Below are 72,089 nucleotides of genomic sequence, written 5' to 3'. Positions count from 1 at the left end.
ACCCATTCATTTTTCTCATGCTTCAGAAGCTTTACCTACGGCTCATGGTGTGCTGGTGAAAATCTCAGAAAGCAGTCAAACAAATAGAAAGGAAAACACAACAAAATAAACACCTGTACCCACCCTTTAGAAGATTTTACTGACATTTGAAAATTATTCTCACCATCTAATTCCAAAAGCATCTAAGCAAAAGGCTAGCATTCGTTTTGTTTAATTGTAAAAGCTTAGTTTTGTGTAAATCTGATTGGAAGAAAGATGGAAGAATATAGATTTTCCATTCATCATCTAAAAGTAAATCATGTCACAAGATGTCTTCATTCAATGCCCTTGGATTTTCTCCAGTCCTTTCACATAATCTAAATTCAAAGTGCCAGAGATTATTTTAATAAAGGAATAACTACAACTGACAAATGATCTTATTTTGTGTTTTTAAAGGTTATTGGGATCACAGATGTGAAATAATTTCTTATTTTATCTATTAATATGCCAAACTAACACAGACGATTTGTTTAGTGAGCTTTACACAAAGAAATATTTCCTTAAAAAAGGCATAATGCTATTTTCACCTGACACGATGGAAAGGGAACATCTGTCACATCAACTGGTTCTTTAAACTCTATATTTTATGCATCCCCATGGAGTCTTTATTCTGGAGTCTGAAGTTTCCTGAAATTTAATATGTATTTTGAAAGATAATTTATTAAAATTTAGTAAAATCAGATCCTATTGTAACAACTGTAGTTGCATTTTATTATATATGCTATTTGTTCACTCTAATTATAAAACTAATACAAGTCATGGTAAAATTTTTTAACATTGCAGGCACTATTTGGAAAAAATAACCCTAAACTAAAAATCACCTACACAGAAAGCAACATATTAGTAGTAAATTTATTTCTAAATTATTGATCTATCCATTAGTCTATCTCTCTATATATTCCTATATCTATCTCGTGACCTTGGATTCCTAACATACATATAGCCATTTTTTGCTGCTTTTCTAAAATTTAACATAATTCCATGAACATTTCTGTGCCATTCTTGATTTTTATGAAACTTCATTATAAGGGTTCCATGATAATTATTCAGCTAGATTTTATTAGAACTCCAACCTTTTATGCCTTTTCATATTTTCTTGACCATCTTCTTTCACTTTTTTAGCCAGTGGCCAAGCCATTCCAGGTCATGCCTCCCCGTTTTGAAATTGGATGAAACAGTACATTGGGAAGAGCAGAATCCAGCATACAGAGTGGTCATCAAATTGGCAGGGGATTAGCTACCAATGAGAAACAGAAGAGAGCAGGGCAGATAAGTATCTCTCCTTTCTTCTTCCTGTGGGTTACTCCCAGGACTGGCTACCTTTCCAGAGAGATCTCATATGCTAAGTGAATATGCGCCCAGAGTGATCTGTTCTGTCTCTTTGTGGCCTATTTGAAGCAGTAGCAAATGCAGCAACGCATTGCTTGACATTGCTGTGGATTGTAACTCATTTCCTTTTTTTCCTCACTCCCACTGCACTGGGCTGACATCTCCGGAGTGAAATTTAAGCAACTTAATCCTTGCTTCAGGTTCCATTTCCTTAAGAAAATAGATTTTTCTTAATTTATTTAAACATTTTCATTTCTTGAAGAAGGTATTTCCATTGTTTTGCTATTATAATAGTGTAATAATATAATGGCCATTTTGTGCATGTCTTTGACTGCATTTCTTTGTATTTCACAGACCTGATGAGAAATGCCCTTGTTAAGGCTCTTAAATATTCATTGCAAATGGATTTTGAGAAAGGTTATGCTTATAAATATCTCTACAATAAAGTGAAAAGAATGCTTGTTGCCAAAAATGTGCTTATAACTTTAAAATTTGCCAATCCGATGATCCTAAATGGTATTTTAAAAAAATATGTGGGCACTACTGAGATTGAATATTTTTTCATATATTTACTAGTCATCCATATTCTTTCATAAATTGTCAGTTCACATTCAAATTATTTATATGAAAGTTTCTGTTGCTTTATTATAAGTATTCTTTAATAATGATAGCATTCTTTACTCATTTTGATAAAAATATGTTTTATATGTTTATATTTGCTTTCTATTTTTGTTTATGGTATTTTTTTAAATTACATTTAACAATATTTACCATGGTGTCACCTGCCATTTGTGTTCATGCATAGAAAATCTTTGCCCACATAAAAAATATAAATATTCACATATGTTTCATGAGCAATAGCTCTATATTTTTTACTTTTCTAAGTATCCTGGCAATTTTTACTTAATAATATTTCCTTTCCCTACAATTCTTCTAGACTGTATATCAGGAACTTCTCTTTTCTTCTCATAGTCTACCTGTTCATCATCTGACTGGTATCATACAGTTTTAATTAAGATAGATTTTGATACATTATTAGTAAGTTTAAACCTTATTAAATTATGTTTTATTACAAAGAAAATACATGTACATATTAAAGAAAACACAATATTACAGAAGAGACTAAAATTTAAAAAGTAGAAGTATTTTTTCCTACAACACACACACATACACACACACACAAATTTAGAGTCATCCACAGTTAATGGTTTTTGAGTTTAGCTCTCATGGTAATTACCATTACAACTTCAAAAATAGTTTTATTTACCAAATATATAGAATGTATACAGTTTCTATCGTCTCTTCTCTAGGAAAATAGAGGATGTATTGCATTTACGTTATCTCCCAGCTGTCATCACAGTATTTTCTTTTTTTCTTTTTTTTACAAATTTTGAGTTTTTTTATTGGTATCATAATAGCTTATAACATTGTGAAATTTCACTTGTACATTATTATTTGTCAGTCACCATATATATGTGCCCCTTTACCCCTTATGCCCACCCCCCAACTCCCTTCCCCTCTGGTGACCACTAATCTGTTCTCTTTGTCCATGTGTTTGTTTATCTTCCACATGTGAGTGAAATCATACAGTGTTTGTCTTTCTCTGTCTGGCTTATCTTGCTTAACTTAATATCCTCAAGTTCCACCCATGTTGCTGCGAATGGGACATTTATTTATGGCTGAGTAGTATTCCATTGTACAGATATACACAGTATTCTTTTTAGTTCTGTTTTTTTTTTTAATTTAAACAATGTACTTGAATTTGCATTTCTTAATATCTCACCTCTAGAAAATAAATCCCTGTTGTTAAAAGAGGAACTTAGAATTAACATTTCTTTCTTGGCACCTCTCTTTTCCATACTTCCCAATTTTTGTTCATCATAAAGTTTTGATATGACATTTATAACATTTACACTTGTTTCTCTCTATATAATTCTTAAAGGATTTTCTCTATATGTTGACATTAAAGCATCAAAAGCAATAAACAGCACTTTCCATTCAACTATCCAAATGTTTACCAGAGAATTAAGTGGTACAACTGACTAGTCCTTGAATCACTATTTCCTACTGAAAGGAAAAAAAAATACTATAAACATACAATGGATTTTCTTTTAATTTATTTTTAATTTTCTTGTTTTCTAGGTCATACTCTGATGTCAGTGTTTCTTATATTATGTGTTGTCATCTTTCTTGGATACGTTTCTTGTTTTGTTGAAATGTCTTTGGAGCAATTTTTTCATTGGTATTAGATTTTTCTGTTCTTAAGTGTCTGACAATATATTTATTTGACGTTCATAACTGATTAGTGATATGACTGGGTACAGAATTCTAGTTTCACAATATTTATTTTTCATAGAAATTTAAAGATATTGCTTCATTTTTTTTGAACAGCTTATATTTTTGATGAGAATGCTACCTCCCTATAATTCTCCTTTCTTTGTAAATAAAATTTCTTTTCCTCCATGTAATCTGTAGGATTTTTATTTTTAATGTTGATAATGAAATTTGCTAAGTGTAGTCTTATTTTATTCATCCTGCTGGGCAGGGAATGGACCCTTTAAATCTGAAACTGTATGTCTTCCATAGTTCAGGGACTTTTATTTTCAGTTGATTAGTTCCTTCTTTTTCTGGAGTTACTGGAATCTGTACGCCACATCTCATACTTTTCCTTGACTTTGTCTCAATTATTCTGAGAGAATTTCTAGATCTGCAATTCAAACATAAGTTATATACATTTGTAAATTAGTCCATTGAATTTTAAATTTCCAAGAATGTAGTCTACATCTCAGACTTATTTTGTTGTCATGGCCAATTATTCTTGTTTCATGGAAGCAATATTCATCTCAGTTGTTTCTCAGGATATAAATTAGGTTTGATTTTCTCTTCTTTGAATCATTTTTCCTTTGAAGTTTTTTGGTCTGTTAATTCTGTTATTTTGTTTGTTTTTCTTTGTCCATCTCCTTCATACTTTGTGTTTTCCTCAAATGTATTATCATATGTGTTGATCTATTAATATTTATAAATAAAGTACAGCATTAATTGGCAGTGGTACATAGCATGCTGGGTTCCACAATGGTGGTGGTTGTGTTTCTCCAATAGGACTTGCCCATAATTAAGGCTGACCACTGATTCTGTATCAGTAGACAAGTTATACTCTGGGGCAGTTTTGATCTTTGCATGGATGATGAGCAGGCAAGCAGGCATGACCAAAGCCCTCATAATTGCTAAACCAAAGAGTTTTACTCTAGGAATGAAAATCTCTAATATACTTCTCTCCTTTTCCTCCAACATTTTCCTTTTCATAATCTCTTGAGGATTACCTCAACTTCAGTTTAGCTTCTTTCTCAAGCCACAATACACTTAGTAGTAAGCTTGTCCCAGAACAGACTATTTTATGCAGAAAACTTTCTTGGACTTCATTCTGAGGATGAAATTCACTACAGCCAGCTGTTCTGTTTATGAGCTGTAGACAGAGGAGCACAAACATCCCGTGTTCTCAATAGTCCCTTAAAATAATTATCTTGATGACTGATGCACAGCTCAGTCTGGCTTTGATATTTTTTGACTCTCAGCTTAGTCTTCCCAGGGCTTCCTTGAGAAGATCTACTTCCTTCTGGTGTTAGCTTCACTTTTGGCACTTCTGAATTTGCTATTAATCTGAACCCATCATCTTTCTAGCTACCAATAACTCTCTTATTTAAAAATAGGAAATTTTCTTAATTGACAATTTTATTATGGTTTATACATTATATATATGTATATAATTCTATATAAAATATATAAATTTATAAATAATATATAAATAAATAAGTGTGTGTGCGTGCATGTGTGTGTGTGTGTGTGTGTGTATATATATATATATATATATATAGAGAGAGAGAGAGAGAGAGAGAGAGAGAGAATTTATTATGAGGAATTGGTTCATGTGATTATGGAGGTTGAGATCTACCACGATCTGCCATCTGCAAGCTGGAGACCCAGGGAAACTGGTGGTGTAATTCAGTCTGAGTCTTGAGGCCTGAGAACCAGCGAAGCAGGGGATATAAATTCCAGTCCAACAGCCAGAGAAGATGAGATGAGATATCCCAACTCAAGCAGTGAGGCAAGGTGGGGAGTGGGGTGGGTAAAAAAGCCAAATTCCTCCTTCCTTCGCCTTTTGTTCTAGTCAGGCCTTCAATGGACTGGTGATGCACAGCCACATTGGACAGGGCAACTGCTTTACTGAGTCCACCAATTCAAATGCTAATGTCATCTGGAAACACTCTCACAGACATACCCAGAAATTATATTTAATCTGGCCCTGTGGCCAGTTAAGTCGACACTTAAAGTTAACCATCACAAACCTGATACGTATTTACTCAAGTCTTTAGATCTCATAAAGTTGTATAGAATTTTTTATGAAGTTCACATTCATTTTTTATAGTTATACCAAAGTATTACCAATTTTTTGTTATTGTTATGGATGTAGTATATTTTTCATTATATTTCTATATTACTTTTGATGATATATAGAATTTTTCATAATATTTACTTGTTTTTACTCTCAATAATAAAATGCATTTTAAGTTGTGATAATTTTTTCAAATAATTTTCTGAGTTTTTATGTAGAAAATATTATCTTTTGCACATAATGGTAATTTTCTTTACTACTTTCCAATAGCTGTGTCTCATTTTGTTTTCCCACATTATTCCATAGGTCAGGAGTAGCAGAGCAATACCAAGAAACATGGTAAGAACGTCACCTTTGTCTAATTTCAGAATTAGATGCAAATTCAGTGTTTGTAATATAGATGATACAAAGGTATTTGTTATATGTTAAGCAAGGATCCTTATATTTTCCATTCATTCATTTTTTTAGTAGAGTTAATATTTCCTTTTATCAAATGCCTTTTTTGTACACTGTTTCATTTTTATATTTTTAAGTCTTTCCCCACTACCTTGAATCCCTATAAGTATTGAAAGTTTGTCATCTGTAGTCTGATTATTTTCCAACCTTCTACAAATTTGAGAATGTGATGTTATGCTAGAAAAGAATAACATTAGATCTACTAACTATTTAGTATATATTGATCTGTTTATTGGCCAAGATGCTCTAAGGGCCATTTCCTACCTTTCTCTTGCTGTACTCTGTGTCTCAGGGGACTCAGCCCTGCAACTACATAGCCCATGCTCCCTTACCAGTTAGTGTCTGACTGAGTTCTGTCAATGGGAGCCACTGAAGGATATTTAAAGGTGAGTGGAGAGTGGAGAGCAGATTCCAGGGTATTTCTCCCACCCCTCTGTTGCACATTGCCTTCTTGGTGTGGCTGATCTCCTTATGGTTGTAACTTCCTGAGCGCTCCTCCTTCTTAATCCCAGTTCCTACCAGAAGGCCCTTACTCCTGTTGCTTTGTATCACTGCTTCCTATCCTTGCCCCTTTATCACTAGGTTTAGCAGCGGTTTCCTCCTGTGCTAATAGCCGGATTGCCTCCTTGTCCCCTGTTCACCCTTTTTGAACACAATATTCCCAATATTAAATTCCCTCTATTGAAATCCATAGTTTAAATTTTCTCTTCCTGCCTGTTCCCTGACTGATATATATTTTTTACTTAGAATTGTTATTTAATAATCAGATGCACAGGTGATGGGGACGAAATCATCCAAAAGTCATAAGAAAAAATTAAAATGTAAGTGGAAAATAAAGACATAACATTTCCTTCCGCTCATCTTTATATCTAATAATTCCATCATCCAACTAAAAAAGCACTTTAATATCTAGTAAATGAAATAACATTATAAAAAAGGAGAGTCAACAGTTCATATATATTGATTTGTGCACCTTAATTCTCAGCCTAGTTTATAAAGTGGATTGCTTCATCTATACCAGAAAAATCATTGAACTTAATTCTATATATATTTGATAAATAATATATAATCAGTGGTACCAGAAGAACATTTTATGAGGCCATGAGTATTAGAAAAGTTTTTCTACTTTAAAAGTATATTTTCGGGCCGGCCCCGTGGCTTAGCGGTTAAGTGCGTGCGCTCTACTGCTGGCGGCCCGGGTTCGGATCCCGGGCGCACACCGACGCACCGCTTCTCCGGCCATGCTGAGGCCGCGTCCCACATACAGCAACTAGAAAGATGTGCAGCTATGACATACAACTATCTACTGGGGCATTGGGGGAAAAAATAAATAAATAAAATTATTAAAAAAAAATAAAATAAAAGTATATTTTCATCAAAAGTCCTAAGGGTATATAAATAAACACAGAAGAAGTATCATATGATGAAAAAGGAGTAACTCTCAACCATATTGTTTCTGTACTTTTTAATATATGAACCTATATTTTTAACATATTTTTCTTAGATTAGTCATGTTAACTTTTTTAAAAGCCCATTTTCACATTCTATTGGGAAGACAGACTGAAATTAACAAATGCAAGTATATTTTAAAATGACATTCATTTGCTAATACTTTTAGAAGAATGGAAAGAAATTAACATGTAAGAATACATGGCTAGCTGGAGTATCAGCATTAATCTAAGTGAATTCATTTTATTACTTTGCTTTTTTTTTTTGTTTCAGTGCAGGATTACAAATAATTTGGTTTCCTATCTATTTATTTATTGAAGTAGATTTGTTTGGAATTTGTACTTCGCTTAAAACGTAGGCCTTTTATCTTTACTTAAATAATCAAAGCCTTTTGCTAATATATCCAACTTGTCTAGGACTAAATCTCATTTAAATTAATTAAGATTATTCTAACAACATATTTTATAAACCTTTGAGTTGAAGTAATGCCATGAGTTATTTTATTTAAGGAAACTCATTTTTACTTGAAGGTTCAATTTTGAGAGAATTTGAATTCATGATATTGTGTATTATAATAATATACTCAATATCATTAATTACAATTGCTACTAAATTTTTAAATGGGATCAGCATATAAGTTTTCATAGTGCATAAAAGGAAATAAAATTTGAAACATTTCAGAAGTGTATTTGAAAGTTACTTTGAAGGTTGTAAGATTGTCACAGAAAAGAAACGATTGCTACATCACCTTAAGGCATTATTCTTTCTTTGATGATTTGTCAAAAAAAGACATATTTGATTACTTCACTCTTTCACCTCTTTTCTCCACATTTGTACATGTCATTTCTGCCCATGACTTTTATTTGAATCATTTAGGGATTCTATTCAAAAATGAGGCACGCAGTAATGGAGAAAACCTAGGAATGATGTCATTCTCCCTCGGGAAACAGAAGGGAGAGAAAAGGAGGAATTGGATATGGAATTGGCTTTTAGGCACATCCTTAGCTGGGATGAAGAGAAAGACACACCAATTTCTCAAAGCTGTGCTGTTGTCAGTCAATTTTTTATCCTCAAGACTCTGAGAACTTAATGTCATTGTCTCTACCAGATAACTCACCACACTATTATCTACATATCTCTTTATCGGATAATTGTTACCATGGGACTTTGGTGTCTTTGAGAATAGGGACAGCATGTTCAATATCCTCAGTACATAGGATAGTGCCTGCTACATAATAGATATTTAATAAAAGTTGTTAAATAAAGTGATTAAATGCTCAGCTAAGAAGTGCAGCATGGTGCAGGATTTCGAGTATGTCAATATTTTTTTTTCTGAGTTGGTTTCCGAATGGTTTCTAGTATGGTTTTCTAGGGCCAGACATGGATAACCATCCACCCTGCCAGCAGCCAAGTGTGTTTAAGCTTTTTGCTTAGCCTTTTTATTAAGTTATATATTTCAATATTTACATTTATAAGGATCAATCTGGCAATAATAAATCTTTTCACAAACCAAAAAGAAAGGAAACAGAATTTAATGGCTATCAGAAACTTACAAAGAGCTTTCTTATCTATTATTGAATATATATTCTTTGCTAAATTTGCACCAATTTCTGTATTTTCTAGAGAAAGTTTCATATATAGTCTGTGCCCTAGAAAATTTATATGCAGAGGAAGCCTGACTAGAAATGGAACGTACATTCTTTCTCAACACTCATGTGTTAGTATTATAGGATGATGACCCAGAAAGTCCCATAAAGTTTACTGAAATAGTGGATTGCATAATCCAGAACCTGCACTCCAATAAATATAACTAAAAAATCTGGACAAGAAAAAAACAAATAATCAGAAAGCTAACAAGCTGATGAGGAAATAAAGAGCCAATATCCTGGAGAAGAGAGAAATGCAAAGAGATGAAAGCAATACTTGCAATACTATACGTTGCCCTTTGCAGGGGACTGAGAGGCCCACAATGCCTGTGATAGGCTCACAGGCTAAGGGATCAAGAGATGAATTCTGGATCCTGCCAATATGCAGAACAGTTTTGTAACCTATCCCTCATTTAGGATAGTTCCTAGGAACCTGTAAACAAGGAGTAAGTATAAACCAGAAAGAAACCAATCCTGCATGGACTGAAGCCCAGTTTCAGGTCATCTGGGCCCTAGAAAGTCTCAAATTCTAAGACTGGATTATGGTGATCTTAATTTGCTAGTGCCTCCAAACACTTGGCAGTAGAGGGGAAAAAAAAAGTCCCTAGAGGCTGTTAGCACAAATACATGAAATCATCAAATTCATGTCCAGATTACAATAAAATGTCTAAACAAGTATGCAAACAAATAAGTACACAATAAAAAATAACCCAGCACATGAGGAAACAAGATGATTGATGGTCCCACACTTAGTACAGGTATTATAATTGACACACAGAGACTATAAATCAGCTATGCCAACCAGGACCGCAGAAGTGAGTGCTGAACTTAAAATATTCTGCAAGAAACAGCAAAGTGTAAAAAGTAACAATACGATTTCAAAAAGAACCAAACAGAAATTCTAGAAATGAAAGATTCAATGACCAAAATTAAGAATTTAAAGGGTGAATTTTATAGCATATTTAATATAGCTGAAAAAAATACTGTAATTTGTGTGATGGGTCAGAAAAGACACCAGAATGAATCATGAAGAGAAAAAAGTAAAGGAAATACAGAAGAAAGGCTAAGAGACAGAGAATACAACAGAAAGTTCTAAAATACATTTAATTGGAGTTCAGAAGAAGAGAAAGGGCAAATGGAACAAAAAAGGGCTATAAATTTTCCAAAACTAATAGAACACATCAACCCACATATTCGAAAATCCCAATAAATCCCAGGAAAGATAAACAAAAGAAATTCAGGCATATGCACAATATATCTGCGGAAAACTAAAGCAAAAAATAAACATCTTATTAAAAAAACTAATGGTAAGATCACATTTAAAGGATCAACAGTTAAAAGGGCAGTGGCCTTCATCACATCAACAATGAAAGCCAGAAGCCAATGGAATTATAGCTTCAAAGTGTTAAAATAAAATGACTACCAACATAGAATTACATATTCTACAAAAACATCTTTCAACAACAGACAGAAAATAAAGACATAGACTGACAAACAAAAATCGTGATAATCCATCACCAACCATCTTACAATAAAGAAAATACTAGAAAGTGTTTCTACAATAAAAAAAAAAAAGAATTATAAATGAAAAGTCTGAGATGCAGGAAGGACGCAAAACTGTAAATATGGTTAAATCTAAATAAACATAGAGTGTATGAAATAAAAATAATAATAGCTGCCAGAGCTTATAATATGAAGAATTGAAACCCACAAAAATAATATTATAACATAACCCCAAAATGGAGGTAACTGTAGTTAAAGCAGATTACATTCCCCACATTTTCTGAGAGGAGGGTAAAAACCAACAATTATTGGACTTTGGTAATTCAATGGTGCATGTTGTAATTTCTAGAGAAAAATTAATTGAAAAAATTAAAATAATTAAAATTAAAAATTAAATAAATATTAAACCTAAAATACCATAGAAAGAGAAAAAGGAATAATAAAATGCTTAATTCAAGAGACTGTAAGGAAGGAAAGAAAGAGATTCATAAAACAAGTGGGACAATAGGAACATAAATAATAAGTTAGGATTTATAAACCACAATAAATTAGTCTATTAAGGAAATGTAATGAATGCACCAATTAAAAGAAAATAGATTCAGACTTGATTTAAAAAATCAGCTATATACTATTCACAAGAGTTATCTGAAATAAAAAGATACAGTAATATTGAAAAAGTATGGAAAAAGTTATACAATGTAAATGCTAATAAAAATAAGACAAGTATAGCTATATTAATATTAGATAAAATATATTTTAAAACAAAAAGCAATATTAGATATAAGGTTACTTATGAATGATCAAAAGATTAATTCGCTGGGAAGATGCAACTATTCTAAATCATTACACCTCAAATAATATGAACTCTACATACATAGGCAAAAATTGACAAAATTCTAAGAAGGCATAGAAAAATCTACAAAAGTAGTGAGAGAATTTAGTATACCTCTCTGAACTGATCAAGCAAGTAAAACATTTATCAAATACAGGATATTTTAACAGTTTTAAATTTCATGTATAGGATATATAGAGAATATTTAATCCAATAAATTCATCACACACATTTTTCAGGCACACAGGGAACATTTAAAATCATTAACCATATACCAGGCCACAAAATAAGCAAATTTCAAAGAATTGAAATAACATAAATTATAGTCACTAATTATAATGTAATTAAATGAAAATATCAATAATAAATAAATAAATACGTAAAAATCTCCCTTAACTTTGGAAATTGATAAATACATTTTAACTAAGCCATGGAATAAAGGAAAAAGCAAAATGGAAATCAGAATGTATTTTAAAATGAATGAAAATAAAAATACAGCATAACATTTAGAGAATACTGCTCAACATATACTTAGAGGGAAGGTTACAGTTTAAAAGCCACAAATTAGAGAAGAGGAGAGGGTAAAAATTGATGAACTAACAAAAAAATAGCATCCATCTCAAGAAAATAGCAAAAGAAAAGCAAAATGAACCCAAAGAATATGAAACAAAATATGTGATGAAAGCAAAAATCAATGAAATAGAGTTCAAATCCACAACAGAGTCTCAACAAACTATAAGATAGTTTTCTAAAAAGATTAATTAGATGGATAAAATATTGGCAAGAGAGATCAAGAAAAATAAAGTGAAAGCATAAGAAAGTCACTGTCAGAATGAAAAAGGAGTATCACTACAGATCCAACACACATGAAAAATACTGTATTACAGAAACCTTGAAAAATTAAACAGATGAATTCCTATAATTACTAAATTCCTATCTTAAGATATTTTAAGTCCCTATAATTACTAATTCCTATCTTACTAAAATTGACACAGAAATAAATAGAAAATCTAAGTAGCAATGAAATGAAACAGAATCAATAATTTAATTTCCCTCAAAGCAAATTCCAGAACCAAATGGCTTCAATAAGGAAGAAACAAAACCGACATTACATAAAAATATTTCCAAAGAGTAGAAAAAGAAGGAACACATCTCAATTCATTTAATAAGAGAAGTGTAACTATAGCACCAAAATTTGACAAGAACATTATGAAAAATAATATTACAGCTAATTTCTTTCATAAGCACAGATGCAACAATCTTAAAACATCAGCAAATTAAATCCAGTGATAAATAAAAAGATAAATTAAATAATAAATTATAAATAAAGCTAGCTAAAAAGATAATAATACATTATGACCAGGTGAGGTTTACTACAGGAATGCAAGATTTCTTTAACATTAAAAATATCAAATATTTTAATTCAAAAAATGATCAAGACCAAAAGGAGAAAATCATATATATCAGAGAAGAAAATGTATTTGACAAAATTTAATAACTATTATTGATAAAAACTACTAATCTAGAAAAGGAAGGAAATTTCCTGAATTGAATAAAGAGGATCCAAATTCCTAGAGCAAACATTCTAGTTAATAGTGAAATACTGAAAGTTTTCCCCTTGAGATCAGAAACAAGACAAACATGTCTATTAATAATGCTGTCATCACTTCTACTTAACATTTTAAAGGCCATCCTAGCCAGCGTAAGGAGGCAAGAAGTATATTAATACAAAGTTGTGGGATACAAGCTGAATATAGACAAATTAATTGTATCTCTATATTATCATTTAAATAAACAAAAATGAGATTAGTAAAAGCATTTACAAAGTCACCTAAAAAATATAAAATACTCAGAAATAAATTTAAGAAATATGTACAAGATGTCTTTACAAAATATTGCTTAGAGAAAATAAAGAAGAACAAAATAATCATCATTTGATTGGAGAACTGAATGTTGTAAAGATGTCAAGTCTCCTCCAACTGAATATTAGATTCAATGCACTCCCAATCAAAATTTCTGCAGTGTTTTTAAAATGGAAATTGACAAACTGATTAAATGTGTATAGAAACATGAAGGGCCAAATATAGCCAAGGCAATCTTGAAGAAGAGCAAAACTTGGTTATTTACACTACCAGATATCAAAAATGATTACAAAACCACAGTAATTAAGACAATATGGTATTTGCAAAAGAATAGTAAAACAGGCCAACAGAAAACAATAGAGAGTTCTGAAATAGACCCACATACAAACAGTCACTTGATTTATGACAACGGAATGCAGTAGGAAAAGAAGTGTCTATTTGTAAAAGTTCCTGAATCAATTGGATATTTATGAGGGAAAAAAATAAGGCATGATTTCTAAGTCACATAATAAAAAAACAGTTTTAGAAGAATTGCATATCCAACTGTGAAAGTTAAAATAATATAGCGTTTAGAAGAAAATGTAGTAGAACATCTTCATAACCATGGAAATGGCCACAATTTATTAAACAGGACACAAAAAACAATAATCAAAAATGAGAAAAACTGATAAAATAGAGTACATTAAGATTGACATACTTTTGCTATCAATACAAACTATTAAGAGAATGAAAGAGCAAGCCAAGAAGTGGGAAAAGATAAGTTGAGCACAAACTTCCAACAAAGTTTTTATGTCCAAAATACATAGAGAACTTCTATGAATCAATAAGAAAAAGGGAGACAATCCAATAGAAAAATAGACAAAAAACCTGAACAAGCACTTTACAAAAGACAATATCCAAATGGTCAATAATCATATGAAAAGCAGTCATTTTCATTGCTTCAATTTATATAAAGTTCAAAAGCTGACAAATTTATCTTTTAGAACTTTTAAAAGTTAGGATAATAGTTATTTTGGAAGGAGTAGCAACTGAAAGGACGTATGTTGGGGGCTTCTGAGTTTTAGGAACAAATGGCATATCTGCACCATTTGTTTTCACAGTACTGTCTCTGCTGTGGTTCTTTTTCTTGATCTGGATGACAGTTACATGGATGGATGTGTTCAGTTTGTGAAAATACACCAAGCTATATCTATGATTAGTTCACTTTTTTGTTTTTATGTACGTTATACTTCAATAATAAGTTTATAAACACACACCCTAACAAACTAAAGCAACAACAACAACAAAAACTTCATCATGTGAAAAAAAAAAAAAATTCCAGGCAAAATCCAAACTGTAGACCAGCTGTTTATGATTTTGTCTGGTAAATATATTACAAAGTTAATGGTTAAAAAAATTGGAAGAATATTAAAGATCAAAGAACAACCTTTAATTGTTTAATTGCTCCAAATTCAGAAATCATATATAAATGACAAATATGATAGATTTAACTACAAAAAAATTAAAATTCTGTATGCAAAATAAATAAAGTAAAAATATAGATGGGGAAAGTGGCTGCAATAAATATTATAAAAAATTTAAAATACTGTGAATAAACTTTAAAAAATATATCTATATAGGCTATCTCTTGATAGGAAATTATGGGTATATTTTATTTCTTCTTTAGATAATTCCTTACTTTAAAAAATAAGCATGCTTAGTTTTAATATCTAAATAGCATATAATGAATATATATATATATATATATATTATTTTTTGTGTGTGTGAGGAAGATTGGTTCTGAGCTAAAATCTGTTGACAATCTTCCTCTTTTTGCTTGAGGAGGATTGTTGTTGAGCTAACATCTGTGCCAATCCTCCTCTATTTTGTATGTGGGATGCCGCCACAGCATGGCTTGATGAGCAGTGTGTAGATCCACGCCTGGAATCTGAACCCACAAACACTGGGCTGCCGAAGCAGAGCACGTGAACTTAACCACTACACCACCGGGTTGGCCTTTATAATGAATATTTTTAAATTATAATAGTTATATACATATGTATCCATAAATCAGGAAATCTCAGCTCCCCTTCAAATGTATTCTTATTTCCTAATACCAGTTGATTTTTATTTCACAAATTAGCATTTTAGTTCACCAGTTATTATCACCCATTACTTCACACTACCCATACTCATTCTGGGTGAGCATCTCTCTCATTATTCATACTGTTGCCTTCTCAAATATTGTGTGTACCTTTAAAATCTTAAACATATATGCATCTAACATTTTACTAAAAATACTACTTCTCATAGTCAACAAATGAGCAGCAGACTTTCTTATCATAAGAACACATATTTCAAAGTCATAAAAATCAGTTACTTTAATCACACGCCATAGTAAAAATCAATGAAAAGGTGTGCACCTCTGGAAAATTGTCTTTTTGATTGACTCAAAAATTGACTTTTTGATTGATTTCGTATAACATGTGAAACAAATTCAACTAAAAAAGTTTAATATTTCTTAAACATTAATATTATAGAGGGCTAATAATGTTATATCTTAGAGTCTCTTCCAATCTTGTGAGCTTTGCTCCATCGCAACTGTCATTGACTGAAGTATTGACACTTCTGTGATTCTGATATTTAATTGTCCCATCATTCAAATACTAAGCCGTGAGCTCTCATTATTTGTGTCTATACCACCTTAAAGATTTCGTTTCCTCGAATATCTTTCGTTACTTTCATAATACACCTGTATTGATTATGATTGTTATATTCCATGAACCCAATACCAGCTGTGTATCCATACCAGAGTTTGTAGCCTTCTTCCAATGTCCCTTGAGACATAATCACCTACCCACCAATTGTCTTTACCCTTTGTAAACAAGGAAATCATTACCAATCTGAAATTCTGTAATGTGGAGTTCTAAGTCTCTGAAATAAAAAATTAACATCTTTGTCTTGGAATTGATATGGAGGTGAACCACATAGATCATGAGTTTAAACTAGGCATTCATATATCAAATGAACCATGAAAACCACAGAGGATAAGCATTTTAGAAATAGATGGTATGTCTGCAACATTTTTCTTACAGAACAATATCTGCTGTGGTTTCTTTCTCAGTTATTAATGTCACCATGACACTCAGCTGACATTTTAAAGTTATTAATGACAGAGCAACATGTCAATGAACATCTTTTTGTCAGGGTATCAACCAAAACAGAAAAGTGAATGACTGGATTCTAACCTGGCTTTTTTCTTCTCCATTTTGGTTTCTATCTTTTCCAGGATCTTAAGTACTCTGATTTGCTGAATGAGAGGTAGGCCATTCAGTTTTGTCTTTCATTTGACTCTAGCCCCCAATATGTAATAAACTCAAAAAGGAAAATTAATGTGAGAGTAAAATATTGGAATTTCATAAGCTACTAAACATCATTCAAGTATGCAGTCTACGTAACGGATGAGGGTTATTCCCCAAAGTATTCTGGAAGTTCTAAATAAACTTAAAGACTCAAGGGTCTGCCAGTGGCATTTATAATTCATTTTTTTCTGAGAGTGTTCTATTCAGAAAATGTTTATTACATGCTTACTATGTGCAAGACACAGCAATAGATACTGTAAAGAATATAAAGGTGAGTAAAGTACAGTTCTTACACTCTAAGAATGCAAGTGCACATGTTGATTTGGTTCTTACGTGAAATACCTCTTCTAATTATTTTTTTCTTCTAAATTATTGGTATAGTACCTTCAACGTATTCATATTTTTGGAACCTCTAGTTAGAAATGGGAACCAGCTCCCCTATCACATCCCTGTCATCCAATTAATGTATTATTTAAATAATATCTTTAATTAGTGAATGAATATTGTGTATGTCCACATTACATCAAATATTTTGTCATTTCCAAAATTTTAATTCTTAATCAGTGAGTTGTTATCTTGTTTCCAAACTACAAGCTGTTAAGAAATGTAAGTACTTAGAGGATAAAAGGACAGATTAACTATTAATGTAATGTGCCTGCAATAGTTGACACCCTACTTAGCATGACCATTATGTACTACAGCCGACAAAATTATTCTTCATGCTCCCACAGCAGAGCTAGAGTGCCATATGGCCATGCTTGTTTTTCGTCAAATAATTTTTACATAAACAGCTGGTGAACTGTTTTTATTGTAACAGTGCACATATTTTTTGAGATAGTTGGGAAGGATTGATGCAACTCTAGTCACTGCCTGTTTTTATGTCAGTGTTAAAAAGAAATTCAACTTCATATTTTTAAAATGTGGGCTTTTGTATTCTTGTCACCGTGGTCAGTTCATAAGAAAGATTTTTTTAATGTAGTGCAGGAATTATTGGCATGTTTATAAACTTGTAGCAAGAAGTAGAAATTAATCATAAGGGATCTTCAACTTAACATGGCATATTCAGTGTTCTTATTTTTATACTCTCATGAATTTTTAGAGACAGAGCTGATATGTTTTGGACTATTTTATAGGCGGTTTTAATATGACTATATTTGGTTTTGAAACATAGCTTCAACACATTCTGATAAGTGATATAATAACCAGAAGATTTTTAGCAGTTTTGTATCTGTGATTTGAGTTGATTTAAAGACTATTTGATCCAAAAGCACCCCCTCATCCTCCTTGACAAAAAATTTCATCTGTTAAAACATTAGTAGCTTTAAAAATGAAAGTAGAGGCATTTTCTTTTGGATTCTATGGTAATGATGACCACTCTTCAGGTTTTTGTAAGGAGACTATCACCAGCGCTTAGAATGTTAAATGTTAAATCTTTAAATCTAATTTTATGTTTCATACTTTAAAAATCTCCCTGTTGGGGCCGGCCCGGTGGCGCAAGCGGTTGGGTGCGCACGCTCCGCTGAGGCGGCCCGGGGTTCGCTGGTTCGGATCCCAGGCGCGCACCGACGCACTGCTTTGGCAAGCCATGCTGTGGCGGCGTCCCATATAAAGTGGAGGAGGATGGGCACGGATGTTAGCCCAGGGCCGTCTTCCTCGGCAAAAAAAGAGGAGGATTGGCGGATGTTAGCACAGGGCTGTCTCCTCACAAAAAAAAAAAAAAAAAAAAAATCTCCCTGTAACCAGAAACTACTCCCACTAGAACACTGGTAAGGATTCATGTATTATTATATCTCACTGATTCCTTATTCACAGGATATTAGAGACTATAAAATATGTTTCATTAGAGAAGGGAAGGAATGCTTATTTTTGTGTCATTGAAAAGCTTAGGACCTTGGGGTCAGAACAATCAAGAATATCTACATAATAATGGTAAGTGTGTGAAATGTAAGAGGAAGATTTTTCCCAACCCTACAGTTTTTGTCATATTCACCTATCTGTCCTTTATATCTTCGATTAATCCCAGTTAGGGGCACATAGACGTTTTCACAGAATATTTTATTTTGATATACCAAATGGAAAAACAAAGGATCTTTTTCATTTTGCTTAAGTTTTAACTTCCTACTGAAGAAACTCATCTGGAATAAGCTTTACAATAGTGAGTACATTTGGTGAGTAAATTGTCACTTAAACGTATAATATATGAAACCAATTTGTTATGTGGATTTTAATTTATGTCCTACTGTTTATTTTCTCCCGATAAAATATGCAACAGATGGATGTTAAGAAAATGGATTGAGTGAGACAATACATTTTTGTAAAGGTGTTTTTTGCCCCAAGTAAATCCATTCATATTACTTCACCCAGAGTTTAGGTCTAAGAAGGAGAATATCAACTACACAAATGATTTTAACTATTAAATAGAATTGTAATGGTTAGGGGACAATTCTCCACGGGTCTCTTGCATTTCTGTATATTTTGTGAGGCACTGGTTGCCCTTTGCTCCAGACGATCTTTTCAAGAAAGTTTGTGTAGCAAACAGCCTTGGAAGATATATGTAACGTCTGCAGAGCAGGGGGAAGGCATGCTCACTGCCCATTATACAAGATTCGCGTTTCCTAAGCACAGGGTTCCTCTCCTGCAATGCAACTCACTGCACGTTCAGGTGTCACTTGGCCCTCTTCACGTCACTCTATGGTTACTGGGGCTTGAGTAACCAGTGTAAGAAAATGCAAATACTCTGGCTACTACCATTGCTATGAGTAATAAAGTTCTTTGTCTCTTACCCAACAGCCTCGTGTCTTCTGTCAGCATCCATGAAACTGTGACAGGCTAACTTGTTAGCTTGCAAGAAGGATAAAAATCTTAGCCTTTTCACAGTTCTTGACAGCAACCACCATTTTTCCTATTTGCAAACAAAAAGCAAACAAAATTAGCCTTTAAAATGTGTAAACATAGCATTTAAATTTTTAATTTTGCTATTTTGTTTTATGATAAATTTTAAAATGCATCACCAGTTTGAACTTCTTCAGATCACTTAACTAGCTTCAAATATATCATTAAAAAATGAGAGATGTAATATGGTGAAGAGTGGAAGTAAATCAAGAAATATACTTTTGATGTCAGTTATTTATCAAAGTGACTCTACAACCATTTTAACTTGTCTACTTATAGCACTGCACTCATTTTTTAACAGATCATCAAACTCACTGAGGTTAAGTAATAATGATAAAAGTAAACTCTATATTGTTACATATACATTATTTTTACTTGTTTATGTTCATATTTTTTACTTTGTTGTCAAAACTGTAAGAATAATATATATGTGTATATACTATATATTTATATATGTTAGATATAAATATAAATGTATATATGTTTCAATATTATTTATATATTTATGTTATATATAAATTTATATTTATTTTATTCACATATATTTGAGGAATATGTGTGAATATTTAAGCCACATCACTATAAGTTCCTTTACTAATTCTTATCTGAATTTCTTCTGTGTTCAAGCAGCATGAACAACTTAAAAATATAGGAAATAAATTCATTCTACTCATAGTTTGCATTGATTATTTCATATAATTATCTCAAATAGTTGCACACAATGTTTGTATGGGATTTTGTGCAAGAATATAGGGGGAAACAAAGGTATTTAATTACTGAAAATTTTCATGACTCTGCCACAGGCTTTTGTTCTATCCCCTTCCTCATGTCTTTTTTCCTTTATAATTTCAGGTACTGCACAATTTCAAACATGTACTCCTGTGGAGGAGGGGGGACATGCAGTTTTACATCCAGTTGTGAAGCTGCAGGTATTGTCACTGAGTTCTGCATACACATGGGCAGCAAAATTACTAATTCCATGTCATAGTTATCTATACTGCTATAGTGTTTGCAGGGAATATCTTCTTCCTGGATTTCCTCAGCACCAGGATTAATTTACTGGCCCCAGTGTTGACCAGAATACTGGTGCTGGTGGGGTTAGAATTCTGGACAACATCACAAAGTTATTTCTATCGCCAAAGAACAAGGACTAGTCAGAAGAATAGGTACAGTTTTAGTCAATCATTTCTATGCAGTTGCACTTGATGTCATTATAGGAAACTTGAAAGCTAGAACTGGAGTACATTTTTGACCCTTTAAGAAATTTTTCAACTCAGTAGACTACGAATACTGTTAAATGTCCTTTAGATATAGTATCAGCATGACTCCATGCTTAGGATTGGGCCCTAAAAATCCAGATATAAGTAGACATAAAAAAAGAGACTTTGGACATTCACCACAGTACTATTAATTTGAGGATGTTTGAAGTCTGTGATTCCTTCTATTATTCTTGTTTTCAGATCTAGAAACTGGAAAAAGGCAATGCTAATAGTCCCTAATTGCTACACAGAATGCTAAAAAATAGAGAAAAGTAAAAAAATTAAAACAAAAATGTTGATGGTTGTTATATCTATGTTATATGATGATGAAAGTATTTAGTTTTCCTTTAAAAATAATCCTATGTTGCCAAAAATCTCAACTCATCCTCAAGTCTAATCCCTGGAGACAGATATGGAAACAGAGTCAATAATTGGTTAAGGCTTAAAGAATGGGGCAAAGATTAAGGAAGTGGTGAGTATTAGTGCATAAGACCTTATCAGTGAAGTAGTGACCATAAGCCGTCAGGTTGTGGCTGCTGAGTGGAGGATCACTGATTCCACATGGAGTTCAGGGATGAAAGAAGTAGTAGAGATGGGGTAAGGATGCCTGTTGCATGAATTACTTGCCAAAATAATAAGTTATATCTTAATAGTTGGTTTGTGGTTAAAAAAATCAATGTGAATATCAAAATATGATCTGCATGAGAATGACCATATCAAATGCATAGGTAAAGCACAGAGATCAATGTGGTTACCAAGCTCAAAGAGGGGTAGCCTATTTTGAGCAAAGTACCACCTACCTGTGAGATGAACAGTCAAAAAGCTTATCCTTCTAAACAGGGACTAGGGAATATACAAATTTCTCACACACTACTTCTTACTGTCTTCTTTGGGACTTATGCCTTTAGGTCACATAAACGTGTGGTAAGTTAGTTTATTATTCTCTTTCATTTAAAAAAACTTATTGAATATTTCCTGTACTTTTACGGTAATGATACAGTAATGTGCTTCCATTATGGTAATAAGGAATATCTACTAGCAACATTGTACATGGTTAAACTACCTACATGTTTTTTTTTAAATAGTTCTGGCTTCAAAAATTACTTATCTAGAACTTATTTAGCCTTAATTACAAAGCACTGTTACCGGATTCTCTTTGTTATTGTGATATTTGGGATTGAGGTAATAATGACCAACAAATATTAGAAACTGATTCTAGATAAAGGAGTAAGATGAGCCTAAAACGTCTAACAGGTAGAAAGATCAGTTGAAAAATTGTATATATATATATAATACCATCACAGCCATGTGAAAATACATGTAAAATTACTCAAATATTTGCTGTATACAAAACTAAGAGGGAATAAGTAATATTTGACTTATGTTTTATCAATGGATTAAATAAAGTGGATGATTTAGCACTATCAATAAAAATTGGTATTCATGTTTCCTTAAAGTTCATTTTGTTCTATTCTGAATCATATTTGTATTCTTCCTATTATATAATATTCATAGAGCATATTTACAAAACCTAAGTGTACAAATGCATACACATGTGTAACCCATCCCCTATCAAGATATAGTATTATTGTACCACCTCACAAAAATCAGTCATGCCTTTCCCAGCCAATTCCAATAGACCACCTGCATATCACTCCTCTTCCACGGTCCTGATTTTAACTATAGATTAGATTGACTTGTTCTAGAATTTTTAATAGCTTTATTAAGATGTAACTGACATACAATAAATTGCATCTATTTAAGGCTCACAATTTTATAAGTTTTGGCATATGTATACATTCATGTAAGCACCATGACAATCATCCTTATGAATATATCCATCACCCCCAAAAGGTTCCTCATGCTCCTGTGTAATCTCTTTCACATCCCTCCCACAGGCAGCCACTGAAAGATATTCTTTATGTCACTATACATTTGCTTTCATTCCCTAGAATTTTATATAAATGGAATCATATAGTATGTGTTATTTTTTCTGGCTGCTTTCACTCAAAATAATTACTTAGAGATTCATGCATGTTATAGCATGTATCAATAGTTAGTCCTTTTACTGCTGAATAATAGTCCATTCTATGTATATACCACAGTTTACCCACCTGTTGGCAGGCATTTGAGTTATTTCCAGTTTTTCACTAATACAAATAAAGATGCTATGAACTTTAATCTATACATTTTTTGCGTGAGTATAAGCTTTTATTTCTCTGAGGTAAATATCTGGTTGTATAATAGCTAGGTCATATTGCAGGTATATAGTTAACTTTTTAAGAAACTGCCAAATTGTTTTCCAAAGTGGATGTACGAGTTCACATCCCCACCAGCAATGCATGAAAGTTCCTTCACACTCTTGGCAATACTTGGTATGAGCAGTCTTTTTACTGTGAACATTCTAATATGCGTATAGTGTTATCTCATTGGGATTTTAATTTTTATTTCGCTAATGATTAACGATGTTGAGCATCTTTTCATGTATTTCTTTGTAATTCATAACTGTCTTCTGTGAATTGTCTGTTCAAACCTTTTGACCATTTATATTGGGTTGTTTGTTTTCTTATTATTGAGTTTTGAAAGGTCTTTATAAATGCTAGATACAGGTCCTTTATTATATATATGTTTTGCAAATATTTTCTCCCACTCTATGGATTGTCTTCATTCTCTTAGCAGTGTCTTTTGAGGAACAGAGGTTTTTAATTTTAGTGAAATCCAACTTATCAATTTATTCTTTTATGAATTGTTCTTTTAGAGTTGTATCTAAGAAATCTTTGCCTAGCCCGAGAACCCAGAAGTTTTCTCCTATGTTTCCTTCAAGCAGTTTTATAGTTTTGGATTTTACATTTAGATCTGTGATCCATTTTATGTTAATTTTTTTACATAGTGAAAGGAATGGATCAAAGTTTGTGTATGTGTGTGTGTGTATGTGTATGTGTATTTCCAATTGTTCCAGTATCATTTTTTGAAAAGATGATCTTTTCTTCACTGAATTGCTTTTGTACCACTGTTGACAATCAGTTGCCCATATATATTAGGGTCTATTGCTGGTCTTTCTATTCTGTCCCAATGATCTATTTGTCTATCTTTACAAAAATAGCACACTGTCTTGATTATTGTAATTTTTAGTAAGTCTTGAAAGCAGGTAGTGTTAGTCCTCCAATTTCCCTTTTCTTTTTCAAAGTTATTTTGGCTACTCTTGGTCCATTGTATTTCCATATAAATTTTACAGTGTATCAATTTCTAAAAAAAAAAAAAATGCCTGCTGGGATTTCGATGAACATTTTGTTGAACTTAGAGATCATTTCGGGGAGAACTGACAACTAAAGCATCTTACTTTCCAATACCTAACTCTTTTATTTCATTTGTTTCCTTTTACTGCACTGGCAGGTACCTCTATTACAATGTGGAATAAAAATAGTGATAGTAACTATTCTTATCTAACTCCCAATTTCCAATGTTTTCCCACTAAGTATGATGTCTGCTATACAGTTTTTTTTAGATATCTATTATCTAGTTTGATAATATCTCTTTTTATCATGAATTAATATTGATTTTTATAAAAGTTTTCTTTATCAACTTAGATATTTTTCTCATTTAATCTGTCAATGTGGTATGCCAGTTCTGTACTTATTTGCCCTAAGATCCATTCCTTACTCTTTCCTTGCTCTGCTCACTAGTGTTCAGGAGATAATTCCTGCAGGCTGCAGTTCCTAGGTTCTCTAATATTTGGCTGCTATCACGGTTCAGGCAACAAGGATACCAGCAGATTATAGCCCAGGAGGACAGAAACAGCCAGAGGTTTTCTCCTTCTCCCTCTCTGCAACAGGTGGCTTCTCTTTCAATGGCTAAATCTTCTCCATGGCTTTAGCCCCCATCATATTGGTTAACCACGGTTCTAGATCCTGTTCACCCCAACTTCCAGTCTCCAGTAACATTACCTCCTCTCTTTGTCCCTCTACACTAGAGATGGGAGTGACTTCCTTAAGTTGCTAAGTATTGGTTTGCCTGACTCTACCCTGTTTGGCTTCTCCATCACTTGAAAAACCAATTTCTTGCATTAAATTCTACCTGAGTTATACATTTAGAGTAATTTCTGTTTTCCTGAATATTCTCTGACAGTTGCACTTAGCTAATTATATTGTTTGATTTTCTAATGTGAAATCCTCTTTTCATACCTAGGAAAAACTCAAGTAAGTCACAAGCAGTTAAATGTAGTCAAGTCTCTTATATCATACATAACCAAAACAAAACAAAGCAAAACACCTCTGAGACCCTAAAACCTCCTCTAAATAATTCTCTGCTTCTCTCCTCTTTACATCCTTCTCACAAATAATTTTCTGCACTCACTAGTATTTGTGTATGTGTGTGTGTATATATATTCAAAACATTCTAGGAGCATAAGGAATACAGAAACATATTCAGCTTGTAAAAACTTCCAGTACTACACATAAAGCTCTATAGTGTTACTTGTGTGAAACAGCCCAAGTGGTACTCAGAGGGATATTTATAGCCTTAAATGGATTTATTTAAAAAATAGTGCAGCCATTATGAAAAATAGTATTGGGGTTCCTCAAAAAATTAAAAATAGAACTACCATATGATCCAGCAATTCCACTTCTGGGTAGTTGAAAGAAAATTAAAACACTAAAAGATATATGCACCCTTATGTTCACTGCAGCATTATTTACAATAGCCAAGATATGCAAACAACCTAAGTGTCCTTTGATGGATGAATGGATAAAGAAAATGTGGTGTATATACATTCAATGGAATATTATTCAGCCACAAAAAAAGAATTAAACCTTGCCATAAATGACAACATGGATGGATCTTGAGGGCATTATGCTAAGTGAAATAAGTCAGACAGAGAAAGACAATACCATATGATCTCACTTATATGTGGAGCCTAAAAAAGAAACAAGAACTCATATAACTGATTGGTGGTTGCCAGAAGCAGGGGGTGGATGGTGGGTGAAGCTGCTCAAAGGTATACAAACTTCCAGTTATAAAATAAATAAATCCTGGGAATATAACATACAGCATGGTGACTATAGTTAACAATACTGTATTGTATATTTGAAAGTTGAAAAGGGTAGATCTTAAAAGTTCTCATCAGAAGAAAAAAAAATTGTAACTTTATGTGGTGATAGATGTTAACTAGACTTATTATGGTCATCATTTCACAATATATACAAATATTGAATCATTATGTTGTACACTTGAAACTAACATAATGTTACATGTCAATTATTCAATTGTATATGTATCAAAGAGAAAAGAAAGCAAAGAGACTGTAGGAACAAGAAATTGGGAAAAAGAACAGGCTAATTTGAAAAAGAACTGGAACAATATCTAGAAATAAAAATATAGTTATTGAAATTAAAATCCCAATGGCCAAAAAATAGAAATATTTAAAACACGCAAAAATTTCAAGAAACTGGAGGAAGAATACCATATTAAACCCAAAGAAATAGAACGTAGGAAATAATGAAGACAAATGAAGAAATGATGAATTAGAAGGGAAGGGAGCCAATTAACAAAAGCCTCTTCTTTGAAAAGATTGATTTAACTGACGGTTTTATAGGTATCATTAATTACAAAAGAAAGAAACAGAAGTAAGTGATATTAGTTAAATAATATTGTACAAAATATAGATGCAGAGGGAATCTAAACATTATAAGAGAACACTATAAATATCATTACCAAATGGTGGACAAGGATAGGTTTCTACCTAAAGATATATTTCATCTAATAAACTCAGAAGGAATGACAGAAATAGAAAATTAACATTGTTTAACCCTCAACTAATTAATGGATAAATATGCTAATCTTCAAAGACTGCAAACATCAACACAAAGGGAGACAGACGTTAGGTTCCTCATAATGAAAGTTCACAGGATCACCTATGGAGTGCTCTTTCCAAACAAAAAATGAGAGAGAAAAAGTTAAACCTTAATCTCATCAAACATCTACTGATTTAAAGAAATACAGGGGGAGAAGGACACCAGTGTTGCAATCAGCAAAATCCAGGCCATATGAAACTGGACAGAACATAAGATGTGGTTTTTTTCCAACAAAAAAATAAGGAAAAAGAGGTAATGTATGCATGTGTGTGTGTGGGGGGGTAGTATCTATAAATTAATGAACATAAAAAGCAATGATGGGCCGGCCCCGTGGCTTAGCGGTTAAGTGCACGTGCTCCACTACTGGTGGCCCTGGTTCGGATCCCAGGCGCGCACCGATGCACCACTTCTCCGGCCATGCTGAGGCCGTGTCCCACATCCAGCAACTAGAAGGATGTGCAACTATGGCATACAACTATGTACTGGGGCTTTGGGGCAAAAAAGGAGGAGGATTGGCAATAGATGTTAGCTCAGAGCCAGTCTTCCTCAGCAAAAAGAGGAGGATTAGCATGGATGTTAGCTCAGGGCTGATCTTCCTCACAAAAAAAAAAAAAAGAAGCAATTGGAGACTTCAAAAAAAAAAAAAGCAATGACAATGAATAGATTTTATTTGACCATAATTCAAGGAAAAAAATTAAAAAATATATATGTCAAGGGGCTTGCCCAGTGGCAATAGTGGTTAAGTTTACGTGCTCCACTTTGGCGGCCTAGGGTTCACTGGTTCGGATCCCAGGCACGGACCTACACCATTAATCAAAGCCATGCTGTGGCAGCAACCCACATACAAAATAGAGGAAGAATGGCACAGATGTTAGTACATGTCCAATGTCCCTTAAGAAAAAAGAGGAGGATTGGCAACAGGTGTTAGCTTAGGGCCAATCTTCCTCACCAAAAAAAAAAAAAAGTATATATATACACATACATACATATATGTGTGTCATCCAGGTGACTGTGAAAAATAACTGGACATTTAATGATATTAAGGAGTTAATTTTTTAAGGTAGGATATGTGTCATTGGTTTATGATTCATAAAGGATACTTATCTCTTAGAAATAGATACTGAAATATTTAAAGATGAGATGTATGATATCTAAAATTTGCTTCTCATTATTTCAGTAGCTGAGAGGGGGGTAAGTATGGGTATAAATGGAACCAGATTAGCCATGTATTGATGATTGTTGGTTCTGATGTCAGGTATATTGGTTTTATTATACTATTGTCTCTACTGTTGTATATGTTTGAGAATTGCTACAATAAATAGAATATATATGTAGCCATTAAATTTGAAACCCCAAGTGAAAATAGACTGTTATTTAGAAAAATATTATTTGTTACTCAGTTGGTCCAAACAGAAATAGAAAACTGTAATTGAGAAATACAAACTGAAACTGTCCTCAAAGTTCCAGCCACCTTTAAATATTTCAGAACAATGCAGTTGGAGGCCAGTTCTACCAAATAATAAGCAAAAAATTAGCCACCACCTTGTGTAAACACATCCAAAGCATACAAAAAGATGGGAAATTTTTCAACTCATTTTCCCAGGCTAGCTTTCCTTGATAAGAAAACGAGCTGAGGGCCGGCTCTGTGGCTTAGCGGTTAAGTGCGCGCGCTCTGATGCTGGCGGCCTGGGTTCGGATCCCGGGCGCGCCCCAAGGCACCACTTCTCCGTCCAGCGCGAGGCCGAGTCCCACGTACAGCAACTAGAAGGATGTGAACCTATGACATACAACTATCTGCTGGGGCTTTGGGGGGAAAAAAATGAATAAAAATAAAATCTTTAAAAAAAAAAAAAAAAAAAGAAAACGAGCTGAGGACACCCTGAAAACAGAACACTTGAGCCAAGCTCACCCACATACAGGCAAAGATCCTAAATAAATTCATAGAAGGTTCAATATAGCAGTGAATTAATAGAAAAAAAGAGGCTGAATCCAAGAATGTAAAGATGATGCAACATTAGAAAGAAAACTGCCTAAAATATTACCACATTAACAGACAAGATTAAAATAGGCATTTGATCAGCTTTTGAAAAAAAATTCAACACGAATGCATAATACCATTTAGCACACAAACATTAGAAGGAGACTTCCATTTCCTAAAATCTATAGCAAACAAACTTAAATGTAAAATGTGAAATGTTAATAGCCTTCCCATTAATGTAAGGAACAAGACATAGCAGTATGCTACCAACTCTACTGTTCAAAACTGGACCAGAATGCATAGCCAGAGGATATGAATACAAAAATAAATAAAAGTTGGGAATATTAAAAAGAAATAGAAATTATTTGTTGTAAATACGATCATCATTTTAGAAAATCCAAATGGAAAGGCCATGGATTATTCAAATGTATAAGTGAATTCAGAAAGCTGGTGTATAGATAACTACAGTAAAATCAAGAGCCTTGCCATACAAAGCAGTAATTATTAGAACATGTAAAGATATGTTCTATAATATATTATAGAACATATATATGTATATATATTATATATATATACTTGTTATATTTATTATAAATGAGAGTCAAAATTAAAATGAATTTCACTACACTGCACAATATTAGATAAGATCAAAAGACCTGGCTCTCACAAAATTATGCAGATCTGCCTCTTCCCTGTAGAAAGTAGATCTTATCAAACGGAATGTTCCCCAAAGTCAAAGTTTGACTAGTGAAGAGATCCCATCATCACTATGCATTTTCTCTGACAGCTCAGAACCTGTCCTGGCCCCGCTACCTTCTGCTGCAGCTTTTCGATCTCATATCACGCCTCGGATGCAGACCCGTTGTTTGCAAGAGTTTAAGTTGAGAAACTGTCCAGAGCTTACAGGGTGGTGATATTTCTCAAGGAGCCTTTAATCAATGAAACGGGAGCCAAAATGAGGCCTTACCTCCAAAGACAGGATTTTAAGTACCACCAAGACCATAACAGAGTCACGGCCCTTATCGTCCCACCCCTGCTGTCAGCCCCGGGAGGCCCCAGGCGGGCGTAACCGGATGTGTCGCATACTGACTTCCGTCTTTGGAGTCTGAAGGAGATGCGACTGTTGTGAGGGGGGCGGCATCGCGTCAGCAGAGAGAGGAATCCAGGCCCTGCCAGGGGTAAGGTAAGGATATTGAGTAGGGGTTGAGGGAACCCCCTATCCCAAAAGACAGAAGGCCTCACAGTCTTGCCTCTACCGTTAGCCCTAGAAGGTTCTAGATAGGGATCCCCCAATGTATTGTCCTCTGAATTCTCCTTCTGGGAACTTAGAGAAGTAATAGCATTGGACCAGGGTGTTGGCATAAAGCCAGCAGAGGGAGGAATCCAGGCCCTGTCCGGAGTCAATGAAGAGTTCTGTGGAACACTCCGTCCCCCATAACGGAGACGTCACCAGAGAGCCCGGCCCCTGCTGTCAACCCAGGGAGACCCCAGGCAGGGATGGCTGGAAGTGGTTTACCTGACATTCCTGTCTGGCCGCTCCAGGAGGTGAGGATATTTGGCTAGGGTATGTCTCAGGCCAGCAGGGGAAGGAGTCCCAGGCTCTGCCAGGAGTCAATGAATGCCCCTATTTTCATTCTGGGGGAAGCTGCCTACCGAGAACATTGGAGGCCTACAGAGCCCCGCCCCTGGCATGGCTGTAAGGCCCAGGTGCCCCCTCGCTTCAGCTCGTGGTGGATGCCGGGGAGAGGGGTGCATAAGAGCCTTGGTCTGAGACTAGACAATTCAAGTTAGCAGAGGGAAGAATCCTAGAGGTGGCTTGGAGTTAAGTTCAGAGCCTTGAGCAAAGACCAAGGGGAATTCCTCCCTCAGGACAAAGGGGCCCCCACAGAGCACCACCCCTACTATGAGCCCTGATCGCCCCTCAGCAGGGCTGTCAGGCTAAGAGGTCCCTCACTTTATCCTCAGTGGTCACAGGGAGATGCGGGCACTATTAGAAGGAGGTGACTCAGACCCTTCTAGGAGTCAAAGTAGGACTGAAGGGGGTACACAGAATCAAGTTCTTCCTCTCTGGTCAGCCCTGGGAAGCCCTGGGGATATCAGAGGTTATGATTCTCCCCCACGACCCTCCCTGCATATTCCAGGATATCAGGTGGAGGAGAGTCTTGGTCTGATTGTTACAGGCCTCAGGTCTGCAGAAGGGAGGATACCAGGCAGTCAAGGGAAGGAGCCGTGATAAGGAACCTAAGGATTGAGAGGACCACTCATCACAGAACAGGTGTTTCACAGAGCCCTACATGTGATGTCATCCCTGGCAGGGGTCCCTGGAAAAGATATGTTAAACTGAGGCCTCCCTAAACTCCTCCTCAGGACTTTCAGGGATGTGAGGGCCTTGCTCAAAGGGAATAGGTATAAGGTCAGCCAAAGGAAGAGTCCCAGCCCCTGCAAGAAGCCAAGGTGAAGACTCTGAGTGAGGAATGAGAACCCTAATTATCCCAGGATGGAGAGGGACCCACACAGCTCTGCCATTGCTGTCATCCCAGGGTGTCCCTGGGAAGGTGTGTTCAGATGAGGTTCCCCTTCAATTCCTCCTGCAGGATGTCAGGGAGGTGGGGGCTTTGGAATGAGAGGTCAGCATGAAAGCAGTTGAGCAGAGGACCTCAGGTCCTGCCAGAAGTCAAGGTGATGGCCCTGAATGTGAACTGAGAGAAACACCTGCTATTCCAGAACAGGGGTGGCTCCACAGGGCCTGGACTTGCCAGACCTGTACCAGTTCCACTAAGACCCAGATAAGGCTGGAGAGCTACAGCCTAAGGCAAACTCTAGTTACTTCACAGAGTCCTCAGGGGAAAGGCTGATCAGAGAAGAGAAGCCTTCTGGGTTCCTAGAGCAGTGCCCTCAAGGAAACCTGCAGAGATGCCTGTCAGTAAAGCCCAAGGTGGTGTCTCCCTGCTAAAGGGTATCACACCATTTCATTCTCTTTCCTCCAGGTCACCGAACCATCTACCCTCTTTCCCACACTCCTGCCTGCTGTCCCTGACCAGTGTCGTCATGCCTCGGGGCCAGAAGAGTAAGCTCCGTGCCCGTGAGAAACGCCGCCAGGCTCGAGAAGAGCTCAAGGATCTGGTGGGTGCTCAGGCCACTGTACCAGAGGAAGAAGAGTCCCCTTCTTCCTCATCTCCTAGTTTCCAAGATGTTCCCCAGAGCTCACCTGGCACTGAAACACCCAGGAATCCTAAAGTGCCTGGCAGAGTCCGCTCCACCACCACCACTACTGCTGCAGCTGTTTCAAACACAAGATTTGATGAAGGTGCCAACAATCAAGTGGAGGAAAGGCCAAATGCATCACAGGCCCAGGATACCACTAAGCACTGGCACAGAAGCCGTATAGAAGAGAAGGTTGCTATGTTGGTGCGTTACCTTCTGTACAAGTATCAAATGAAAGAGCCAATTACAAAGGCAGACATGCTGAGAAATGTAATCCAAGCATATAAGAATCATTTCCATGAGATCCTCAGGAAAGCCTCTTATAACATAGAGCTGGTCTTTGGCCTTGATGTGAAGGAAGTGGATCCCAACAAGAACATCTACGTTCTTGTCAACAAACTGGAACTAGGCTGTGATTTGAGAGTGAATGATAACAGAGGGATGCCCAAGACCGGCTTGCTGATGACTGTCCTGGGTGCGATCTTCATGAAGGGCAACCGTGCCACCGAAGGGGAAGTCTGGGAAGTTCTGAATGTGACGGGCCTATATTCTGGGAGGAAGCACTTCATCTTCGGGGAGCCCAAGAAGCTCATCACCAAAGATTTAGTGAAGGAAAAATACCTGGAGTATCGACAGGTGGCCAACAGTGATCCTGCACAATTTGAATTCCTGTGGGGCCCAAGAGCCCATGCTGAAACCACCAAGATGAAAGTCCTGGAGTTTGTGGCCAAGATCCATGATACGGTCCCCAGTGCCTTTCCAACCTATTATGCAGAGGCTTTGCGAGATGAGGAAGAGAGAGCCCGAGCCAGAGCTGCAGCCAGGGCTGCCGCTACTGCCAAGGCCAGTGCACACTCCAGGGCCATGGCCAGTAGCTTTTCCCGCCCCAAGTGAAGGCTGAGGAAGATTATTTCCTATGTGTTTGAAGAGAATAGCTAATATTCTCCTTAGTGGAAGATCAGGGTGGGGCTGAAGAAAACATAGCATATAACATGTTTGCATGCTGTTCTATTTAGTAACTTGGATATTTGTTTAAATGTTGCTCCTTTTAATAGAAGGTTTCACTAGCTTTAGAATCTGAGTTTATGAATGGTGCAAGTCACAAATTTATTGATGTCTATGAGGTTTAAGAGTAAGAGTTTTACTATTTTATAGAAGAAATTGGGAAATGTTCCATCTTATTTGGTTATTTGGAACAAGATAACATAGTAGTGGATTAGGCATTTCCTTGGAAATGTAAAAGAATTCAGCAGTAAAATAGCTGGGATCAAGAAATAGAGACAAAGTAAAAGATGATAAATTTTTACATTCCTTTATCACCTTTAGTCTGTTGTTCTGTAAAGTTAAGAGATATATACTTGGATGTGCTTAGTTTATTCAAGAATGTAGAATTAACTACATCATAATAAATTAGACTTCTTGTACATTGTCTCATTTATTTCTCAAACATTCTTTGAGCATCTGCTCTTTGGGAGGCTCCGTGCTAGTACTGGGAATGTCAGGATAAAGACCCACATGCCCAGAGAATTTTAGAGTATGGGAGCAGCTGTCAAGTAAGGAAGATGGTGAGATACACCCTAAGACCTAAGGACGAGTCAAAAGAAGGAGAGGACATGGGAGGATCCAGATGTGGGCACTCAAGTGTAAATGCCCTGAGGCAAGTGGGTTTGGGGCCTTGGGAAACTGCAAGTCCTTCAGTGTGAGCCAATGTTATGTAAAGCTGGGTGGTGGTTCAGATGAGGCTGTGGGAGTTGGGGGCAGAGGCCAGGCCCTCAGAAGTTTCGTCCAGAGTTGAGAGACTAAAGCCCGGAATGGAAAACTGCTGCTACCAGTTACTTTTGAGTCCTGGATATCCAGAGAAAATTCTCCACCTGGGACAAGAATGGACGGTGTCCTGTATCCTTTCCCAGTGTCTTTTTCCCAGTGTAGTTGAGCATAGCATAAGAACTATGTGTTTTATGCATATTATCCCCAGGGAGTTTCCGAGAAATAGGGGTGATACATGATGGGTATGCTCAAAAGCCCCTATGTTAGCAATATTTGCTCTGGCCTGGGAAAGACAGAGCCCACTACATTAAAAGTTCATTTTATTAGGTTGTCTTGTATTTAATTTGGCAAACTCCAAGTGAGGGCTACATTTTTAATGGGACTGAAATAAATGAAAATAGAGGTGGTTTGGATGGAAGGACAGTTGGAAGGGATGGAAGGAGTTTGTTCTTAATACAAATTCTAGGATCCTTAAGTTTCATCCAACTGGAGAAGACTCCTCCACACCCACAATAAATGGCATACCCTCAAAAACATATATAGCAAGTAATTTAGTTTTACTTGCTAAGCATCATGTTAGCTGATTTGTTGTGCTGTATCATAGAGTGCTGCATATTCTCTGATGTCTCTTGGATTAAAAAAATCACAGAGCAGATTTTGGTAGGGTCTGGGGTCAAAATAATAATAGTAATAACTGCAAATTATTAAAGAATTAATACATGCCAGACACTGTGCCAGGTGCTTTCATACATTACATACATCCCAGGGGTCCTACACAGCAAGGCTTATCAAGCTCACTTCATAGAAAAGCCTCACAGAGAATATGCACTTTTCCTGACTTCACCTGGCTCCTAAGTGTCAGAACTGGGGCTAGACTTCTGTCTCAGTTCGTTTAGGGTCCCTCACTCTTCCAAGCCTTCTGGCATAAAGCAGATGTTCGGCCTCAATTCATTTCTACTCTCACTACTCCACAATATCTCTCAGGCAGTGAAATGAAGGATCTTGTTGCCAATGTACTAACCCCAGGTGTAATAAATAAAGATGAAAATGAGAATTAAAAACAACTTCAGGATTGTTGGTGGGCTTAATTTACCTAGGCTCCTCCTGCCCCTAGCCCCAGAATTACTTGAAAGCTGACTCTGCTCCAGTCCCAGCACTTGGGACCAGTTCCATCACTTTCCAAATTACATCACTCTTGCCCTAGGTCTTCCTTATTGTGCCCTCCTGTCCAAATCAGGATCCTGACCTGCCATCCAGCTCTCCCCTGCTTCCTTTCATAAAGCTGCACTTCGCTCCCAGTGGAACAGAAAGTTCAGAATCACCTGCCTTTCCCCTGGGCAGAGTCTGATTTGGCAGAGGATCCACTGGTTCTTGAAAGATAACCCTGAAGTTAGGGGAGAGGTTTTAGAAAGCAGATGAGATCAGTAAGAAAGGAGAATTTAATCTGGTGACTTATTTGAGACCGGCCTCTGACTCCATGCACTGATGAGTGAGTTCAAATTAACTGTCAAGAACCAAAGCCTCCCTCCTAAGTAGTAGATGAGGAAGGACCAAGGAAATCACTGTGTAGCAACCATCTGCAGAGGCAGGGTTCCAAAAACTTGGGCGTCCTTCCAGGAGGATGTAGTATTTTTCTATTGCTGACAAACAAATTGCCATAAATTAAGGGATTTACAACAACACATATGTATTATCTTATATTTCTCTAGGTGAGAAATATGGGTTGGCTGTGCTGTTTTCTTTGTTCAGAGTTACACAAAGCCCAAATCAAGCTGCCAGAGTCTGGGTTCTTATTGGGAAGTGCTGAGAAGAATCACATTCCACACTTTTTCAGGTTGCTCTCGGAATCCAGTTCTATGAGGAATTCAGTTCTTTGTGGTTAAGACTGTCAGCTGAAGCTGACGTAGTTCCTCAAGGCCTCTGTCTAGTCCTTGCATGTAGGCCCCTACTTCAGAAACGGCGCATTGAATCTGTCTCATGTGGAAACTCGCCTACTCTCTCCACTGCTGCATCTCTCTTCTGTCTCCAACCAGAGCAAGTTCTCTGTTTGTTGGGGTTCATGTCATTAGATTGGGTCCACTCAGGTACTCCAGTATGATCTCCCTATTTTAAGGTCCATTCCATTATTTTAATTACATATGCAAAGTGCTTTTGGCTATGTAACATAATGTGTTCACAGTTTCAGGGATAAGAGTATGGGCATTTTTGTGGAACAATTGTTCAGTCTACCACTGAGGTAGAAAATGTCTCCCTGGCAGACATGCCAGCTTTGATAAGAAAAGAAAAAATAATTCACCATCATTTTCTCCTGACTCTTGTCTGTATCTGCCCCAGAGGAAAATCCTGGTTTTTCAGTGTGCCTAAAGACGCCCATACAAGTGTTCAGGCATGTTCAACAGGTGGTGGGTAGCAGAGACTCACAAGTTATGGTTTTTCCATGCAGCATAGGAAGAAAAAAATTCTCAGCACATTGAGATTATAGAGGTTATTGAAAAGGTCAGTGCAGAAAGGTGCTATCGTGTGAGGAAGGGTGGACCCTCCCTGCTGAGATTTACATGATCATTTTGAAAGTTGGTATGATCCCGTATTTGAAAACACCAGTCACATGTAGACACCAGAAAAAAGTTGTTGAATTGCAAGGAAACTGATCCTCAAAAATCCTCCAGGAAGGAAGAGGGCTGATGTAACAAATTATAATAGTTGCTCTTTTTTGAGTATCTACTATGTAACAGTTAATGGGAACGTCTGTAAGTGCTCATTCACTTTGTGTCTTGCTCTCTATCATTGGTTCGTATGGAGACTACTTGCCAGTCCGCTTGTAGTTAAGAAGGGTCATGTCACTATCCTTGACACTGAATTATGAGCGGAAGCATGCTTGTTGCCTCCAGACCAAAGTGTCTGAGAACCAGTGTGCCACCTCTATGCTGTTTGTTTCATTCGGCAAACATGGAGAGCCTGTGTTGAGATGTGAAGGCTCAGGATGTAAGCAGCCTGGGTTCACCTGACAATGGAGACCTCCGCCCCCGCCCTGCCAACGCCTGTCAGATTTCATGTGCATAAGAAATAAAACTTTGTTATGTTAAGCCATTCAGAAATCAGACCTTTCCCACTACATCTCATAAATACTTTATCTGAATAGTACACAGCTACTATTTCTGTTGTTAGTCTTATTTAAATATTTTAATTACAAAAGGAAATAGGACATATATTCTTGCTGCCAAAAAATTCTAACAATAGGGATAAATCACAATTCTGCTTCCTTACTACATTCCTCCAAAATTCATCCCTCCCCAGAGGTAACTGCATTAAAAAATCTTGCGTGTAGTATTTTAAAATTTATTCCAGGCCTATTCTTCCATACATGTGCTAGAAAAATATACACTGTGAGTTTTATAAAAGCACATGTAACAATGTACATATTGTCCTGCCTCTTGCCCCTCTCGCTGAACAAAATGAACGCAAGGTCTTTCTGTGAGAAAACATATAGATCCACCTTACTCTTTTTTTTTTTTTTTGAGAAAGATTGGCCCTGAGCTAACATCTGTTACCAATCGTCCTCGTTTTTTTTCTCCCCAAAGCCCCAGTACATAGTTGTATATCTTAGTTGTAGATCCTTCTAGTTCCTCTATGTGGGACGCCGCCTAAGCATGGCTTGATGAGTAGTGACTAGGTCTGCGCCCAGGATCCGAATGGTGAACCTTGGGCCTCCGAAGCGGAATGCGAGAACTTAACCACTACACCACCAGGCTGGCCCCACCTCACTCTTTTAATTAATCCCTAGAATTCTAAAGTGTGTGTGTGCCATAATTAATTTAACCATTCTCCTCCTGATGGACACACGAGTTGTTTCCCATTTGTTGCTATGATTAATAGAACTGATATCAACAACATTGAACATCAATTCTTGGGCAAATGTGCATGTTTTATTATAGGAAAGATGTAGAAAAGTGCAATTAGATTAAAGTGGAAAGAGTGTGATGATAGTAAATTTTTATGAATATTACTGATATTCTGTTACAATAATGCTATGCCAAATTATCTTTTCACATATGTATGTACGTGAATAAATCAAGCTCTCATTGGCATTTTATTTTATCAACCTTTTAAATTTTGGTCAAACTTTTGATTGAAAATATATTGTCTCACTGTTATTTTAATTTGTATTTCCTATTTTCTAAATAGATTGAGCAGAAAATTAATTTAATCCTTCACTCATATAAATTGAGATTTCTGCAGTGATACCTTAAGTACCAGGAGTCCTCTGGGTGTATACTCTAGAATGACAAGATGCCAGGAAATGGGCCTGGACAGGAAAACATCAATAAGTGAGGAACATCAGGAGGACCTGTGGCGGGGCGGGGAGTAAAGCAATTTCCAGAATCCATGAGAGAGAGCACATATTAAAACAAGTCCAGAGAGCCCAGGGCAGCTGGAAGTCAGGGGCCTGTATGCAGACATCGGCAAAAGGTAAAAAAAGTACTAGGAGAGAAGGTAGAGAATCTGGTGGAGGGTACTAGAGAACTTATATAAATAGGCTAGGGAATCTCTGAATCATCATTACCAGCCTGAAGTTGTACAGTGATCTGAGTGGGTAGATCTATTGGATGAAAGGACCAGAGGCATGCCTGATACCCCACCCTCCCTTGGAACACCTGCTGCCCACTGCCAGGCAGAGTATAGCTGGCTCCCCTGTGTCACCCACCAAGTGATGCTACTGATGGAATCAGAGAGAGCTACATCTCTTAACTACCCTGGTGGTTCCATGCATCCTTGCCAGTGTACCAGAGCTATGAGCTGTCTGGATGCCTGATGGAGAAGGCTATTTCTTCCCCTGTGTATGAGGCCCTCCTCCCACTGAGGCTTAGGCTGTGCAAGTGGGTGGTATTGGTTGGTGATTCAGGACAGCTAAAACAGGGCAAGTATTACCAGTGAGTATTGGAAGGGGGTGTGTAGCTGCAAGGAAGGGGAAATTAGAGGGGGAATTCACTGAGGCTAATTATCTCAGTGACTCTGGGAATTAAGGGCTGAGTGTGGACATTGTCTTGAAAAACAATCCAGATGTTATCCCTAGCTCAGATTGCCTCCAGTGTTCCTGATTTCTTTGCACACTAGAGGGTGGATCTTCTGTGCCCGTGTCTGGTGGCCTTTATCACCAGACACTGTAGTAGGGAGGTGGTCTATGATGCAAACGTTTACAGGGTGGATAGAGAACCACTGGAGATGGTGCACTTCCTTGTTAAACTGGGAATGATGGGTATACGTGGAGTGCAAAACTATTATTACTCTAACCCCGACTTGATTGAATTGAAATTTAAAAAAAGGATTCTGTACTAGCCATTCCCAAAGTTGTCACGTGGTCTTTATTAACTTTTATATCACCGTTCTCAGGCCAGCAGAGGGATGGGTCTCAAACCCTAAGAAGTAAAAGTAAGGACCGTGAGGGAGTGCTGAGGGAACCACTCAACCCGTAGCAGAGTTCACCCACACAGACTTGTCCCTGCTACCAGCACTCTTAAGCCCGTGCCTGGATGTTAGGTCCTGGCACTCCTTCACTTTCCCCTCTGGTACTCGGGACGGGAGACTGGAGGGTGGGATGTTTGAGAACAAAGGCCTTCGCTTAAGGCTGGCTGACTCAGATCAAGAGACTGAGGAGTCTCAGGTCTCCCAGGAATCAATGAAAGATCCATATGTGAGTTCTGCCGGAGTCCGCCACCCCCACAAAACAGAGTCCACCCCTCATCTCCAAGAACCACACCCCTGCTCTCAAGTCCATATGGGAGTGGCCGGAAGCGGCTAGCAGTAACTTCCGTAACTTCCGCCTCTGACTTCTCAGAACAGTGAAAGCGGTTGTCGACCGGTGGTGTGCGGTAAGTAGAGGAAAGAATTCTCGGGAAGACTTCCAGGTCCTGTGAGGAAATAGGGTCACGACCCCGAGTGAAACTTGAGGGCACTCCACACCCACACCAGAAGGGGGGGCAGAATCTTGCCGTTTGTGTCAGCCCTGGGAGGCCCTGGACAGGGATCACCAGATGCGGTGCCCTTTGAATTCCCCCTTCTGTGGACGCAGGGGGGTGATGGTATTGGACCAGGTTTTGGCATCTGGCCTTCCAGCAGTGAAGTTGAGGACCCTGAGTAAGGTCTGAGGGAAGCAACCGCGCCAGATGAGAAAGGCCCCGCAGAACCTGGGCCCCTGCTTTCAGGCCTAGGAGACCCCTGATGGGAGGGGCAGGATATAACACGCCCTGAGTTCCGCCTCTGGTGTCTCAGGGAAGCAAAAGAATTGGTGCGAAGGGGACAGTGTAAAGTTAGCAGAGGGAGGAGGTCCAGGCCCTGCCAGGAGGTAAAATAAGAATGCTTCGTGAGGTACGAGGGTACCCATTACCCAGTGAGAGGGGGGCCCACAGACTCCCACCCTGCATTCAGCAATAGCAGGCCCTAGGCAGGGAACATCTGATATAGCACTCCCTAAATTCTTCCTCTGGAGATTAAAGGAGGGGATGGCATTGGACCAGGGTTATGGGCTCAGGCCGGCTGGTGGAAGAGCCCTAGGTCCTAAAAGAAGTTGAAAGTGAGGATCAGGAGTGAGGTCTGAGGGACCTCCCATCCAACAAGAGAGGGGTTCGCAAAGAATGCTGACTCTGCTGTCAGCCCAGGGAGAACTGAGGTGAGAGTGGCTGAATGCAAAACACCCTGAATTCCAAATCTGGCATTTCAAAACAGTGAAAGGCGGGGTGGCCCGTGGCCTAGTGGTTAAGTTCAAGTGCTCCCCTTGGGTGGCCTGGGGTTCGCAGGTCTGGATCTTGGCGTGGACCTCTGCATCGCTCATCAAGCCATGCTATGGTGGTGTCCCACGTACAAAATAGAGGAAGATGGGCAGAGATGTTAGCTCAGTGCTCATCTTCCTCAGCAAAAAGAGGAAGATTGGCAAACGGATGTTAGCTTTGGGCCCATCTTCCTCAGCAAAAAAAGGAAGATTGGCAAACAGATGTTAGCTTAGGGCCAATCTTCCTCACCAAAAACAAAAAAAAAAAGTGAAAGGCTTCCTGTGAGAGGGGCTGCTTTCAGGTAATCAGAGGAACTACTTCCAGGTTCTGCCAGGAGGTAATGTAAGGACTGTGAGTGAAGTTTGAGGGGACTCCTTACCTCAAAAGACACAGGGTCCCACGGATTCCTGGCAGGCCCTGGGCAGGAATCATCTGATGAAGCATCCACTGAATTCTCACAAGGAGAATTCAGGAAGGTGAGGACATTGGACCAGAGTGTCAGCCTCAGGCCAGCAGAAAGAGGAGTCCTAGGCTCTAACAAAAGTAATGAGAAGGACCTTGACTAAGTTCTGAGGGAACCATTGACTCCATATCAAAGAGGGCCTGCACAGAGTCCCAACCATGCTGTAAGCCCTGAGGGGTCGCTGGGCAGATATGGTAGGCCCCCTAAATTCCTCCTCAGGGATCTCAGAGATAGGAGGGCCTTGTTCTAAGGTGACAGGTTTCAAGTCAGCAAAGGGAGAAGTTCCAGGCCCTACAAGAAGCCAAGGTGAGGACCCTGAGTGAGGAATGAGGACCCTAATTCCCCTAGCACAGAGAGGGTTCTTCTGATCTATTCCATTACTCTCATCCTGAGTGTCCCTGGGAAGATATGGTCAGATGAGGTTCTCCCTCAGTTTCTCCTCTGGAATCGAAGGGAGATAAGGTCATTGAAATGAGGAGTCAGCATAAAAGCAGTAGAGTAGAAGGATCCCAGAAGCTGCCAGAAGTCAAGATGATGGCCCTGAAAGTGAACTGAGAGAAAACACTCTCTACTCCAAACAGGAACCTCCACAGATCCTGGACCTGCCAGGCCTTGCTGTCACCCCAGTAAGCCCCAGGCAGATCTGGCAAGTAGCAGCCCAAGGTGAACTCTAGTTACTTTTACAGCATTCTCAGGAAACAGGCTGGTAGGAGAACAAGAGCTTTGTGGGTTCTTTGAGCAGTGCACACAAGAAAACCTGCAAAGATGGCCATTGATAAAACCAAGGTGGCATCTCTTTGGTGAAGGGGTACACACCATCTTATCCTGTTTCCGCCAGGCCACTGGTTCACCTGCCCGCTTGTCTGCTGCATCTGAACACGGTCATCATGCCTCGGGGTCAGAAGAGTAAGCTCCGTGCCCGTGAGAAACGCCGCCAGGCCCTAGAAGAGCCTGAGGACCTGGTAGGTGTTCAGACCACTTAGGGAGTGGGAGAAGAGTTCCGCTCCTCTTACTCTCCTTGTTGCAAGGGTGTTTCCCAGAGCTTACCTGCTCCTGGGTCATGTTGCAATTCACAGGGTCTTCAGAGAGCCACATCCACCGCCACTACTGCTGCAGCTGTTTCATACAGAAGATTGAATGAAGGTGCCAACAACCAAGTGGAAGGAAGGCCAAGATCCTCCCAGGCCCAGCCCACCACCGAGCTCTCCCATAGAGGCCCTCTAGATGAGAAGGTGTTTATATTGGTGTACTATCTGCTGTACAAGTATCAAATGAAAGAGCCAATTTCTAAGGCAGATATGCTGAGAAATGTAATCCAAACGTACAGGAATCACTTCCGTGAGATCCTCAAGAGAGCTTCTGAGCATGTGGAGCTGATCTTTGGCCTTGACATGAAGGAAATGGATCCCTACAGGCACATCTATGTCCTCGTCAACAAACTGGAACCAAGCTGTGATGGGGGGCTGAGTGATGGTAGTAGTCTGCCCACAAGTGGTCTGTTAATGATTGTCCTGGGTGTGATCTTCACAAAGGACAACTGTGCCACTGAGGAGCAAATGTGGGAAGTGCTGAATATGATGGGTGTATATGCTGGGAGGTGGCACTACATCTATGGGGAGCCCAGAAAGCTCATCACTCAAGATTTAGTGAAAGAAAATTACCTGGAGTACCGGCAGGTGCCCAACAGTGATCCTCCATGCTATGAATTCCTGTGGGGTCCAAGAGCCCACGCTGAAACCAGCAAGATGAAAGTCCTGGAGTTTGTGGCCAAGATCCATAAAACGGTCCCTAGTGCCTTCCCATCCTGGTATGCAGAGGCTTTGCGAGATGAGGAAGAGAGAGCCCGAGCCAGAGCTGCAGCCAGGGCTCGTACTGCTGCCATGGCCAGCGCACGTTCCCAGGCTACGGCCAGTGCACGTTCCAGGGCTACGGCCAGTGCACGTTCCAGGCCCACGGCCAGTGCACGTTCCAGGGCCATGACCAGCAGCGTCTCTCACCCCTAGTAAAGTCTGAGGCAGATTCTTCACTTTCTTGTTAAAAAATAGTCTATGTTCTCATTAGTGTAAGGTCAGGGTGGGGCTGGAGACAACAGAATGTATGACGTTTGTGTTCCTATCCTATGTGTTAACCTAGATGATTTTTAAATTACTTTTCCTTTTGATAGAAAGTTTATTAGCTTCAAAATCCAAGTTTATGAATGACATTGCTCAAACTTGTGCCATGTATGACATTTAAGAGTAAGAGATTATTATTTTTTAAATCAAATTGGAAAACTCTCCATCTCATTTAGTGATTTGTAACACGACAGCATGTCAGTGGATTAGGCATTTCCTTGGAAATGTAAAAGAATTCAGCAGTAAAATACTTGGGATCACGAAATAGAGAAAAAAAGTAAAAGATGGCCAAATATTGTACTTTCTGTTCACTTTTAGTCTGTTATTTAAAATTAAATGATACATGCCTGGATATATGTAGATTATTCAAGAATGTAGAATTAACTACATCATAATAAATTAGACCTCTTGTACATTGTCTCATTTATTTCTCAAACATTCTTTGAGCATCTGCTCTTTGGGAGGCTCCGTGCTAGTACTGGGAATGTCAGGATAAAGACCCACTTGCCCAGAGGATTTTAGAGTCTGGGAGCAGCTGTCAAGTAAGGAAGATGGTGAGATACACCCTAAGACCTAAGGACGAGTCAAAAGGAGAGGACATGGGAAGATCCAGATGTGGGCACTCAAGTGTAAATGCCCTGAGGCAAGTGGGTTTGGGGCCTTGGGAAACTGCAAGTCCTTCAGTGTGAGCCAATGTTATGTAAAGCTGGGTGGTGGTTCAGATGAGGCTGTGGGAGTTGGGGGCAGGGGCAAGGCCCTCAGAAGGTGCTTCCAGAGTTGAGAGACTAAAGCCTGGAATGGAAAACTGCTGCTACCAGTTACTTTTGAGTCCTGGATATCCAGAGAAAATTCTCCACCTGGGACAAGAATGGACGGTGTCCTGTGCTCTTGTCCCAGTGCAGGGGAACACAGTCCGCAAACCAGGTATTTTATATACATTGTCTCCAGAGAGTCTCTGAGAAATAAGGCTGATACTGGCTTAACATGTAATGCCCAGAAGCTATTGTGCTGGCACTCTTTGCCTGGGGCTCTCAAAGACAGAGCTCACTCTGTTAATAGGGTATTTAAATTAGGTTATCTTCAGTGCACTTTGGCAAACTCAAAGCAGGGGATAGACATTTTGATGGGAGGGAACCAGGTAGTCCTTCACACATTTTCTAGGAGCCTTATATGCATCCAGCTGGGGAAGATTTTCCCAACTCACTATGAAATTTCCTCAAAACGTTCCTTAGTAAGTAACTTACTTTTACTTGGTAAGAGGCATTTTGGCTGATTTGGTGTGCTAGGTCCTAGAGGACTGTATATTCACTGATATCTCCAGGATTAAAATAAATTTGAAACTTCCAAGATGGAAGATTGGTAGTGTTTGAAGTGAAAATTATAAAATTGTAATAACTTCTAATTATCAAAGACCCAATATATACTAGTTACTGTACCAGGTGCCTTACATAAATTACTTATATTCCAACAGTCCGACTTCACAAGGTATACATGAGCCAGGGACCCAGATGACCACATCAATGTCACTTCACAGATGAAGAACATGAGGAACACATAGCTTTGCAATTTTCTCAAGTTCACATGGCTGATAAAATGACAGAACTGGGACTAGAGCCCTGGTCTGAATTTCCCTAGAACCCACACTGTTCCACTCCTCCCAGCCTGAGGCTGACCTGTGTCTATTAATTCATTTCTCTTCTCACTATTCCATGATGTCTCTCAGGCGGTAAGAAGAAGGACCCTGTGGCTGAAGTCCGAAAAGCAGGCCTCAAGAAGGAAGGTGAAAATGAGAATCCAACACATTTGGGGATTGTCTGAGGGCTTCATTTACCTAGGGTCCTCCTGCCCCTCGCGCCAGGGTTCCTTGAGAGCTGACTCTGCTCCGGTCCCAGCACGCGTGTCCAGGCCCAGCACTTTCCTGCATGACAGCTCCCCTCCCCTGGGTCTTCCCCAGTGTGCCCTCAGGTCCAAAGTGGAACCCGACCTGCTGGCCAGCTCTTCTCTGCATCCTCCTCTGGAGGCTGCACTCTGCTCCGCTGGAACAGACAGCCCATATCCCTGCCCTCCCCTGACTTAGAGCATTCCGACTCCCTGTAGATCGCATCTGTCACTGTGGACCCCTCTGATAGCAACAGCCCCTTCCACGTAATTGTTCACTTTTACAATTACAATACCACGTAATTGTTCACTTTTACAATTACACTACAATTGGTTGTATTGGTATGGTTCTATTTCTAGACTCTATTTTGTTCAATTGATCTATGTGTCTATCCCTCTGTCAATACCACACTCTTGCTTATTGTACTTACATATATATATATAGTTGGTCTTACCATTGGGTAGTATAATTCCTCCAACTCTATTCTCCTTTTGTAAAATGTTTTAGCTATTCTAGTTCCTTTGCTTTCCCATATAAATTTTAGCATCAGTTTATGTATATCCATAAAACATCCAGCTGAGATTTTGATAGTAGTTGTTAAACTTGCAGATCAATTTAAGGAGAATTGCTATTTTGCTCTTTACTATGTTGATTCTTTTATTATGTGGATATGGTACTTCTATTTATTTAAATCTTCGATTTCTTCCCCTGGCATTTTATAGTTTTCAGCTTACAGATCCAGTACATGCTTTATTTTATCTAAACCTGAGTACTTAATTTTTTAGCTATTGTAAATGTACGGTGTATTTTAATTTTGGTTTCCAATTATTTATTGCTAGTATGTAAAAATATGATTGTATTCTGTGACCTTGCTTGTATCCTGAAACCTTGCTAAAATAACTCATTAGTTAAAGGATTTGGGGAGGATTATTTTGTTTTCTTTTTCTCCCTAGATTCCTTGGGATTGTTTTTTTAGACAATGTCATCTGCAACTAGAAACCTTTTTTATTTCATTGTTTCCAGTCTGCATGCCTTTTACTTCTTCTTCCTGTGTGATTGCACTGGCTAGGACTTCCAGCACTATGTCAAATAGGAGTGTAGTGGGCATACTTGCTTATTCCCAGTCTTAATGGGAAAGCATTCAGTCTTCTACCATTAAGTGTAATATGAACTGTAAGGGTTTTATATATACATATAGATAGATAGATACTCTTTATCACCTTAACAAAGTTCCTTTCTAGTCCTAGTGTGCCGTAAGGTTTTATAATGAATGAGTGTTGAATTTTGTCAAATGCTTTTTCTGCTTCAATTGATACTAGCATGTTGTTTTCCTTCTTTCTTCTGTTAATATGGTGGATAGCTTGGTTGATTTTGAATATTCATTCAATCAGACCTGCATTTCCTAGAATAAACACTTTTTCTTGGTTTATTATTTTTTATGTATATTACTGGATTCAGTTTGCTAATACTTTGTTGAAGATTTTTGTTCAAGATTGATAGTGTTCTGTAGTTTTCTTTCATTGTACTAACTTTGCCTTATTTTGGCTTAAAAGTAATATTGGCCTCATTAATGAGCTGGGAAGTGTCCCCTCCTTTTCTATTTTCTGGAAGAGATTGTCAAGAAATGATGTTATTTCTTCTTTAAGTACTTGGTAGAATTTATCAGTGAAACCATTTCAGTTGGGAGAATATTTTCTCACAAGGTTTTCACCTATAAATTCCATTTCTTTAATTGTTATAGTATTATTCAGGCTATCTATTTTAACTTGGATGAGTTTAGGCAGTTTGTCGTTTTTGAGGAATTAGTTCATTTCTTTCTGAGTTGTCAAATTTATGTTCGTAGAGTGGTTCACAATATTTCTTTATAATCCTTTTAATGTCTCTTGGGTCTGTGGTAATATCCCCTCATTTTGTCAGATACTGTTTGTTTGTATCCTCTCTGCCTTGTTCTTTGTCAGTCATGCTAGATGTTTATCAATTTTATGTTATGAAAGATTTTATGTTTTGAAAGAACCATGTTTGATTTTATTGATTTTCTCTATTGTTTTTGTTTTCCATTTCATCGATTTCTGACTTTGTTTTTGATATACTTCCTAACATCTGCCTCCTTTTCTAGTTTCCTGAGAGGGACGCTTAGGTTATTGATTCGAGATATATTATTTTCAAATATAAACATCTAGTGATATGCATTTATTTAAAAGCATTCCTTTACTTGCACTCACTGACTTTGAAATGTTTTATTTTCCTTTTCATTCAATTAAATACATATTTTAAATTTTCATCGAGAATTCCTCTTGGGCTTACACATGATTAAGAAGTATACTGTTTAATTTTGCATTGTTTGGAAAATTTGGCATGTTTCATGACCCAGCACATGGTTGCTCTTGGTGAATAGCCCATGTGTGCATAAAAAATGTGTATTCTGCTGTGGTTGGTTCAAGTTTTCTATAAGTGTTAACTAGATCCTGTTGTTTGATAGTGTTGTTCAGTTCTATATCCTCAACGATCTCCTTTCTAGTGGTTCTTTTGATTCCTGAGATAGAGGTGTTGAAGACCCCAACTATAAGCTTGGCTTTGTCTATTTCTCCTTTCAGTTCTGTCAGTTTTTGTTTCAGATATTTTGAAATTCTACTTTTAGGTACATGCACCTTTAGGATTATTATGTCTTCCTGGTGAATTGACTCTTTTATCATTATTTAATATCCTCCTCTGTCATTGGTAATTTCTTTGTTCTGAAATCTACATTTCTGATATTAATAGCACCAATCTACTTGTGGTTTGATTATGGTTTGAATAGTATAACTTTTCTCATCCTGTTACTTTTAACCTATGTATGTAATAAAATTTGAAGTATTTGTAGATAGCGTGTGATTAGCTCATACATTTTTATCCGTTTTACTAATCTCTTTTAGTTGTTATAATTTGACCATTTAGATTTAATGTAATTATTGATATTTCTGCTATTTTATAATCTGTTTTCTCTGTTTTACATTCTTCTGTTTCCTCTTTCCTGCCATTCTGTGGGTTACTTGAACTTTGTAATTTAAATAAATATAATGTAGATATTAAAATTAATCTAATTTAAAGCAATAGTAGCTTAGGTACTTCCTTTAAAGTTTTCAATGGTTGCTAGAGGGATTACAATCTTCATATGTAACATCTCATTCTGCTAGTATCAAACATTAATCACTTCATTTGGAATGTAGGAACTTTACTATTTATTAGGTGCTTTTCTTCTCCCCACTTTATGATACAGTTGTCTTAAATATTTCCAATATATACATTGAGAACCACATTAGACACTGTTATACATTTTTTAGCACTGATCATGTTGTATTTTTAATTTAGGTAAAATTCACATCACATATAATTGACCATTTTAAAGTATAAAATTCAGTGGAATTTAGTATATTCACAATGTTGTGCAACCACCGCCTCTTTCTAGCTTCAAAATTTTCCTCACCCCAGTAAGACACTCTGTGCCCATTAAGTAAGAACTTGCATTATTCCCTCCCTTACCCCCCAGTAACTGCCAATCTGCTTTCTGTCTCTATGGATTTGCATATTCTGGATATATCATATAATAGAATTCATACAATATGTGACTTTTTGTGTCTGACTTCTTTCCCTTAGCATAATGTTTTCAAGGTTCATCCACATTGTAGCATGAATCAATAATTTGTTCCTTTATCATGGCTGAATAATATTCCATTGTATGGATACATCACCATTTGTTTATCCATTCATCCATTGACGGGCATTTGATTTGTTTCCACCTTTTGGCTACTAGGAATAATGCTTTTATCAATGTTTGTGTACAAGTTTCTGTGTGGACATATGTTTTCATTCCTCTTGAGTGTATACCTAAGAGTAGAATTGCTGGGTCATATGGTATTTTTATGTTTAACTTTTTTGTGTGTGTGTGAGGAAGATCAGCCCTGAGCTAACATCTGTGCTAATCTTCCTCTTTTTGCTGAGGAAGACTGGCTCTGAGCTAACATCTATTGCCAATCCTCCTCCACTTTTCTCCCCCAAAGCCCCAATAGATAGTTGTATGTCATAGTTGCACATCGTTCTAGTTGCTGTATGTTGGACGTGGCCTCAGCATGGCCGGAGAAGCGGTGCATCGGTGCACGCCCGGGATCCGTACCCAGGCTGCCAGTAGCAGAGCGCACGCACTTAACCGCTAAGCCACGGGGCCGGCCCCTATGTTTAACTTTTTGAGGAAGTGCCAAACAATTTTTCACAGCAACTCCACTTTTTAAATTCCCACCAGCAATGTACGAGGATTCCTATTTCTCCACATCCTCTTCAATGCTTGTTATTTTCCTCTTTTAAAAAAATTAAAGCCATTCTAGTGAGTATAAAGTGGTACTCATTGTGGTTTTGATTTCTTTAATGACCAATAATGTTGAATAACTCTTCATAGGCTTATTGGCCATTTGTATATCTTCCTTGCAGAATTGTCTATTCAAATCTATTGCCCATTTTTTAAATTGGGTTGTTGTCTTTTTGTTGCTGAGTTGAAAGATTTCCTTATATATTCTGGATAGTAAACCCTTATCAGATATATGATTTACAAAATATTTTCTCCTATTCTGTAGGTTGCCTTTTCACATTCTTGATAATGTCCTTTGATGTACAGTTTTTAAATATTTGACATATTTTTTCTTTTGTTGTTTGTACTTTGGTGTCAAATCTAAGATTCCATTGCTAAATCTGAGATCATGATGATTTACCACTATATTTTCTTCTAATAGTGTTTTAGTTTTAACTGCTATATTTAGGTCATTGATCCATTTTGAGTTAATTTTTATATATTGAGTAAGCTACAGGTCTATTTGTTGAAAAAAACTTTTTTTCCACATTCAATGGTTTTGGCACCCTTCTTGAAAATAAATTGTACACAGATGTTTGCATTTATTTTCAGGCTCTCAATTCTATTCCATCATTCTATATGTCTATCCTTATGCCAGTAGCACATTGTTTTGATTATTGTAGCTTTGTAATAAGTTTTCAAATAGGGAAATGTGAGTCCTCCAATTTTGTTTTACTTTTTCAATATTGTATTGGCTGGTGGGGATCCCTTGCAGTTTCCCATGAATTTGATGATTGGCTTTTACATTTCTGCAAAAAAGACCACTGTAATTTTTTACAGGAATTACACTGAATGTGTAGATCACTTTGGGGAGTACTGCCATCTTAACAATATTTAAGACTTCTGATCCATGAACATGGGATGTTTTTCCATTTATTTAGGTCCTTTTTCATTTTTTTCAGGAATGATCTATATTTTTCAGTGTATAATCTTGCACGTCTTTGGTTAAGCTTATTCTTAGGTATTGTATTTTTATTGATGCTGTTGCAAATGGAACAATTTCCTTCATTTCTTTTCCAGCTTGTTCATTGCTTGTGAAATGATTTTTGTGTGTTGATCTTGTACACTGCAATTTTGCTGAATTCATGTATTAGCTCTAGCGGGGTTTTTTTGGAAATATTGGGATTTTCTGTATATAGAATCATGTTATCTACAAATAGAGATAGTTTTACTAATTCTTTCCTAATTTGGATCCCTTTTGTTTCTTTTGTTTTGTTTTTACCTAATTGCCCTGGCCGGAATTCTGGTACAATGCTGAATATCAATGGTAAAGTCAATATCCTTGCCTTGTTCCTGATTTTAGGGGTGAATCTTCCATTCTTTCACCATTGAGTGTGATGTTACCTACGGGTTTTTCATAAGTTCCTTTTAAGAAAGTTCCTTTATATTCCTAGTTTGCTAAGTGTTTTTTATCATGAAAGGGTGTTAAATTTTGTCAAATGCTTTTTCTGCATCTACTAAGATGATCATGTTGGTTTTTTTTGCCTTTGTTCTTATAATGTGAAATATCACATTGACTGATTTCCTTATGTTGAAACAGCCTTGCATTCCCAGGATACATCCCACTTAGTCATTGTGTATAATCCTTTTTATTTGCCGTTTGTTTCCATTTACTATTATTTTGTTCAGGATTTTTGCATCTATATTCATAAGGGATATTGACTTGTAATTTTACTTTCTAAAAATTACATCTTTATACTTGTGTGCCCATTAAGAAAGATTTATAATAATTATTTTATGCATTTGTCTTTTAAATTACATAAGCCACAAAAAAAAGTAATTACATAAAAAAAAATACAGTAATGTTGGCTTTTATATTTACCTATGTTTACTGACGATCTTTATTTTTTCATATGGCTTGTAGTTACTGTATAGAGTTATTTGGTTTCAGCCTGATTGACTTTAGCATTTCTTATAGTGACAAACTCTCTTAAGTGATTGAATATCTTATCTTTAGTTCATTTAGGTTTTCATCATACAGAGTCTAATCTCCTGCTAATTATAAATGCTGTGTTTCCTATTTTCCCTTTGATTTCTTATGATCCCTTTGATTTCTTATGATTCCTATTACTGCACCATGTAAAATTTTTATTAAAATGTTGAATAGAGGGGCCAGCCCCGTGGTTTAGCAGTTAAGTGCACACGCTCCGCTACTGGCGGCCCGGGTTCGGATCCCGGGTGCGCACCGACATAATGCTTCTCTGGCCATGCTGAGGTGGCGTCCCACATACAGCAACTAGAGGGATGTGAAACTATGACATACAACTATCTACTGGGGCTTTGGGAGAAAAGGGGGAAAAAAAGGAGGAAGATTGGCAATAGATGTTAGCTCAGGGCCGGTCTTCCTCAGCAAAAAGAGGAAGATTGGCATGGATGTTAGCCCAGGGCTGATCTTCCTCACAAATAAATAAATAAATAAATAAATAAATAAATAAATAAAAGAATAGCTGTTTATTCAAAGTCTTAAAAAAATGTTGAATAGAAATGATAGCAGGTATCCTTGTCTACTTCTCACTTTTCAAGTAAAACCTCTTAACATTTCCATATAATGTATGTCATTTTCTGTTTGGGTGTTTTGTTTTGTTTTTGGTAAATATCCTTTATTCAGTCTGATAACATATCTTCTATATCATGAATGAATGCTGATTTTTATAAAATATTTTCCTATATAAATTTAGATATTATTTTTCTCATTTAATTTGTTAATGTCAATGTGGTATGTTAGTCCTAGACCTATTTGCCCTCAGAACTGTTCCTCACTCTTCTCCTGCTCCATTCTCTATTATATGTGGGCTGAATCCGTAAATCCTAGCCTCTCCAACATTTTGCTGCCATCTCATTTTAGGCAAAAGGAGGCACTAACAGAAGGTTTTAACCCAGAAGGACAGGAGCAACCAGAGTTTTTCTCTTTCTCCCTCTCTGCATCAGATGACTTCTCCTTCAATGGCTACATCTTCTCCTTGGCTCTAGCCTCCATCATACTGGCCTCCCATGTTTCTAGATCCTGTTGAAACCAACTCCTAGGCTCCAGGAACCTAAAGGTGGGAGTGACATCCTCAAGTTGCTAAGTATTAGGTTTCCTGTTCCTTCCCTGTGTGGATTTTCATCCCTTGAGTAACCAATATATTGCATTAAATTCTTTCTGGCTTAAATATATAGAGAATTTTCTGTGTCTCTGTGCAATCCTTGATCTTTACATGTGGTCAGTTATATTTATTTTTTTAGCACATGGTATAGAGAAATATATTCAAGTTGTAAATTTTTTTTTGTGTGTGAGGAAGATCGGCCCTGAGCTAACATCTGCCAATCCTCCTCGTTTTGCTGAGGAAGACTAGCCCTGGGCTAACATCCATGCCCATCTTCCTCCACTTTATATGGGACGCCGCCACAGCATGGCTTGACAAGCGGTGTGTCGGTGCGCGCCCGGGATCCGAACCGATGAACCACGGGCCACTGCAGCAGAGCACGCGCACTTAACCGCTTGCACCACCGGGCCGGCCCCACAAGTTGTAAAATTTTTAAATGTACACATACAACTCTGTAACACTACCTGTGAGATAGAGCCCAAGTGGTATTAAGAGGGATGATTACGGCCTTGAGTAGATCTATTAGGAAAAGAAAAATATTTATAATATCTAAGCAATTCAAGAAGATAGAGAATGAATAGCATATTACACCTAAAGAAGTATAAGCTAGGAAATAATGAGGATAAATGCAGAAATAAGGAAACAGAAAATAGTAAAGCCAACTAACCAAAGCCAGTTCTTCAAAAAAATTTATGGAATATACAATTATTGTAAGTATTATCAATTACAAAAAAAGAACTACAAATAAGTGATGTTAAATAAAATTGTCAAAATATAGGTGCAGAAGAGATTCAATATGAGAACACCATAAATATGTTTTATCATTATCTCATGGTAACCATATGGTGGACCAAGAAGGAAAGGTTCTTCAGATGATGTAGAAGTATTTCAGATGATGAACTCACAGGGAATGACAGAATTAGAGAATTACCATCCCGTAGCCTCTAAAAGATTAATGGATAAAGACAATGATCATCAATAACTGCTAACATCACCACAAAGACACACACACACATTATGTTCCTCCTAATGGAAGCGCACAGTGTCACCTCTGAAGTGGTCTTGCAAATAAACAAGTAAAAACCAGCAAATGTTAATCTGATCAAACTTTTACCTCTAACTATTGATGATTGTTGGCCCTGAATGTCGGGTATATTGGGTTCATTATACTCTTCTCTGTACTGTTATATCTCTAGTGAAAATGTTTATTATAAACATCATGTCTGGGCCGGCCCCGTGGCTTAGCAGTTAAGTGCTCCTGCTCTGCTGCTGGCGGCCCGGGTTCGGATCCCGGGCGGGCACCGACGCATCGCTTTTCCAGCCATGCTGAGGCCGTGTCCCACATACAGCAACTAGAAAGATGTGCAGCTATGACATACAACTATCATCTACTGGGGTTTTGGGGGAAAAATAAATAAATAAAATTACAAAAATAAATAAATAAATATCATGTCTTTATATCACATTTTCTTGATCCATTCATCCGTTGATGAACATTTAGGTTGCTTCCCCATCTTGGCTACTGTGAATAATACTGCAATGAACATGGGAGTGCAAATATCTCTTCAAGATTCTGATTTCAATCCTTTTGCATAAATATCAAAAAGTGGGATTACACACCCTTAAAATTTTGCTAAGACAGTAGATCAAATGTTATGTAGGTTTTTTTTACTATGATCAAGAAAACATATTGTGTCTTTAAATTTTAAACTGCAAGTTATATGGACTGGTTTCTGGAGAAACATAATTGACTAAATTCTTCCAAAAAGAAATAGAAAACTTCATTCGAACAATATGAACTCTAGCCTATGTTCCAGCTCCCCTCAAAATATTCCAGGACCAGCCACATTTGGAATCCAGTTGCACCAAATGGTTAAGGACAAACTAATTGCCATCTTACATGAACTCTTCCAAGCCATATGAAAAGACGGGAAATTACTCAACTCATTTTAATGGGTTTTCTGATCTTGATACAAAGACCAAATAAGGACACTCCAAGAAAAAATCACTTGAGCCAAGCTCACTCACATAGAGGCATCTATCCTAAATAAACTCATAGCACGTCCAATATAGCAGTGAATAAACAGGCTGAGTTCAAGAAATGCAAAGATAGAACATTAGCAAAAACTATCAATTGGAATTTCTCTACATGAATAGGTTGGAGGATAAAATGCATTGGATCATGTCCAGGGGTGCAGAAAAAGCCTTTGAAAAAATAGTTAACACCAATTAATCGCAAAAACTTTTAGCAAAATATTTTAAGAGAATGTCCATTTCCTAAAATCTACAGCAAACTTACATAAATGCGAAATGTTAGAAGCAGTCCCATCAAAGGCAGGACAAAGACACAGATGTCACGGTACTGTACCTACTGTTTAAAAGTGGACTGGAATACATAACTAGAAGAATAAGAGTATCAAAATAAATAAGAGGAAGGAATATTGAAAAGACAGAGATAATAAATGTTGACAATATGATCCTCTACTTAGAAAATCCAAAGAAACCAGTGCACAAAATACTCAAATGAAGAAGAGACTCCAAAAGCTGTTGTATAGAATATTACTATACCAAAATCGGAAGCCTAGCCACACAAAATCAATAACTAATTAGGATAATTAATAGAAAATATCCCCAAAACAAGAGCAGCAACATCCAAAATTTACCTAAAAAGAAACTTAACAGAATATACACCATCTTTTTGGTGGCAACTGTAAAAATATACTAATAGACTTAGGGAAAGAAGTCTCAAATAAATAGGAGAGTACAGTGTGTTTATTCATGGGGAAAAGAATATTGTAAAGATGTCAATTCTCCTTAAATTATTTACAGATTTACTACCTGCTATGGACTGAATTGTGTCCCCCCCAAATTCATATGTTGAAGCCCTAATCCCCAATGTGACTGTATCTGGAGACAGGGTCTTTAGGGAGGTTATTAAGGTAAAATGAGGGCGTGGCCTTAATCCAATAGTGCTGATGTCCTTATAGAAGAGGAAGAGACACCCAGAGACCACTCTCTTTCTCTCTGTGCATTTACAAAGAAGAGTCCATATGCAAAGCCAAGAGGAGAGCTCTTACCAGAAACGCAGTCTGTTGGCACCTCGGTCTGGAACTACTAGCCTCTAGAAATGTGAGAAAATAAATTTCTGTTGTTAAGACATCCAGTCTGTGGTATTTTGTTGTAGCAGGCTGAGCATGCTAATGCACTGCCTCACATGTAGATTCCAAGATGGCTACCGGACTCGGGCGCTGTTTCCTAAAATCAACTGGAGAAACTATAAAAGGGAGAATGAAAGAACACTATCAGCAACACAAAACAACATAAATGAGGAACCTCTGGGAGAGACTAAATGTGTTGAACTAGAAAGTGTGTGGGGACAGGTGGGGGCATGCCCTGAAGTTGAGACTGGTCTGAAGCCTGCAAGAGAGGCAGATGACAGGATTGGTTGGAGGAAAGATTTTAAAGTTTGGCCCTTGTTTCTTCCAGTGTGTCCTGGGACAATGAATTTCTTTTCTTTTTTTTTTTGGTGAGGAAGATTAGCCCTGAGCTAACATCTGTTGCCAATCTTCCTCTTTTTGCTGAGGAAGGTTGGTCCTGGGCTAACCTCCATGCCCATCTTCCTCTACTCTATATATGGGACGCCTGCCACAGCATGGCTTCATAAGTGGTGCGTAGGTCTACGCCTGGATCCTAACCTGAGAACCTGGGCTGCCTAGAAGCAAGAGCGCGAACCCAACCACTACGCCACCGGCGGCCTCTGGGACAATGAATTTCTACTGCTTCACTGAAGGAACTTGAGGCAGCTCCTCAGAGCTGTGCCAGGACCATAGGATAATATAAGAAGGGCAGCAAATTTTGGATTGGTTGAGGCAGCATGAGTCCAGAGATTGTCCTAACAACTACCTGAAACTTCTTTAGAGGGTGAGGACCGGCCTTTTAAAAAAATTAATATTATAATCAAATATAAGGAATGGAAAGAAGGAATTATACTTTACAAGGGTAGGTATTCTTTCATGAAAAAAATACATACACACACACTTAGAGATGTAAATATATTTCTTACTACGAATGAGGGTCAAAAAATACACTAAAAGTCACCGCAATGAACTGAACAATGTTAGATAATGTCAAAAGATCTGGGTCTCACAAAATCTTGCAGCTCAGCCTCTTCCCCTCAGAAAGTAGATCTCTTAGCGTAGAAGCTTCCCAGAAGTCTAAGTTTGGCTGGCGAACAAACGCTATGTATGGGCCAGTGTGTTCTCTTACAGCCCACCACCCGTCCTGGGACCCTGCCTTGCGCTGCAACTTCCCCATCTCGTATCTAGCCTAGGACTCTTACCCTTCTCTGCAAGGTTTGCAATAGGGAAACAGCTCCGAGCTTTCAGAGTTGGTATTTCTCAGGGAGCCTTTAAAGCAGCAGCCAAGAGGAGGACACCCTACTCCCTGCCTCCACCCTGAGGAAGACGGGACAACCCACCCCAGAATAGAGGGGCCCGCACAAAGCCCCGCCCCTGCTTTCACTCCTGGGAAGCCCAGGGCAGCGCTGTCAGCGTGAGGTACTGACTGACTGCCACCTCCGCGGTCTCAGGTCTTTAGAGGGGAGGGGCGATGGTGCGAGTCAAGATGAGATCCCTTTGTTAGAAGCGCGAGAACACGCGCCCCAGAACGAAGGAGACGTCACAGAACCCTGCTCTGATCCGCCCCGCCCTAACAGGCACGAGGCACGACTGTTAGGCCCAACGTCCCGTCAACTCTGCCTGCAGGTCTCAGGGAATGAAGACGTTGATCTGAGTCCGTGTCTGCTGGACTCAGATCAACAGACGGAAAAATCCCAGGCTTTATTCGGAGTCAAGGAGAGGACCCTGAGTAAGTACTGAGGGTACTTTCAACCCCGCACAGACCTCTGCCGCTACGGTCTACCCTGGGAGGCCCTGGGGAGGGCTTTCAAACTCCGGGAGGTGGGGGTCTTGCTCTAACGGAGGAGGCCACATGAGTGAGGACTGAAAACCCTAATCATCCAGGACAAAGGGGATCCCATAAAGTCCTGCTCCTGTTGTCAGCTCTGAAGGCCCCAACAGGGGTGGCCAGCTGAGGCTCTCCCTCATTTCCTCCTCAGGGGTCTCAAGGAGGTAGAGCCATTGGTACAAGGAGTTCAGCTTCAGAGCTGCAGAGGGGAGGAGGCCCCCCGCCCTGCTAACATTTTACAGGATGATCCTAAACGTGTACTTAGAGGATTCTCCACCTCCCCACAGAGCCTAGCCCTGTCAGCCCCTGCTCTCAGCCCCAACTTGTCTCAGGTAGGCCTGGCTGGCAGGCTGCAGCCTAAGGCACACTCTGACTTCCTCTGCAGGGTTCTCAGGGGACAGGCTGATCAGAAAAGAAGCCTGTGGGGTCCTAGAGCAGTGTCCTTAAGGAAACCTGCAGAGGCGGCCTTGGTTAAAAACCAAGGTGGAATCTCCTGGCTGAAGGTGCACACACCATCTCCTTCTCCCCCTCCAGGTGCCCTCATTGCCTGGCCTCCTGCCCACACTCCTGCCTGCTGTCCCTGACCAGTGTCGTCATGCCTCGGGGTCAGAAGAGTAAGCTCCGTGCCCGTGAGAAACGCCGCCAGGCCCGGGGTGAGACTCAGCGTCTCCAGGATGCTCAGGCCACTGCAGCAGAGGAAGAGTCCCCTTCCTCCCCCTCTCCTCTTTCTGGTGGTAATCCCCAGAGCTCCCCTTCTGCTGGGTCAGGTAGCAAATCCCAGGGGTCTAGGAGGGCCCCATCCATGACCACTGCTTCTGCAGGTGTTTCATGCACAAGATCTGATGAAGGTGCCAAGAAGCAAGATGAGGAAAGACCAAGTACCTCCCAGGCACCGCCCAACACTGATGATTCCTGCAGAACCCCTCTAGACGAGAAGGCAATTGTATTGGTGCAATTCCTGCTGCGCAAGTATAACATGAGGGAGCCCATAACAAAGGAAGACATCATGAAGCATGTCATCAAAAAGCACAAAGAGCATTTCCATGTGATCCTCAAGAAAGCCTCTGAGCTAATGGTGCTGGCCTTCGGCATTGATGTGAAGGAAGTCGATCCTACCAGGCACTGCTATGCCCTTGTCAGAAAATTGCAGCACACCTCTGATGACAGGCTGAGAGGTGAGGAGATCATGCCCCAAACCGGCCTCCTGATGACCATCCTCTGTGTGATCTTCATGAAGGGCAACTGTGCCGCTGAGGAGGATATCTGGGAAGTACTTAATGTGATGGGGATATATGCCGAAACGAAGCACTACATCTATGGGGATCCCAAGAAGCTCATCACTCAAGATTTGGTGCAGCTAAAGTACCTGGAGTACCGGCAGGTGCCCAACATTGATCCTCCACGCTATGAGTTCCTGTGGGGCCCAAGAGCCCACGCTGAAACCAGCAAGATGAAAGTCCTGGAGTTTTTAGCCAAGCTTCATGATACCGTCCCTAGTGCCTTCCCATCCTGGTACGAAGAGGCTTTGCGAGATGAGGAAGAGAGAGCCCGAGCCAGATTTGCAGCTATGCTTCATATTGGTGCCATGGCCAGTGTGCCTTCCGGGGTCAATTTTGGCAGCTTCTCCCACCTGTAGTGAAATCTGAAGCACTTTCCTCACTTTGTGTTTGAAGTAGTGTGAGGGCTTAGGTGAAGGGCTTACATGAGTCACTTATAGATTTATCTTCTGTTGTTGTTGAAAGTTTTCAAATGTTGTTTCTTTATAAAAAAAAGTTTAACTAGCTTCGGAATCTAAGTGTATGAATGACATTGGTTACATAGTAAATGCTGTTTATGAAGTTTAAGAGTAAGAGTTTTAAATAAAATAAATTGGGTAACTTCCACCTTATTTAGTGATGTGGAACAAAAAAACATGGCATTGTTATAGGCATTTCCTTTGAAATGTGAAAGAAATTAGCAATAACATATTTGGGATCAAAAAATAGGGAAAAAGTAAAAGATGATCAATTCTTGGTTTCTCTTATTTCTTGTAATCAGCTGTTCTATAAAATAAAAGTTATATACCTGAACTTGCTTTGTTTATTCAAGAATGTAGGAGAAATTAAATAAACCATAATAAATTGCTCACTGGCTTTTTTCAATTTCTCAAACATTAATTAAGTATCTGCTCTTTGGAAGGTACCATGGTAGTATGGGGGATGGTAAGAAAAAGAAGATCAAGCCACTGCCCATAGAATTATAGAGTCTAACAGCAGCTATCATATAAGGAAGATGGTGAGATACACTCTAAGACAAAAAAGACAGGTGAAAAGAAGGATGAGGTGGGGGAGGGAGGGAGGGAGGTCCAGATGAGAGCAGTCAAGTGTAAACGTCCTGAAGCAAGACAATCTAGGGACTTGGGAAATCTCCTCCTTCAGTGGGAGGTAATTTTAAGTTAAGATGGGTGGTGGGTCAGAGGACGGTGTGAGGGTGGTGAGCAAGTGCCAGAACCTTGGGTGGTGTGTCTCAGAGGTGAGAAACTAAGCCTCCAATGGAGAAGGGCTTTTAGCGTTTACTTTGGGATCATGGATAAACCAGAGAGAATCTCCACCTGGGGCAGGGATGGAAGGGGTCCTGTGCTCTTGTCCCAGTGCAGGGGAACACAATGCACAAACTAGGTATTTTACACATATCATCACCAGGGACTTTCTGAGAAATAAGGGTGATTCTCCCCTTAGGTGGGATGCCAAGAAGCCACTGGGCTGGCACTCTTTGCCCTGGGCTGGGAGAAACAGAGCCTGCTCCACTAAAAGGACATTTTAACTGGGCTATCTTGAGTAAAATTTGGCAAACTCTAAGGGAGGGCTTGGTTTTGGTAGGGGTTAAATGAATGAAAATAGGGGTGATTTGCATCAAAGGGCAGCTGGGAGGGAGGGAAGTTGGTTCTTGACACACATTTTAGGAGTTTTGAGTTGCATCCAGATAAGGAGCATTCCCCAACATCCAAATTAAATAATATATCCTCTAAGGGAGATGATTTACTAAGGTATTTTTTCCTGCTAAGCAGAATTTTTGGCTGACTTGGTGTTCAGTATCCTGCAGCACTGCATATTCTCAGACATTTTCTGGATTAAAATAACAACAAAACAAAACAAAAAAACAACAATGTTAGTAGGAGGGTTGCTATTAGCTGGGGTCAAAATAATAATAGCAATAATTGCCATTCTTTAAAGTCTCAGTGCACACCAGTCACTGTGCCAGGTGCTTTACATACGTTATACACATTCCAACAGTCCTAGAAGATGGGGCTCATCAAACCCACTTCACTGATGAAGAATCCAAGGCTAATAGAATTTGGTAATGTGCCGAGTTCACACAGCTAGAGACAGGGCTGGGACTAGAGCCCTGGTCTGAACCTCCCTAGAACCCACACTGTTCCACTCCTCCCAGCCTGAGGCTGACCTGTGTCTATTAATTCATTTCTCTTCTCACTATTCCATGATGTCTCTCAGGCGGTAAGAAGAAGGACCCTGTGGCCGAAGTCGTAAAAGCAGGCCTCAAGAAGGAAGGTGAAAATGAGAATCCAACACATTTGGGGATTGTCTGAGGGCTTCATTTACCTAGGGTCCTCCTGCCCCTCGCGCCAGGGTTCCTTGAGAGCTGACTCTGCTCCGGTCCTAGCACGTGTGTCCAGGCCCAGCACTTTCCTGCATGACAGCTCCCCTCCCCTGGGTCTTCCCCAGTGTGCCCTCAGGTCCAAAGTGGAACCCGACCTGCTGGCCAGCTCTTCTCTGCATCCTCCTCTGGAGGCTGCACTCTGCTCCGCTGGAACAGGCAGCCCATATCCCTGCCCTCCCCTGACTTAGAGCATTCCGACTCCCTGCAGATCGCATCTGTCACTGTGGACCCCATTGCTGGCAACAGCCCCTTCCACGTAATTGTTCACTTCAGAGAGTGAAGATTAGATACCTCCTCATCCTCCCGGGTGCCTCCACCACATTCTCAAAGTGTTTTCAAATCTGCTGGTGACTATAGCCTGATTTTGCAGCGAATCTACTGGTTTTTGCAATATCACCCTGAAGTTAGAGAGGAGGTTTTGGAAACCACCCTGATATTTGCAGTAGAATTTTAATGGGGTGAATATTTGAGATTGGCCACTGACTACATACACCAATAAGTGAGTTTACCTTATTGGTCAAAACTAAAGCCTCTTCAATAAGTAGTAGATGAGAAAAGATCATGGAAATCACTGTGTGAGCAAACATCTACATAGACAGAATAATACTCTTCCAGGGCCGCTTGTTTCTATGTTTGCCCCTGAGGAAAATTTTGGTTTTAGGTAATAGCGCAAATATTCTTACTTCCCCAAAATTCTAACAACATGGATAAATCATAATTCCCCTTCCTTACTGCAATTCCCCAAAATTCATGCCTCTCCTCAGAAGTAACCACAACTAAAAATTTATTTTAAAATTTATTCTAGACTTTTCCTTACATATATGTTATAAAAAGACATTGTAAGTTTTTAATATACATAGATAACAGTGCACATATTGTTCTGCCTCTTGCCCTTGTCACTTTCTAAAATGAATGCAGGATCTTTCCGTGAGAGCACATGTAGATCCACCTTATGCTTTTAACTACTCCCAAGTATTCTAAAGTGTGTATGTGGCATAAGTAATTTAACCATTTTCCTCCTGATGGACACATAAATTGTTTCCCATTCATTGCTATGATTAATAGAACTGATATCAACATCATCGAGCATGAATTCTTGGGCAAATACTTATGTTTTCTTACAGGAAAGACATAGCAATGTGCAAATTTGATGAAAGTGGAAACTACGTGATGATGGTAAATTTTTACAAATATTGCTGAAATTCTGTTCTAATAAAGCTGTACTGATTCACATTCTCACATATTAATCTATGTAAATAATTTACAGTCTCACAGGCATTTTATTCTATCAACCTTTTAAATTTTGGTCAAACTTTTGGATGAAAATATATTGTCTCACAGTTACTTTATTTTCCTCGTTTTCTAAGTGGGTTTAGTAGAAAATTAACTTAATCTCTCATCCATAGAAAGCAGGATTTCTTCAGTGAAGCTTTGAGTACCAGAATTCCTCTGGCCATGCTTTAAAATTCTGAAATGTCAATAAGACTTTTCCCTTTACTTTGAAAAAGAAGAATTTGATCAGAATGACCAGGTGCCAGGGACTGGATCCAGACAAAACACCCGCAGCTAGTGAGGAACATCAGGAGGACCAGAGGAGAGAGCAATGACCAGAGACCATGAAGTCCATAGAGCACAGGTCCCTGAAGGCCAAGATTCTATGACACAACCTGTATCTGTTATACAGTGGTTGTAAACATTTTAGACATGGGACCTTTTATTCCAATTTAAGCCTTCCCCAGAAATCCAATCCATGATTTGAAGGCAGAGAAGTCTGGGTGAAGAGGGGTCTGTAAGCCATTGTTCTACCCACTTAACACCTCTTCATCCCTCTCAGGGCAGTGGGCCCTGACACCTACACAACTCTGGGGTTCCCTGAGCACTACTAGGAAAGCTGGGTGCTGGAAAACCCTTCTACAATCCTTTTGAGTCTTGCTTTTAAGCCTTGTTAGTTGAGACCAAAGCAGCATTTAGCGTATGGCTAATCTTGCCTCACTATTGAGGCAAAACACTTCTGAGTACTGTATCTGATAGCCCATAAATTCTGTGGTTTTCCGCTCTGATGGGAACAGAACTATTGCCAGTCTTGTGGGAGGTCTGGAATTTATGTGACTCTCATCTCCCTCGTACTTTGTCTTGTGAAATCTATCCACTTTGGTCTCCCCAAATTCCAAGCTCAGTCTCTTCAACTCAGGGAAATGGCAAGCTCTGCCTAGGTTCCCCCTAATTGCATAAGGCCTGGAAATCATCTTAAGGCAGTAAGCTGGGGCAATCATAGGGCTCACTTCTTATGTTTCCCAAATCTCAGGGATCATTATTCCTCATTACCTGGTGTACACTGTCTTGCAAATCACTGTTTCATATACTTTTCATCTCTCTTGTTTTTGTTGTTCTTGTTGCTGTTTCTGGCAGGAGGGTAAATAAAGTCCTAGCTACTAATTTTGACTGGAAGCAGAACTTGCCTCTTCTAAAATTTTGTATAGGTGGAACCATATGGTATGTTCTCTATTGTGTCTGACTTCTTTCACTTAGCATAACGTTTTTGAGTTTCATCCATGTTGCAGCATGTAAAAGATGTTTCTTCATTCTTTATTGAGCAATATTTCTTTATTGAATAGTATTCCACGGTATAAGTATTCCAATTTGTTTACACATTCATGGGAAGATGGTCATTTGGGTTGTTTCCAGTTTCTATCTATTATGAATAGATGGGTACAAGTCCTTTTATAGACATAGATTTGCATTTCTCGGGTAAATTTTTAGAAGTGGAATTTCTGGATCCTAGGGTAGGTGTATGTTTAATTTTATGAAAGACTGCTAGAACAATTTCCAAAGTGGTTGTAACATTTGCACTCAAACAATGAATGTGTGTTTTGGTTGCTTTACATCCTCACTAACATTTTATTGCATCAATCTTTTTATTTTTAGCCATTTTAGTGGGGAAATGGTCTTGTCTTATTGTTATTTTAATTTGAATGTTTCTGATGTACTTGAATACTTTTTCAAGGGCTTACCGGCCATTTATTTATCCTCCTTTGTGAAGTGCCCATACAAGTTTTTGCTCATTTTTATTATTCGTTTTTCTTTTTATTATTGAGTTATTGAAGTTGTTTACATATTCTCAATATAAGTCCTTTGTCAGATATATGTGCTGACCGTATATCAAGTTGCTGGCTTGCTTATTAATTAATTTTCTTAATGATATCTTTTGTTGAGCAGATTTTATTTTATTTTGTTGAATTTTATCATTTTTTCTTTTATTGTTAGTATCTTCTGGCTTTTGTCTAAAAAATCTTTGACTATTTCCAGCTCATGAAGATGTTCTCCTAAGCTTCCTTCTAGAAGCTTTAATTTTATCTGTAAGTTTGAGGTCTATGATCCAACAGAAATTCACTTTTTGTATTGAGTTAGGTAGTGGCCAAGGTTCATGTTCATCTAGTTGTTCCAATACTGTTTGTTGAAAATATTTTCATTTCCTTATTAAAATTATTTGCTACTTTGGTTGAAAATTAATTTACCATATAAATTTGATTCTATTTCTGGAATCTTTATTCTGTTTCACTAATCTATTTGCCTGTCCTTAGGGCAATCCGTGACTTGACTACTATATCTTTATCATAAAATATTGAAGCCAAACAGTATAAGTATGCTAACTTTGTTTTCCTTTTTTAAGACTTACTGGCTAACATATTTCTGTTTACTTTCCATAAAAATTTTGGAATCAACACGTAGGGACAGAGATTGGATTGGTGGTTACCAGAGGGGAAGGGGGGAGGGAGGAGGGTGAAAGGGATAATTTGGTACATGTGTGTGGTGATGGGTTGTAATTAGTATTTTGGTGGTGGACATGATGTAATCTATGCAGAAATAGAAGTACAATGATGTACACCTGAAATTTTTACAATGTTATAAACCAATGTTACTGCAATAAACAAAAAATTAAAAAAAAATTTTGGAATCAGCTTGTTGATATCTATAAGAAAAGCCAGCTATAATTTTAATAAGAATTATTTTGAATCTATGGAATAATTTTGTTTCTTCTTGTAGTTTCAATTTCTCTTTTGAAATATTTAGTTGTTCTTTCAATATGTCTGTGTTTTCCTTTAAATCCTTGTACACATTTATAATAGGTATTTTAAAGTCCTTGTCTGCTATTTTCATGATCTCTGATTTTTCTCCTGATTACAAGTTATATTTTCCCCCATGTGGGTCATATTTTCCTGCTTCCTAACATACGTAGTATTTTTTTATTTTATCTTGGGCATTATAGATGATGGATGCTAAATTGTGAACGTCTGGATCTTGTTATTTACCTTAATAAAAAGTTCAGGCAAGCAGTTAACTCATTTACCCATCAAGTTGTTCCTTTGGGGGTCTATTTTCAAGCTTTGTTGGTAGCCATTATTCTTTGTCTACATTAGCCCTATTCCTACAGCTTTGACTTGTCTGAGACTCTACCGAATTACTTTGGGTGTTCAAAAAGGACTCTTTCTTCTGGCTATTCAATATTCAAATGTCTCCTGGCCATGTTTGTCTTTCAATAGCTGTTCAAATCACTGCCCTCCAGTATTTTTTTAATTCTCCTGGTAGATGCTTTTTGCTCATGGAGTCCTGTCCTTCACGTGAGCAGCTTAATATTCAGTGAAAGACCCAAGGGGACCCTTCTATGGATTTTTAGAGCATTAACTACCCAGCTCTCTTTTCTCCAACAACTTACCCTGCAAATTTCATCAGCCTTTCTATTCCCAAACTCTGATTACCGTGTCTTCAGTTCAGTTAGTCCACTGTGCTCTGTTTTGGCTTATCCTCCCTACACTATAGTCTAGACACCTTTCCTCCATGCATAAATCCAGGGTGATTTGGGGAGCTTACCTCATTTGTTTTCCTACTTCTAGGAATCATAATCATGTGCTGACTTTTCCCAGTCATTTCATATATTTTGTCTATTTTTAAAGTTGTTTACAGCAACCAGAAGTGGAAGACCTCCTGAATTTATTTTATAATGGTAATTTTTAAAATATTTTATTTCAAACTGTTTTTAGACTTATAGAAAAGTTGCCAAAAGAGTACAGAGAGTTTCAATATATCCCTCACCCAGGCTCCTCCAATGTTAACATCTTAGATAACTATCATACAATTGCCAGAACCAGGAAATTAACACTCTCCTAATAGCATTAACCAAATTAACTATCTCATTCAAACTTCACCATTTTTTCCATGAATATCCTTTTTAAAGATCCCAATCAGTGTCCAACATTGCATTTAGTTGTTATTTCTCCCTGGCCTCCTACAATGTGCAATAGTTCCTCAGTCTTTCCTTATTTTTTATGACACTGATCAGCCCCCAAGAGTATTGATCAGTTATTTTGTTGAATGTCCATCAATTTTGGCCTAACTGGTGTCTTCTCATTATTAGACTGAGGTCATACTTTCTTGGAAAGAGAACCACAGAAATGGTGCCATGTCTTTTTCAGTACACCATATCACAGTGTTCCTGAGTTCACTATATCTTATCACTGGTGACACTGACCTTGATCACCCGGGTCAAGGTAGTCTCTGTTGAGCATTTCCACTGTAAAGTTGCTATTATTTCTCCTGTAATCAACAAATATCTTGGGGGGAGCAAACCCAGTGATTCTAGCACCCATCAGTAGATCATGGATGTAATAATCACCACTGTGCTGTTTGCCTAATAGTGTTTTCTGTTTCCCTTCTTCTTTACAGTTATTAATTGCAATTCCACCACAATCTTACTAAAACTACTACTACTACTACTACTACTACCTCTACTATCTATATATTTAATCAAGTATTTATTTATATCATTATAGACTCATGAATATTTATTTTATTATTTGGGTTATCATCCAACACTAGCATTATTTATTTTGTTGCTCAAAGCTTTGGTCATTAGGAGCTCCTTCAGATTGGCTTCTGTATACTTTTAACAACCATCGCCTCCCCTTACGTTTTGAAAACTTACTTTTTTTTTTCTGATTCCACAAGCTATTCTGAGTACAACTTGACTTTCCCTGTCCTGGCCCTGGAAGAATCACTTCTCCAAGGATCCCCGGTTCCTTTTATAGAAGAATGATGCTTAGAAACCAAGATCTAGGCAGTAGGTATGCTAATTACCACTGGGATGTATTTGTTTCTAGGCTCTCTCAGCACACAAGGCTAGGAAATATTTGTATATTAACCTTTGTATACATATATACCTATTTTTATATCTGTGTGTGTATAATAAGTTTATATTGATACATCAGATTCCAATTCAATACCACAGGGATCATTTTAATCTTCTCCCTTTCTTTATTTGTAATTTCTTTCTCCAACAGTAGGAAATCTGAGTTTTATTATGTACAAGCTATTGAACTTATTTGTTCAATTCTGGCATACACATAGGTTAATTTCAGAATGTCTTGGGGCCAGCCCCGTGGCTTAGCGGTTAAGTGTGCGCGCTCTGCTACTGGGGGCCCGGGTTCGCATCCCAGGCGCGCACCGACGCACCGCTTCTCCGGCCATGCTGAGGCCGAGTCCCACATACACCAACTAGAAAGATGTGCAACTACGACATACAACTATCTACTGGGGCTTTGGGGGAAAAAAAAAAGGAGGAGGATTGGCAAGAGATGTTAGCTCAGAGCCGGTCTTCCTCAGCAAAAAGAGGAGGATTAGCATGGATGTTAGCTCAGGGCTGATCTTCCCCCCTCCAAAAAAAAAAAGAATGTCTTACCAATACCTCTATGAGAAACACATTTACTGACTACATAACAGCATTTTTACACAGTTCTTTTTGTCTTTATCCTTATAGCACCCAGTCAAGTTAGTGTTTTCCAAAGTTATTTAGGTTAGTTCTTTTACCCCTGCCTTCAGTATGGCTATGTTATGATTATATTTTTATTACAGGTAGTTTCATTTGTTATGTTTGTATCCATGTTGGGTTTCCCACAAATCCTGATCGGTTTTAACTGTTCTTTTATTAATAGCAGTATTTCTTAATCAAGTATTTATTTCTATTTATTAATTCCTTACCAACGGGTATTGTGATATACACAGTAGATGGCCTCATAATATCAGCTGGCAGTGATCATAAAGATGTGCCAAAAATACTTATTCTGATATTTAAATTAGAAAAATCTGTGTCTGTCTCGTGCATTCCAGGGGTGCTTTGCTTGTTTATTCAGGTGAGTGCCTCATATTTATTCATTTATTTCCACATGCTAATTCACATACGACAGCTAAAATGTTTCACATTGTTGCACATACCAGGGTTCAACCTGATCATATGCATTGGGTTTAATTCTTAAAAGCATGGAATTTAATGTCTCCATATGGCCATTAAAACCAGCTGAGGCACTACTATTTGTCATGATGTTGATGATGGGTCCTTCACTGCTTGTGTCTTTTTTTATTTTTGTTGCCAAGTAACTGAAAAACTCATGCAGCATTGCTGAGGATAAGACCTTTCCCTATTAAGAAGAGAAAGATAACAGCCTGCTGTGTGAACAATAGGGAAACTACCCTTGTCATTCCCAACACAAATACTTCATCACTAGGGGTGCCTCTTTACAAAAAAATCTCTTTGAAAATTTTCTGCAAAATATTCTGTTCCTGTTCACTGACATGAGACTTTTAGAGCTTTTAAGGAAAAAATAATATGTTAAGTGGAAGAAAAAATGGAGATAAAATCCAGAAAATGTATTACACATCTGTCTTTACCAAATAGTTGGTATCTAAAAACTCCACATTAGGAGAGACAGAAGCAGTTATTACTATCACATGGCATCTTGCCCTACTTAATTCCAGCAGAATAAGCCTCCTCCCAGTGTGTTGTAGAGAAGGATAAAGAGTCTCAAGTTAGATCAAAGGCCAGGTTGTGATTATTGTGAAAAGAAGAGAAGAGGATTGCATACTCTTTTTTTAGCTATCTATCCTCTCAAGGTATAATGTCCCATTTGAAATATTTGCTGCATGAATGTCAAAAAAGTATCAGATGGTAAAATAGTATCAATAGTTCAACTCTATGAAAAATAGCCTTTATAAATGGAGGCCCGGGGAGCTGGCCCGGTGGCTGTAGCAGTTAAGTGCGTGTGCTCCGCTGCGGTGGCCCAGCGTTCCTGGGTTCAGATACCAGGCGTGCACCCATGCACCACTTGCCAAGCCATGCTGTGGCGGCGTCCCATATCAAGTAGAGGAAGATGTGCACGGATGTTAGCCCAGGGCCGATCTTCCTCAGCAAAAAGAGGAGGATTGGCAACGGATGTTAGCTCAGGGCTGATCGTCTTCACAAAAAAAAAAAAAAAAAAAAAGAAGGCCCATGGAAGCACAGATACTAAGCTCTTTCAAAACGTATCTTCTTAGCATTCCATAGCAATTCCTCCGAGAATAAAATTACTGACTTAAACATCTGACATTTAATCCCTTTCTATAAGTAAGAATTAATTTTTTTCATATAACACGGGACTGTAGAAAATCTGTGCTTTTAGATTTCTCTTCGTGACTTGGACTTTGTTAAAAGTTAGAGATAATCTTGCTCTATTGTTGAATGGACCATTTTATGCATATGTTTTACCATATTACAAGCAAGTAAAGAATGCTATAGGAATTTAAGATGTACAGCAAAACTGATGTGTTCCTCTCTAAAGCACATGTTCACCTTTAAATGTTTCTAAGTGTTAAAAAAATACTGACATCTTTATTCATACAGCCTTTCCTAGGAATAGCTAAAATTCTCCCTTCTCCATCCCCTCTAAAAAGGCAGTTGAACACCACGTGCTGTTTTATTATCAAATACTTGAACAAATATATGATACAGTATTTTCCAAAGTAACCCAAATTATTTGTTGTAGGTGTGATGAATGCAAATTAACTACCCCCAGCCTCAGGATATTTAAGTGCACATTCTTTCACACAAATCACTTATTAATATATATAAGATGAATATCTTTGAAAAGTTCTAACCTTGAATATGCAAAAATAAAATAAATCCAGTATTAAGATCACTAACAAAACATATTCAAGTCACATGACCAGAAATAGTAGAATGAATGCGCTTATACACATCTCTGAGCCAACATTTCATTTCTCCAAGCCAATGTCTCAAACCAAGAATTGTACTTTTTTTGAATTTTATTTATTTATTTTTCCCCCAAAGCCGCAGTAGATAGTTGTATATCATAGTTGCACATCCTGCTAGTTGCTGTATGTGGGACACGGCCTCAGCATGGCCAGAGAAGCAGTGCGTCGGTGAGCGCCTGGGATCCGAACCCGGGCCGCCAGCAGCGGAGCGCGCACTTAACCGCTAAGCCCCAGGGCCAGCCCAAGAATTGTATTTTTTAAACCACTTTATTGTGGTATGATTGACATATAAAAAGCTGTACATATTTAATGTATACAACTTGATAAGGTTAGACATAAGTATACACCCGTGAAACCATCACCAGGATTTATTCCATAAACCTATGCATCACCTCCAAAAATTCCCTACCATGTTTTTATTATTATATTATTATTTTGTGATAAGAATACTTAACATAAGAGCTACCCTCTTAGCAAATTTTTAAGTATACAATACATTATTGTTAACTATAGGCACTATGCTGCACAGTATATCTCTAAGACTTATTTATCTTGTATAAACAAAACTTTGTACCCTTTGACTAATATCTCCCAGTTTCCTCCTCCCTCCAGCCTCTGGCAACCACCATTCTTCTCTCTGTTTCTATGAGTTTGACTATTTTAGATTCCTCATAGAAATAGTATCATGTAGTATTTGTACTTCTGTTTCTGGCTTTTTTCACTTAGCATAATGTTCTTTAGATTCATCCATGTTGTCACAAATGGCAGGATTTCCCTCTTTTTTAAAGCTTAATAATATACCATTTTATGTTTGTACCACATTTTTCAAACCAAGAACTTTAAAACAGATTCTCCCTCACTGAAGAACAGGAATATCTGTTAGACCTATTTAAAATTTTGTAAATCATGTGCATTAACACTAGTGGATTTCTTCCTTAAACTGTACCTTGCTATTGAATAAATGATACCCTATTACAGGGATTGATATCACTCAGTCTGAGAATCCAGTATAGTGCATGTGAGCTTTTGTATTATTGATGCATTGTACAGTTTCCTGCCATGCGAGAGGTTTGGTGTCTTTCATTATATTTTTAAAAAGAGTTAGTGATTCCAAGAGAGGTGAGAACTTCTTCCCTAGTATCTATCATACTACTGGAATTTTAAGTTAAATTCTAAGATTTACTAATTATATTTTGTTAATGGCTCTGCAAGCAGAAGCTGACTCATTTGTATATGGTTAGGACAACTGGCAAAGAGGCAGAAAGTGTCAATTCAAGTGTAAAGAAACATTTGATTTTGGATATTAAAATATGAAGTGAAAGAGTGCAAATACTTTTATTCAGTTAAAATTATTTATTTTCAAAAAAATTAATACATCAGATATAATTGTTACAGGAGATGACTAGATATAGCATATAGATTGTTATATGGGGATTTTTAAAATATCTATTAGTATTTGAAATGTTTAAAATTTTATAGTTATGAATACAATATATATAAGAATGAAGTGTAAATATAGTAAGGTTAGGAACTAATATATATGTGTATATTTATATATTTATACACACACACACTTTGTACATTGATGTAAGATGTTTTTGGCAGCCAATGAAAGAAAACACAACTTAAACTGACCTAAATATTGAGGAATTTTATTTGCCCATGTAACTGGCAGTGAAATTGTATGTCAGGCTTCAGATTTGGCTTATGCCAATAAGTTTTGCTTCATTTTCTTGAAATAATCTTGACATTAGCCAATCCCCTTCTCCTTCCTTAGTCTAGTAGCAAGATAGTTGCAGCAGTGCTGGGCTCCACAACAGCATATAACAATTTGCAGAGGATAAACAAGAACTCTTGTGTTCCAGAGCTCCAAAAGACCTTTTTTCCCTTCCCCCCATTACTCATTTAT

General features: G+C 37.9%; 3 protein-coding genes across 4 annotated transcripts; all 3 read left to right on the top strand.

Moving 5' to 3' along the window:
* Window positions 1–31,858: 31,858 nt before the first annotated feature.
* Window positions 31,859–32,923, top strand: LOC101406774 (melanoma-associated antigen B10-like). Of its 2 annotated transcripts, XM_087427493.1 has the most exons (2): window positions 31,874–31,966; window positions 32,174–32,923. In XM_087427493.1, the coding sequence occupies exons 1-2, from the start codon at window positions 31,874–31,876 to the stop codon at window positions 32,921–32,923; spliced, it is 843 nt and encodes a 280-aa protein (XP_087283619.1). The 2 variants fall into 2 exon arrangements, with proteins under 2 accessions (XP_004443765.2, XP_087283619.1); XM_004443708.3 differs by having other exon boundaries at window positions 31,859–32,923.
* Window positions 32,924–41,876: 8,953 nt separating this feature from the next.
* LOC101395609 (melanoma-associated antigen B10-like) lies at window positions 41,877–43,026 on the top strand. Its single transcript, XM_087426450.1, has 2 exons — window positions 41,877–41,985; window positions 42,100–43,026. Exons 1-2 carry the CDS (start codon window positions 41,911–41,913, stop codon window positions 43,024–43,026), a joined length of 1,002 nt encoding a protein of 333 aa, XP_087282576.1. The 5' UTR covers window positions 41,877–41,910.
* Window positions 43,027–58,025: 14,999 nt separating this feature from the next.
* LOC101396124 (melanoma-associated antigen B18-like) lies at window positions 58,026–59,081 on the top strand. The gene has a single exon (XM_004435232.3). The coding sequence runs from the start codon at window positions 58,041–58,043 to the stop codon at window positions 59,079–59,081; it is 1,041 nt and encodes a 346-aa protein (XP_004435289.1). The 5' UTR covers window positions 58,026–58,040.
* The last annotated feature ends 13,008 nt before the right edge of the window (window positions 59,082–72,089 follow it).

This window comes from Ceratotherium simum, chromosome X (genome assembly GCF_057802395.1).
Source record: "Ceratotherium simum simum isolate JZ-2026a chromosome X, ASM5780239v1, whole genome shotgun sequence".
Taxonomy (NCBI): domain Eukaryota; kingdom Metazoa; phylum Chordata; class Mammalia; order Perissodactyla; family Rhinocerotidae; genus Ceratotherium; species Ceratotherium simum.
The sequence above is the reverse complement of the archived record's forward strand: the minus strand, read 5'-3'. Positions and strand labels throughout refer to the sequence as shown.

What these genes read in the sequence shown, in the direction of transcription:
- LOC101395609 (XM_087426450.1), top strand. Translation starts at nt 41,911, where the DNA reads ATGCCTCGGGGTCAGAAGAGTAAGCTCCGTGCCCGTGAGAAACGCCGC. An exon ending in TAGAAGAGCCTGAGGACCTG is followed by an intron (nt 41,986 to 42,099) that starts GTAGGTGTTCAG and finishes TGCAATTCACAG; the next exon opens with GGTCTTCAGAGAGCCACATC.
- LOC101406774 (XM_004443708.3), top strand. Translation starts at nt 31,874, where the DNA reads ATGCCTCGGGGCCAGAAGAGTAAGCTCCGTGCCCGTGAGAAACGCCGC.
- LOC101396124 (XM_004435232.3), top strand. Translation starts at nt 58,041, where the DNA reads ATGCCTCGGGGTCAGAAGAGTAAGCTCCGTGCCCGTGAGAAACGCCGC.